Below are 72089 nucleotides of genomic sequence, written 5' to 3'. Positions count from 1 at the left end.
CACAGTCCAGAGACTGACTGAGAAATCCCTGTTCACAAGAGACAGTACTAGATTGAAACACTCTACTGTGGCATTGAGTCATGCAATAACCAAGGGTTCAACAGTGCAGGGGGCACAGATCGCTCCTTTGCCCTATGCTGATGACAGCAAACTGCACTCCCCTATACTCCCCCCTTAAGATTTCTGCCCCAATGGAACTTGTCCTGTTAGCAGTCATCTTAAAGGGATTGTCCAGTTGTAAACTCCTGATATCCTATATCAGGGATGCAGTACCCAGGTTCTCAAGGGACCCCAACATGTCATGTTTTCAGGATATCCTATAGAGCGCACACCTGTGGCAATGTCTGAGGCACTGACAATAATTACATCACCTGCACGATACTGAGGAAATCCAGAAAAAAAATCACCTGTTTAGGTGCCCTGAAGACTGAAGTTTGCACCCCTGGCCTATACTTAGGATAGGTGGGGTCCACCACCTGGTATCCAAACCAATCAGCTGTTTGCTATCTGGGGCACTAATGCACTAAGTTGATTTCAACAGGAAGCAGACAGCTCTGTTCTCACGGTGGTGGCCAGGCTTGGTATTGCAAGCAAAGTTTCCATTGAAATGAATGAAATATTGACTTGCAGTACAAAGCCTAAGCTGTCTACTTCCTGCAAAACTCAGTTCAGTGCATGAGTGTGTTGGCTGGCAAACAGTTGATCAGCAGGGGGTCCCAGGCAGTGGACCCCCACCAATCTACTATTGATGGCCCTTCCTGCAAATATTCAATTGTAAACTATTGATTGTCTAACTCCTTTAACCCTCCCAGAAAAAACTGGGGGGACAATTACATACCTAGCCCCTTTAAGGCCTCGTTCACTTAACAATGCTGCAATAAATGGGATGGTTGGGAATAGTATAACTGTGGCATCTTTTCTCTTGCACCCCTACAATACGCACAGTAGGGGTTAATCACCAGGCGTCCCCTCACAGCATAATACCTTTTACCTTTACTCTTATACAATAAACTGATAACTTGTATCAAGAAGTTTAATGGTTTGTGACTTCAATTCCCCGCCAGGGAATAAATCTCTCTCCCTGTTTATCCACTGTCAGATCCATCCTGCTCGCTCAGGCGGAAGCGGAGAGTGTGACCTGTCCTCTCCCTACCAACAGGGGCGACACAACCCAGACAAGAGCCTTCAGAACCTTAAAGTGAAGCTTCATTTAAGAGCGGCATTGCAGAAAATGGAGAAGCAACAGTTTATATAACAATTACATAATATCTAAATGGCTCTGGTGAGTTATCGGATTCAAGCCTCCCTCATCCTACAATAAATACAAGTCATTTCCAGCACCAAGTCCTATGCAGAGTCGAGTCAGTTTATTCTGACCACCAGCTAATATCCAGAGTAGACGCCGTGTGCCGCACGGCTGGGAGAGACTCAATAAGATGCTGGTAGGTGGTCTCAGGTATCTTGAGTCATGTGTCCCACAGGTGCGTGGGGAGGATCCATCGAGCAAATATGTCCATAGAGGTGGTCCCACAGATGCTCAGTTGGGTTCAAGTCTGTGAAATTAGGGGGCATGGGAAGTACTTGGAAGTCTTGGTTGAGCTCTTCCAACCACTGTTGGCATTTCTAGCCATGTGACATGTTAAATTGTCTTGCTGGAAAACCCCATCTGCCACAAGGAAGACAAAGAGAATGTATGGGTGTTTGTAATCTGCAAGGATGGATTCATAACCAAATTGGTTCACATGGATGAGCGGCCCAGTGGTTGTAGGGGGTTTGTTTTCTCCTGATGCTTGTCTGACACGCCAACATCCATCCGTTCGATGAAGCAGAAAACGTGACTCATCGGAGAAGGCGACCCTTTGCTAATCAGCGGTGGTCCAATTCCGATACAGCCGTGGAAACTGAAGCCTTTTGTTCTGATACATCTTTTTTACCGTAGCTGCAGTGACCGTCCATCTGCTTCGGAGCTCCATACGCAGTAGGGTTCGCTGAACTCTTGTTTTAGATACATATCTGGTAACCTCTGGCTCATTTTCATGTTGAGCTGCTCCACTATAGCGTTCAGTCGGCCTCCATGCACCTTCATAGCCAACGTTCATTTTCCCACATCAGTGGCACACAGTGCTCCGCAGTCTCCATGTTGGTTATTCCCAATGGTGCCATTTGTCCAGTCATGATACACTTTCACCCCAGCAGCACACGAACAGTTTGAGAAATACTGCCACCCTTGCCCTCAAAGCCAATAATCATCCCTTTTGCAACTCTGATAAATCGCCCCTTTTACCCATGACAACAAAGAGTGATATGTGAGCAGGCAGCCTATAACACATCTTATATACCCGCCAGGCCAGCCCACCACATGTCCTTTATGAGCTATGCACTTCCGACATTGAAAGTAGGAGGTGGTCATAATAACGTGACTCGACTGTGTAATTATACTAGGGTGATTCAAAAGTCAGTGCCACCCTGATTATCTTCTGAACAAAAAGAGATACATGTAGAAAGCTTTGTTGAACACTAGATGGATGGAGGAAACTTTTTGGCACTATGGTAGTGCATGGCAGCCATCTAGGTGGAAGCCATCTTGGATTCAACCCTAGAAACTTCAATGGAAAGGGGGTCATGGGATACATGATATAAGGGTAGAATTTCATGTGTGAAGATTACCGCCATGTACAGTGGCGCCCCTACCTTGAGCCAAACTGAGACTGCCACCTCAAGCAGCTGTCTGCAGGACATCAGAAGGGCAGCAGGTTGCTGTCTGGCCAGTATTTATATTCTACCAGCTATATTAATGGCCGATAAAATATAATTGCCACCTGTGGGCTGGACAGGCAGCAACCTGATAGGCATTTAACTCCTTTTTGATATTTTGTCTAGCAGCAATGGGGGCCGCACTGCTGTGATGAGTACGACACCTGACCCCTCTGCCTGGCCTCTATCACCAGAACAGAGACCCCAGGGAGAGGTCAGGGGTCACACCCTAATCACAGCAGGGGTGGCACAGCCGCAACTGGAACCACAGCACAAGTGAGTTAAATGCCTGTCAGACACTATTACTACTGGCACTACCAACAGTAGACACTATTATTACTGGGCTTACTATAGTGATCATTATCACTACTGGGACTATTATAAAGGACACTATTAATTCTGGGGCCATTATACAGGACACTATTACTAGTGGGGCTACCAACAGTGGACACTGTTACTACTGGGGCCACTGTAGGGGTCACTATTACTAGTGGGGCCACTATAGGGGTCACTATTACTTCTGGGCTGCTATAGGGAAAACTATTACTGCTGGGGCCACTATGGGGGACCCTAATACTACTGGGGCTACTAACCGGGGACAATATTACTACTGAAGAAACTATGGGAACACTATTGCAACTATGGTCAATATGGGGGACACTGGCTTTACTGGAGTTACTACAAGGGACACTATTACTATTGGAGCTACTAACAGAGGCACTATTACTACTGGGGCCACTACTGGGGATACTATTACTACTTGGGACACTCTTGGAGATACTATTACTACTTGGGACACTATGGAGGGTCATTATTACTACTGAGGACACTATGAGGGTCACTATTACTACTGGGGCCATTAAGGGGGACACTTACTATTAGGCCCACTATTGGGAGCACTGTTACTACTGGGGCCACTATAGTTGGACACTATTACTACTAGGGTAACTATTACTACTGGGACACCATGGGGGGAAATTATTACTACTGGGGCAGTTATGAGGGTTACTATTACTACTGATGCCATTAAGGGTTACACTTATTATTAGGGCTATTACTGGGGCCACTATTGGGCACACTGCTACTACTGAAGCCACTATGGAGGTCATTATTGCTACTGGGGCCACTTTCCAGTGAAGTGTCTTGTGCAAAATCCAAGATGGCCGACATGTACCATCATAGTGCAAAAAAGTCCCCCCGAACACATGTCTTTATCTATGTGTTTTACAAAGCTTGTAACTTGCATCTCTTTTCATTCAGAAGATACTCCTGGTGGGCCTGACATTTGAATAACCCTGTATATCAGATAATTGCTTTTTAAGCGATTCGCTGCTCGTGTCGTCCCGCTGCAAGGAATACAATGGCAAGATACAGAATCTAGACCCAAAGCTCCTCTGTCTCCTACCAACAATGGTACATAAGATTGTGGGGCCCTGGTACAAATTGGGCCCCAAAATCTCAAGGCATCCTGCATGAACAGAGAAGGAGGCATTTAGTCCCCAAAGTGATGCAAAATGCGTCATCACAGCTTGTAAGAAATCACTGTTCCCCGCTGAGACACGAGGCCATTATTTTAAATGTCTAAAACATGTTCCTCTCTCTACCTCTTGGGAACCTCATTGTCTCTACTTCACACATTGTTACTTATTCAGCAGGTGAATTTGGATACAACATAACAGTCGTAAGATGACATGATGGGGACTGACGCGTTTCTAGGATTTCAGGGACAGTGTCACACATGTGACTGACTGAGATGCCTCGGCTCAGCTGCAAAGCATCCCCGGAAACTATATTATAGTGCTGGCAAGTAAGAGTTTGACATATGTGATAACAATCATCACAAAAACTGCCACAAATCATACAAACAAGGATGGTGCCACCCCCCCCCCCCCCCACCACCACCACCACCACCACCACCACCACCACCCAGTCAGTAACATGAAGAACAATACAAATCCTCATGAGTTATAAAAGGTCCTTTTACACAGCCGCTAATCGTATAAGTAGTATAATGTGTGCGGAATTCACATCTGATCACATGAACTTATATCAGTGATGTCACCAACAGGGGGCGGAGCTCTGACTACCTCTTAGGCATGATATAGGGGCTGGTTGTCAGCAGTAATAGATGAATAACTCTTACTGTAGTATAAGGTGTGTGGATATCATGTTGTATCACATAATTATATCAGTGATGTCATCACCAGAGGGCGGCGCTGTGACTATCTCTCAGACATGAGATATGGGCCAGTTGTCAGTAACATGGGGCAGTGCAGCCTCTGACATGATATGCCAGCTGTGATATATGAAGTTACTGTAATATAACGTGTGCGGATTTCATGCCTGATTGCATGTAATTATATCAGTGATGTCATCACCAGGGGGTGGAGCTGTGACTACCTCTCAGATATGATATACAGGCTCGTTGTCAATAATAGGGGGCGTTTACATAATATAATTAAGGCTATAAAAATATTCCCCTCTCACATATGGGACAGACAATTATTGAAGTCGATGAACGATGAGAGCCTACTGCTTCCAGATTTCTTGGATGGAGTCCTTCATTTGGACTCTTAGGGAGCGACTTTTCCTTTAAGATGCAGCAGTGGAGTTAGATGTGTGCTCCTTTATAGATGTGGAAAAAACAATTTCCCGATTGGTTCCGCATTTTGCACAGAAGCCACTCAGTCCGACTGTCTGCGGCGACCTGAAATGAGCGATTTGTCACATTCGCACTTATGACAGGGAAATCATTTCCTGGTAACAGAACTCGTAATAAAATTGTAATTTCCATTTAAATCCGGGATCCACCCGCTTTCTCCAATGTCTGTCTCCGCCCGCTCTGCTGTGTGTAGGGGCGGAGTTATGTGATTGGCAGAACAATTAGAGGGATTTATAGATTGGACTTGGCCTGGATGACATCTTACAGGAGCACGAGGGACTAGTGACAATTTGTGGAGCAGAGAGAAGCTGCCTGACATGAATATGAATGTGCCACCTTAAGGGCTGCGCACTCCATATTGTGCTGAAGAGCGTTTTCCCCATAAAATCTCAGACTTTATGACCTGGGGCTGTCAGCTTCGGTGGAGAAAAGGCATCTGACACATAACATACTGCCCAACTTCTGAAAAGAGGGACAATTTTCATGGCGCACTTACCCTTTGCGTCCCCTTACAATAAAAGTGTCTGATAGTGATCCCCTCACAATAAAGTTGCTCCCTTAGTTCCCGCCCCAAGCTAGCAGTCCTTTCATGTGTCCATTGGACCCCCTTAATGCCCTCACAAAAAAGATGCCTCCTTAGTGTCCTCACAAACCCTTGAAACCCTTTTAATGCCCATACAAAAAAGGGTGCCCCTAAGTTTTTTCACAAGTCCATGGTATAGCCGTACTATCCCTACAAGCTATCAGTGCCCCCACAAGTCTATAGCAGTCTTTGAGTGACCGACAAACCCGTGGCACCTCAAGTCTATGGCACCTCCTTAATGCCCGCACAAATCCGTGCTGCTCCCTTAATTCCCCTACAACCCATCAGTGTCTCCTCAAGCCCATGGCACCTTCTTAGTGGCTCCAAAAGCCCATGGTGCCTCTTTAATACCCCCACAAAAGCATGGTGTCTCTTTACTGCCCTTTAAGTCCATAGCACTGATTTAGTGCTCCCACAAGTTAATGGTGCTGCCAACAATCCATGGGGAACATCTTAGTGGCCCCACCACCAATGACACTACTTTAGTGCCCCCACAAGCCTCTGGCACTACCTTAGTATCTTAAAGGCCATTATGCACCTCAAGTTTAGGGTACTCCCTTAATGCCCCCATAAAAATATGGTGCCCCATTATTGCCCTTACAAGTCCATGGTGCCCCCACAAGTCCATGGCACTTACGAGTTCATGGCACTCCCTTAGGCTGCCTGTCCATGGCCGTGACGGAATATCACTATTGCGGGGTAAAAGGGGGGAGCACTGACCAGTCTCCATGAAGATCCTATCTAATAGATAGGCCCACCGGAGATAATTGCAGCGAATCACAGCATGCCGCGATTTCAATCCCATAAGCAGAGAATTGCTATGATTCTCCACTCTTGGACATCAGGCTGCGCTTTCCATAGTTAGCCTATGGAAAGCTTTTCATAGCATGATCCGCGGGCGATTTATCGCAAGCGGATCATCACCCATAGTCAGGCAGCCTTAGTGTTCCCCCAAGGTAACAGTGCCCCAAATATTCAATGGTGATCCCTACATGGCCCCACAAGCCCATGGAATTCCTTTACTGCCACCACTAGCCCCTGGCACCCCTTTAGTGCATTAAAAGGTTATGATGTCCCCACAACTTCATGGTGCCATCTCAGTGTTCTCACAAGCCTGTAGTACCCCTTTAGTGAGTCTTGTGTGGCGCAGAGTGTTAAGGCAGCAAAATGCAGTCCTAAGCTCTTACTTATGACCTGAAGGTTGCAGGTACAATCCCTGCATGGTTCAAGTAGCTGGCTCAAGGTTGACTCATCCTTCTGAGGTCAGTGAGTACCCAGCTTGCTGGGGGGTAATAAACAAAAAAATTACCTGAAAGCACTGCAGAATAAGTTGGCGCTATACAAATAACAAGTTCTTTCCCTTAGTGTCCTCACAAGTCCTTAGCAACCCCTTCATGTCCTCACAAGTCCATGGTGCCCCCATAGTGCCCACACAAGCCTACGACATTCTTTTAGTGTACCCACAAAATAATGCTGCCCTAACAAGTCCATGGTAATCTCTTAGTGGTCCTGGAAGACTATAGTGCCCAATAGGTGCTTTCACAAGTTCCTCGCTGCACCTAGTGTTTTACTTTTTTTTATGTGCCTCATATCCAGCGATTCTCTTCCCTCCCCAAGTCAATTGCACCCCTTTAGTGCCCCCACAATTCCATGGCACACCCTTAGTGCCCCTCTTTGCACCTCCCCAACAACAGTGTTTTAATATCTGCCTCACATCTACCAATCCCCTTCATCCACGGCTCTGTCTCTTCCAATTCAGTGCCTCAGAACATCACAGAGGTAGAGACTAATCCAAGAAGGAGTGTGGGCAAACTAAGTACAGGGCCCACACGATCGTGACCAAAGAGACGGATGCACATGGGTTTCAAGTGGGTTTCAGACAACTTGCCCTGTGCTACCGGGAGGATGACATGGCCCTACCTAAGCAGGGAATTCACCCCAATAAAGGGCACCCCCAGCAGTCTTCGGATCTGGGCACTAGCGGCTCCAAGGAACCACGCACAAGAACATGACGCATTCACATGCCACATGACAGGGACAACTGGACAGAGAGAGCAGACACACAGAGCTGGAATCACAGCATACAGCAGCCAAAATGCAACCACTAATAATAGATGATAAGCTGAATATAAATACCAGGTATTAGTTGACATTTTGCACAAAACGTGGAAGCTAGCGGGCCAACTTCACGGCTCCTGGTTATACTGCTAGTCCCTACACTAACCAGGAGGACACAGTTCACACGGCATGCTGCAACAGGACAGGCTACAGATTGCTGGTCATACAGCAAGCTGACACAAATTGACAGAAAATAAAAGTACAAACTGACATGAACCAGCAAGACAGAGATCACACAGCAAGCTTGCAACAGGTCAGAACAGAGTACAGGTCACAGATCACACAGCAAGTTTGCAACAGGACAGAACAGAGCACAGGTCACAGCAGACTACAACATATAGTGGAAACCACACAAACACCACCCAGAGCTCACATGAACACAGATGAAACTCACAGCAAGTCTATGTCTCCTCATACAGGGGGATAGACAGTCGGCCAACCAGCTGACATAGGAAACTGTGTCAGGGATCCACCAACTGACACACAGAGACAGACATAAGACGTTTGGAGGCCGCACCTGTAAAGGGGGGAGGAAAGGGGAGCTGCATGTGCTGCAGATCAGGACTACAGGTGTCCATACCGTCTTGAGGGAAGCAGAGAGACATAACCAGACCTAAATGCAAACACAGATCTGAATGGGAACAAGCTAGATACATCCAAACAGTAGGAGACCAGCCTTAGACTGACAGGAGCTGGGTTTATATGTGCTACAGGTTAAAGGGGATTGGCTGCTGGAGAATACCACACCCAACCAGCTCAATTAATCATCAACTACCTGTGGAGCTGTGCTGCTAGTAAGCTAGAACTACAGTTCCCAGCAGCATACGTAACAAGTAGGATTTATTGGGACACGCTGTCATAAAGTGCCTGCAGCTGCGCGGAGGACATGGAGAATCGGCGGAGGTTGTCAGTTTTAGTAGTGTATGCTCCTGCAGGATGTGTCATGTCTCTTGTCCCCTGGGACAATTGGTCAGTGCCCGAAATGCAGGAATATTTTGCCAAATTAGAGATGGTTGGGAGGCACGACATTCAATATGGTGGTTATTACAGCTCCCACAGAGGTTGTCACCCAGCAATCAAGATTCCTGAAAATCTAGCCCCTCCCTTCGCACCTCAATTGAAATATATGCATAGCTCCCAATTGTCCTGGATTCTGCAGATTTGGGGCGCTGTCTTACAGTCCCGGGCGGCAGGAGGCATATCCCACCTTTCCCCTGACAAGAATTCAACCCACTTCTACTCCCGGTCCAGTGGCAGGAGCCGCTTCTATGGAAGGAACCAGCACAAGCCGTGACCTCTCACCTGGTGACTGCATGAGATGTCAAAGATCATAGGGATTGCAGCAGCTGAGCCGCTGCCACCGAATGAGGACTACAAGTGAGTTAAATACTTGTTGGGTGGCTGGAGGTCCATGATGGGGATCACTATTAAGACTGGGGCTACTAATGAGAGTCACTATTGCTACTTGGGCTACTAATGGGGGTCACTATTATTTCTAGAGCCACTTTGGTGGTCAGTATTACTACTGGGGCCACTACAGGGTCACTATTATTACTTGGGGTCACTATGGGGGTCACTATTATTACTGGAGCCACTAACGGGGGCACTAATACTACTGTGACCACTAATGGAGGAATTATTATTACTGGGGCAACTATGGGATCACTGTTACTATTGGGCCAACTAATGGGGGCATTATTACTACTGGAGTCACTAACTGGGTCTCTATTACTACTGGGGCCATTAAGTGGGTCACTATTTCTGTGAGGGGGTCACTGAAGGCCACTCTTATGGGATACAGAGGGTGTGGTATTGCATAAAGTTCTGCCTGGAGTTGTCCCTCTTTTCGTTGTTGAAAAGTTGGGAGGTATGGATTTATATAGACACCTCGCTGGGTGACAATCCCTAGAAGTGCTGTAACCCTCTTCTTGGCTGCTAAGGGTTAAACAACAGATCCCCTAGTTTGTCAGGTCTTGAAGAAGAAGCAACCAGTCTTGATGTTGATGCGTTTCAGTGCCAGAGGCTCCAGCCATGAGGGCCCCCTTGTAGATAAAAGGCTACGTCTATGGTATGTAAGACAATGCATCATGTTACATCAGAACATGTGCCAGCGGAGCTTACAATCTAATCTCCTCGACATCTTATAGAAAGTTATATTGCACTCTTGATAGGAAGTAATAGTAAAAGCGCCTTCAATCCTCTGCTATTAGATAAGATGAATTCTGTATTCTAACCACTAAAGCAGAAGGCGACAACTAATATGTAACATCCATTCACACAAATTACGAAACGCGTCGCTCTGCAGTCACAAGGGGCTTAGCCTGTTACTCACATCTTAATGGGCCCCATAATCTCTTATAAACCGGATGGTATTTATATGAGACAAGTAATTATCTGGCTTAATAAACAGACTGGGAGCAGCAATACACACTGGCGTAGATTCATCATTCCAGAGCTCGCAGTGTTCATTACCAACCACAATGTGGCACTGTGCTCCCAGCGAGACACAGGGATGCTGAATGTGCCTGAATTCCCTGACAGCTCAATGGCGGCTGGGAGCGTGAGAATCAATGCGCCACCTGTTCACCATCACAGAGGCAGAACACACAACCACTAATGAGCCCACGGCAACAGGGGGTGCACACTGCACTGCTTATCTAGCTTCATAGCGTTTTCCTGCAACCAACACTACAGGGAGCGCAATGCATAGAGGTTTTCATAATTCTTATTGAGTTCAATGTTAGCTATATAAATCCATGTGCAGTGAGCTCCCTCTAGTGGTGGTTGTATATATCTGTATGCAATGATCTCCCCCTTATGGAGGCTGTGTACATGTCTGTATGTTGTGAGCTCCCCCTAGTGGTTGCTATTTATTTCTGTAAACCGTGAACTCCCCCTAGTGGTGACTGTATAAATCTCTATACAGTGAACTCCCTCTAGTGGTGGCTGTATATATCTGTGTGGCTATTTAAATCTGTAAACAGTTAGCTTTCCCTAGTGGTGGCTGCAAGCCTGTGCTGTGATCTGGAGCTCAGTGGGAAAGATTATGAATGTATTTTAATATATTGAAAGATATGTTGAACACCCAATAATGAACACCTAGAGATGCTTAAGAATGTGTCAGTAAAAGTGATGAGAGACAAGCACAAGTCAGTAATGAAGAAATGTGTTCCCACCCTCCACCCCCCCCCCCCCCCCCCCCACACACACACACACACACACACACACAAAGAGTACAAGAGTCTGGATGTCTTTCTTGAGCAATACAATATTACCTTGCTTCCCCGAAAATAAGCCCTACCCTGATATTTCAGCCTTGAAATATAAGCCCTGCCCCCAAAATAAGCCCTAGTTGCATTACATAAAAAATAAAAAGGAATACATGACCTAGCAGGCTCAGTCCAGGTCCCTCCCGCTGCTCTCTGGAGCTCTGACATGGTTCCTGCAGTCTTCGGTGGCCCACAGAAGATCGCTTCCTGTATACGGGATTTATAAATCCCACTTCCAGGAAGCGATGGCTCTGATTGGTTCTTGAGCACTGCTTAGCCAATCAATGCAGCGTTCAATTAACCAATCACAGTCATCGCATTGGTTCATCGAGCGCTGCATTGATTGGTTGAGCAGTAGAGATGAGCGAACGTACTCGGATAAGCACTACTCGTCCGAGTAATGTGCTTTATCCAAGTATCTCGCCGCTCGTCCTGAAAGATTCGGGGCGCTCCGCTGCTGACAGGTGTGTCGCAGCGGGGAGCGGGGCAGAGCGGGCGGGAGAGAAGGAGAGAAAGATCTCCCCTCCGTTCCTCCCCGCTCTCCCCTGCAGCTCCCCGCTCCGCATCGCGTCCGGAATCTTTCAGGACGAGCGGGGAGGTATTCGGATAAAGCACATTACTCGGACGAGTAGTGCTTATCCGAGTACGTTCGCTCATCTCTATTGAGCAGCAATCCAAAACTAATCAGAGCCATCGCTCCCTGGAGGCGGGATTTATGAATCCCGTAACCAGGAAGTGATCTTTTGTGGATGGCCAAGGACTGCAAGAAGCACGACTTAGCTCCAAAGAGCAGCGGGAGGGACATGGAGCGAGAATGCTATATAAGTATAATAGGGCATCCCCCCCAAAATAAGACCTAGTGCCAAATATGGGGCAAAAGTTAATATAAGACAGGGTCTTATTTTCGGGGAAAACACGGTATATGTTATAGTCACTAATAACTTCAGAAGGGTCAGTGATCAAGGGATTATTCCAATGCCAGATTGGAATCGGGAAGGAACTTTTTTCCCTAAGGCTGCATTCCCACGAACGTATATCGGCTCGGTTTTCATGCCGAGCCGATATACGTCGTCCTAATCTGCAGGGGGGGGAGGATGAAAGAGCCAGGAGCAGGAACTGAGTTCCCGCCCCCTCTCTGCCTCCTCTCCGCCCCTCTGCACTATTTGCAATGAAAGGAGGCGGGACAGGGGCGGGGATAAGTTCCAAGAATTAGCCCTGCCCCTGTCCCGCCTCTCCCCATTGCAAATAGTGCAGAGGGGCGGAGAGGAGGCAGAGAGGGGGCGGGAGCTCAGTTCCTGCTCCTGGCTCTTCCATCCTCCCCCCCCCCCCTTCCTGCAGATGAGGACGACGTATATCGGCTCGGCGTGAAAACCGAGCCGATATACGTTCGTGGGAATGCACCCTTAGACTGCTTTCACAGTGGCAACAAAATCCCATGTATGTGAAGCCCATGCTTTCCAATGGGTTCATCCACATGAGTGATGCTTTGTAGGCTGCTACATTGCGAGAATACAAAATCGTGGCATGCTCTATTCATCTGCGATCTGAATTGTTTTGTATGGAGCCTTCCTGTCTGTTGCATTACACAAAAACACGATTTTTGTGTGGTCTTATGCAACTTTTACAGTAGGAAATCCTACTGCTTGTCCCTAAAATAAGCCCTAGCTGCATAAAAAAAATACATCACCTAACAACCGCTGTCAGCCATTCATGGCTGTGATTGGTTCATCGAGAGTTTGGCTCAGATTGGCTGAGTTGTGGCGCTCGAGAACCAATCAGAGGCAGCGCTTCCAGGAGGCTTGGTTTTTCAAACTCCTGACCAGGAAGTGTTGTCTGAAGACTGAAGAAAAGTGCCAGGGGGCCTTCAGAGATGATGTGCGGTGGGCTGGCAGCGGCTGTTATGCGATGTATTTGTTTTTTTATGCAACTAGGGCTTATTTTAGGGGTAGGTTTATATTTCAAGCTCCACAAAAATCCCGGCAAAAAAGCGCTACAAAGTCGCAATATCGCTGTGAGAAAAAGCAGCGATATCACACAGAACAGTGATGCGATATTGCTGCAATTTTCTTGCGGCGATATCGCAGTCGACCAGTTGAAAGAGGCCTCAAATAGGAAAAATTGGCTTCTACCTCATTAGGGTTTTTTTTGCCTTCCTCTGGATCAACATTGGGGTTAATATAAAACTGGAGAATTCCCCATTGGTTACAATGGGCAGGCTTTGCTTTCCCCGCAGCAGCTCCTTTCCATCAGTATGAACCTCATGATCTATGAAGGATTTGTCAGATCCAGACAGACTGAGCCGACTGTGGCATTTTCGGATGTTGAATACCTTCTGAGTCGCCCCCGTATAGAGCGCGGCTGCGCACTAAAGGGGTACAACACAATAATGGAGCTCAGGAAGGAAATGCATTTTTCCAGTAATGAGAGTGACAGATCCAGGAGACCTGCGGCTGTTCCTGCTAATTGCTGAACGATAAGGAGCTTTGTATATTCTTATTTCTGCGCTTCATTATTCAGATCCTCGCAGCCACCAACGCGTTCTGAGCTTGCTCCACCCCAAACCTCCCAACACCCATTCAGATCAGCACTGGGGACTCCCCGGACCTAAAGGGGACAATACTATAACCTGTGAGGGGTGGCAGAGCATTTGTGTCCCACTGTTTCAATTCCTCATAATTTCAAGGCCACTGCTTGCTGTCAATGAATAGGAACATTCTTCTAACAATCATATCCAGTCTGGACAATCGTCTGTGAAGTGAAGACATCAGCAGCACAAATTCTTCTCCTGTCCTGATAGTCTGTTACAATGTATCAGTCCGGGGTCCTGGTATCAGGTCAGGATGGATTCACTGTCTCTGGATGCAAACTAGAAAGTTTCCATTCACTAGCAGACAGTAGAGATCCTGCAATTGTAGAAAGTTGCAGAACTTTTCATTACCCAAATGCCCCAATAATTTAACCCCTTGTTGTTACACAGTTCTCAATTGGTTTTTAGATGAGCAGATCGTTTCTATCACTGCATAAATTTGTTAAATGCATCCAGTTTTAGGCAACCACTAGGGGGAGCAAACTGGGGACAGATGTATACTGCTCTGTACTATCTGTATACATCAGTCTTGCTGACATATGTACAAACAATTCCCATGCTGTATCTACTAAGATTTGGTGGGAGAATGTGCTGTCGGCAGGGTCGCCCCTACCATGAGGCCACCTGAGACTGGCGCCGTGTACAGAACAGCGCACACAGATGCTGCCTATCAGTGTTTTTTGCTGGGAAAGGCCACATTTTACACTTTGCCGCAGGCAGCGTGAAGTCTTGGGGCACCCCTGCTTGTAAGGGGCATGAATAATTTTGCAAAGCCCTATATAGATGTGTAGAAGCAGTGAGACATAAGGAGTGAGTGGCAGAGGATCATTATTGTGTCTGTCGTTATGTCGCTGGGGCATTATTTTATCGCCAGCAATGAGCTGATTGCTTGAATTACTCCATGATACATACACAGCACTCATGACTATTACCGCGTCTCCTGGTGATGTACGGCGCGGCGGCTCAGCTGTGATTAGCTCATCATCCGGCCGTATACACCGCTGGATATTAACACTGAAGCTATTTGATATTCATTTTCGGGGCCGTGTAAATTATACCTCCTGCATGTGACTGGAATATTACATGGGGTAATTATATCCACATGTCACTTATGGCGAAGATTGCAGACCTGATACCTGCAAATGTCTGCAGGCTATCAATGATGTGTGAGGCACAGAAGGCCTCTTACCTCCATAATATCCCTAGATGAAGTCATAGAATACGGGTTCCGATCAAGGGTGGCACCAGATCCTACTTGTTCTTGTTTTGCCATCTAGTATCACAAAAAAAGCAAGATATACTCATGGCTGGCCTTAGCTGTGTGTGACCTGCGCAGCTACAGAGGACGCCGGCCACCAGCTTCTAGGGTGGACACAAGACCGATGTAGGCTGGGAGAAAATGATCCCCTTAGGTCTGCCTGGGCAGATGATCTTCTTTCTCTATGCAGCAGTATCGTAAGGAACTACATGAATCATCCTCCACCTGGCTCTGCCTCCTCTGCTCTGATGCTCTGAGGCATCACTGTAACACAATTGCTTAGTTCTGCTGCTGTATCTATGTTATGAGCTTGGTTCTGGAGCTGTATCTATTTACAGAGCTTGGTTTTGGTTCTGAATTTATGAGCTTGGATCGGGTACTGTACATATGTTATGAGTTTGGTTCTACTACTGAATTTATGTACTGAGCTTGGTTCTGGTGCTGTGTTATGTTACGAGCTTGGTTTTGTTACAATATTTAGGCCCTGAGCTGTTCTGGTGCTTTTTCTATGTTCTGAGCTTGGGTGTGATGCTGTAGTCATGTGCTGAGCTTGCTTCTGGTATTGCATCCATGTACTGAGCTTGCTTCTGGTACTGTATCTATGTAGTGAGCTGTATTTGTTATGAGTTTGTTACTCATACTGTATTTATGTACTGAGCTTGGTTCTGGTGCTATCTTTATGTACTGGACTTGGTTTCTCTACATTATTTTTCACTGAGCTTTTCTGGTGCTGTATTTATGTACTGAGGTTTGTTTGTGATGTATGTACTGTAGGTTATGAGCTTGATTCTGGTGCTGTATCTATGTACTGAACTTGGTTCTGGTGCTGTATTTATGTCATGAACTTGGTTCTGGTGCTGTATTTATGCCATGAGCTCAGTTCTGGTGCTGTATCTATGTACAGAGTTTGCTTCTGGTGCTGTATTTATGTATGGAGCTTGGTTCTGGTACTGAATCTATTCACTGAGCTGTTCTGGAGTGGGTATGCTTCTATCTTTCTGCACAAGCAGTATACAGGCAGAATGCCTATCAGTGCAATATATAGTTTTTTCCTTATGACGGGACGGGTGGGGGGAAAAAGAAAGCACAAAAATAAAATTATGCAGGGGATGCCATCTATCTTGGCGCTGGCACTGGATATTTATGTACCCCCCAGGCAAGTGCAACCTAGGGAGCTGCCTCCCCTTGTTCGGGCACTGCCTGTTTACCCCTTTATAGACCCTCCTACTGCAATTCTAACAGAACTACATGTACCATAAATATATGAATACCCTCATGTGCAGTTGTAACTTCTGCCTGGCGATGGAGCTTTCACTCTGCAGTCCTCTGGCTCCCCCGTGTGGCAACATTGTAGATTACAGTATTTCTCCTAAAAAAAGATTATAACAAGGTAAAGTGGTGCAAGCACCGAGTCGTGACCGACTCTTAGGGTGGTGTCACGTTTTCTTGGCAGACTGTTTTTGTTGGGTGGTTTGCCTTCCCCAGTCATCTTTACCCCCCAGCAAACTGGGTACTCATTTTACCGACCTTGAAAGGCTGAGTCCACCTTGAGCTGGCTAAATATAAATCCTTGACTTTCTGGGGTTGTTACCCAGCGTTTCTCAAGTCTACTATTGCTACACAGTAGTGTGGATCAGGGATGTATCCCAGCATAACGAGACAAATGTTACCGATCAGCAGCCTGGGAAAGCTGGGTATTACGATCTGTAATAGTGTCCTTATCAGCCGTCATCCAGCCTTCCCAGAAATGGATAACATAACATTTCCTTTCAGACATTACATTGAGGCTCCCAAATGTTCCCCCGTTCATTTACCGCTGTCATACGAGAATTTAATAACTTCTGCAAGAGTGCGTTGCTAAATTATTCACGCCCCTCCAACAACCTCACCTAATAAATAATGGAATTTACGGGACTTCTTCAGCACTGCAAGGAATTATCCTGAGTGTCTGGAGGAACAGTAATAAATGGGAGAAGATCGGGAAGTGGCTTCCAACTGATGTAATGCAGTCATCTGTGGGACAGTACATACCTAGTGATATAAGGGACAGTATATACCAGGGGCTGCAGCCTGTGACCCTCCAGCTGTTGTAGGACTACAACTCCCAATATGTGCTCCTAGCCTGTCCAGTGTATGTATATACTGCACGGCCCCTTTATTAGAGCCCCAGCCTCTTTATTAGTGCCTCCAGCCCCTTTATTAGAGCCCCCAGCCCTTTATTAGAGCCCCTGACCCTCTCACTATTGGCGCTTCCCTGTATAGTAATTCTCCCCGTAACCCTGGAGTGCGGCATAAATTCATGTGACAAGTTTTCAGTGGATCAGTTTCAGTGTGAATCCACATTAGATGGGAAAATCCAGAGATCTGAGCGACTTCCAACGAGGTCCGGTCATCAGTGCTAGACTAGTCTGGACCAACAGTGTGGAGAGTATACAGAGAATGGCGTGATCAAAGAAAACATCCATCGAAAGGGGATTCTGTGGATGGAAACAACCCATCATTGAAAGGGGTCAGAGGAGGATGTCAGGAATCACTCTGCCCAACTGCACAGTCAGGTGCTCCATCTAACCTGTCTGAACGCACAACTTGCTGTTCCTTAGCAGGGATGGCCTATAACAGCAGACAACCAGTCCCAGTGCCGCTCTTTCTGAGAAACAGAACAGCGAAACTCCAGCGAACAAGATAGTGCAAAACTTGTATCACTGAGCAGTGGAAAAAAGCATATCCTGGTCAAATGGATCCAGATTTCTGTTGCACCGTGCTGATGGGAGGTCAGAATTTGGCTCAAGCAGCATGAATCGATGACCCCTTCCTGTCATCTGGTCAGAACATGTCAGCCCCTCCATCCAATCTACGGAAACTAGAAGACGCTTCCTGTCCGCAGGGGCCGATATTCCCACTGAAGGATTTCATCACCTAGTGGAATCTATACCATAGGGGAATTGCTGCAGATCAGAAGGCCAAAGTAGTCCGACGTGCTACTAGATGGGTGTCTAATAAAGTGGCTTTAGGTGCGGAGCCCCCTGGTGGTCGTCTCTGCATTATCACTGTATACTCCCCTCTCTGGGTTTGCAGACAAGACCATAACTCAGGTCTGTACATAAGCTCACTACTCGCTTTCCTCCATGTTTGGCCTCAATAAAATCCATAGAAGATTAATAATTCAGCAGTTACTCGCCGCCTTCTCGCAGCCGTAAACACAACATTGCCGCAGGCGAAAATCGATCAAATTATTCAATCTAGGACATCACTAAACTATACAAACACCCACGGGGTGAGATCGATGACCCCCCTTCTCAGAGGAGGGGGGAGTATTAGCGCTATCACATAGATACTTCAGCTGAATGGCTACTGACAACCAGATCTGTGATACAGAAGTCTGCTCAGAAGAGTTGTCACCTCCCTTCCCCCGCTGAATCACATTGCTGAGCAGTAGCAAACAGAACATGAAATCTGTGTTCCAGCTATGAGTAAAGTGAGTCAATGATACCTGTCAAAAGGGTAGGGCTACCTTGGTTCAAGCCTAGAAAGAGCTCTGCTTGCAGTCATCCAATGGGAAGGTACCAGTCCTGATATAGTCCATGATTAGAGTTTTTACAAGGGGTCAGTGCAGACCATCCTGACACAGCAGCTGCACCCATCTGGCTCCTGTCCTGACTTCATCCTTCTCACAGCTGAAGATTTGTTACATTTGTTTCCAGTCCAGACAATCCTGCCAGCAGCAGTCCCGATTGACACATTGTAACAAGCCCATCAGCTGTGCCTGTAGTAACATGGGTGAATTTACCTCTGCAGCGCCACCTACTGGATGGTAGCATTTCTTCAAATCAATGCCTGATCCTTTTTACAGGTCCATAGAACAATGATTGGGAATTTTTCTCACAGTGATGCTACAGTATAGAAAAATCACAGCATGTCCTATTTGTCTGCAGCTTGGCAGAAAACCCGCGCAGTATTCCATGTGGGCGAGTTAAAAATGCCATCATACGCGCTTTTATATGCAACTGCGATGTGATTTTATACATTTCCCATTGAATAAAAACATACCATTTTCACTCCCGTGAAAACCGCAGGTTAAGTGATGCAATACGATTATCTTGCAAATTTCAACGTACTTACATAGAAAATCACAATTTTACAAGTACAATACTGGCCGATAATACGCTTGTCCGTGTAAATACAGCCTGAGGGCTTATTCACAGGAGCGTATATCGGCCGGCGTTTTCACAGCCGGCCGATATACGCTTCCATCTAAGCAGTTCCCCCCTTCCCTCCCCCTCACTGACTCTCTGCTGCTCTCCTCCCCTCCAAGCCGTTTGCAATGGGAGGGGTAGGGACGGAGACGGAGCTAAGTTCCCGCTCCTTATCCATAGCCAGCAATGGGAGTGGGTGGGACAGAGTGAAGCTTAGCTCCGCCCCAGTTCCGCCCCCTCCCATTGCAAACACCAGAGTGGAGGAGAGAGGCAGAGAGCTGGTGAGGGGGAGGGAAGGGGGGACTGTTCAGATGGAAGCGTATATCAGCCGGCCATGGAAACGCTGGCCGATATACACTCGTGTGAATAAGCCCTCAGTCCATATATACGAGCGAGAAAATCACGAGTTTTGTGCGAAAATACAACCTATAAATTGCAGAAAATCACATTTTTATTGCGCACGATTGTGTCTAATCAGCGTGAAAGGGATTGTTAACACTTTCTTGTTTAAATGGTTTCCCCATGCAGAAACCTAAGGAAGGGCGATACTACACGAGCGCTATAGGCATCCGCAAGTGCTTGCGTTTTCCCAACACTTGCTGGGCGGCATCTGTAAGTGCATGTACCACTCAGTAATTAGCGCTAATAACAAACTGTAACATTACTAATTGCCTGGTGGTACTTGCGCTTACAGGTGCTGCCCAGCAATTGTTGGGAAAGCGCAAGCGTCTGCTGCTTCTACTGTAATAGCGCCCAAACAGCCAATACTCAACTACCCCCATGTGTTCCCCAGCGGCAGCTCCAGGATGCCCTGCTAACGTAATGGTTAGGGCTCACTCACACAGGCATACGTGTCCCATGTATTATTAGCTTCACATGAGCATATGCTCAAAAACGGTCGCTGCAGCGCAACCAATTCGCCCTGCAAACAAGCTTGATTTGCGTACGTTTCTGCCCATAGTACCGTACTTTTTGCGCATGCAGGGATAGTTCACACACAACATGCCCCTTCCGTGGATTAAAGGCTGCACCCGCACGGGCTACAAAACGTCGCTCATGTGAAAGAACCCATTGGGAACCACGGGCTTCACATTGTAGCGATGATTTTGAAGCCCTGCGGATGCAGCCAAAAGGCTATTTAGCCTAATGAAGTCCAGGTGTGTTCTACCCCACACGGTTTTGCGCAGTGTTTCACGCTTCCCTTGCATACATGTCCACCTCCCATAGATTTCTATGGGAGCCTTTGCTGCACAAAACACAGAAAGATAGAGCAGGTCCTACTTTTATCAGCGTGCACAAAACACGCTAACGAGAGCGAATCCACTGACATCAAAAGATCCTATTCCCTGCGCATTGGACGCAAGAAAAAGGCGCAAATACGGTTGTGTGAGGAAGCGCTGATACTCGTGTATTTTACATGTGCGTACATGTTTGCTGCATACGTTAAATCCCCATTGCCTATATTGGTGCGTATCATGGTTCTAAAATAGTGCATGCTGAATTTTTTTTCACACACGTAATAAAAAACACGCAGGTGTGAGATGGCCAATAGAAATCACTGGGCTTTTAGCATCGCATATTACGCGTGGAATACGTGGGTGACGTACTCCCATGTGAGTGCCCCCTACAGGTTGCAGCCAGCCTGTGCGGACCAACGACAGCGCTCAGCCATTCGCTGCAGCAGGAGGCTGACTGCAACCAGTAAACATGACGTGCGCAGGGAGTCCCGGGCACGCGGGGAGCGAGGAGGAGGGAGTATCAGCTCTTTAGGTTTCTGCAGTGGGGAAGCTGTTCTTCAAACTCGGACAGCCCTGTAAGTCCAGATAGCTTCAAACAAGAATGTTCACTGTCAGCAAGCAGTGGTTTTGAAAATGAAGATCTTATTAGAAAGTTGCAGGCTCTTCAGTTATCTATCGGCTGCAGGCATTGAACTGTGAAGAACCGTGTGAGCGGTGGCGGCGGCAGGTCGATGTCCATACTCCACTCCAGAAGGATAAAGGTTGAACGCTGCAAGTAATTCCTCCATCCGCCCCCTGGTGCCGGGGGAAGGGGGGGGGGGGGGGACAGAGATGGATGGGGGTCATTATTCCTCACACCCCACTAATTTATGGAATTCATTATTCTGCCTCTGTTGCAGTTATCTCACCAAAATTTAATACCTCTAAGTGCCGTGAATTACGACCGAAAACGCAAAAACAGAAAGGGGGAAACTGGTGATCCCAGATGCGGTAGGATGAGCAGATGATCCTGCACATTAGATATTAGATCTGTGACCTGCAGGTGGCGCTGTGCTGTTGCCCCCTTCCAATATTACTGTAGCTTTTCCCCTAAATTCCTCAGTCACCCACCTTTGTTAGAGGGGTTTTCTGGGACTCCAGTATTGCTAAATCTCCTCAGGATAGGTCATCGGTATCTGATCGGTGGGGGTCTGCTGCTCAGGACCTCCACCAGCCAGCTGCTTGAATAGGGTGTGGTGCTCAGGTGAGCTCTGCAGCGTCTACATTGCATACAATGCACAGCGCTGTACCCTTCATAGTGGCTATTCCTGGTATAGCAGCTCAATCCTATTCACTTGAAAGGAACTGAGCTGCATGCATGTCATATGGTGAATGAATGTGACCTCCCTTGCCTGTGAAGAACGTGGCACTGCTCTTCAAAGAGCTGATTGGGAGGGGTCCTAGGCTCTGACCCCCACTGACCTGATAGTGATGACCTTTTCTGAGGAGGTCATCAATACTGGAGGTCCAGAAACCCCTTTTAATATTCTATTTAGTCTTTATCTTCGTCCCCTAGCCAGGAAACAGATGCCAAATCATCACCACTAGTGCTGAATATCATACATAGCTGCATGTAAATATCCCTCATTCTGACATATACAATGACGTGCCAGAAGTCATGGGACAGGACCTAATATCGTGTAGGACGCCTCCAGCCCGATGCAGTTTAGCAGCTCAACATGGCATTGATTCCACAAGTGGACAGAAGACGTCTACAGGGATGTGGAGTTGTCTGGAGAGCCCCCACAGCTCTGGGGTATTTGTAGGTGCAGATCTCAGGGATGACGCAGTCCGAGGAGTCACGGGACCATGGTGCCAGTCCTCTGGGGTCCAATTAACCTCACAAGCCCAGGTGGGGTTCTGTGTCTGGTGTTGTGGTGGTAAGAGGTGCGCTAGTGGTTCTTCTGCCCCCATATCCCATGGAAGATAAAGAACGCTGTGCTGACCTGTGGGATATTAGCATGGGGCCTCCTGCACTGATGTGGGTGTGATTTGTGAAGCAGTCACTCATCTCTTCACACGGACAATTCTAGCCAGACACTGCCGGCCGCCATCATTAAACACCTGTGGGCAGCCACTCTGGGTGGTAATGCCCTCTATGACGTATTCCTGGTACATACGTCACACTGGATTGAGGAATGGTAAATCCCCACACAACTTCCCATCCATCTGGCGCCCACTATCATGCCTCATGCGATAATTCACGTTGCTGCAGAATGAGTGCGCTGGCCAGTGTTCAACTTCTCTCACAACTTCTCCAGCTGTGGGCATCCCTGAGCCGTCCTGAGGTAATGCCACTTCATCATCATGTACATACTGCTATCCCAGGACTTCTGGCATCTCAGTGTATATTCATGAACCAGGGGGCTCAGGCTGAACATTCTCTATCTGCCTCAGGTAGGCTGTAGATTATAGGGTCAAGTTTATATAAGCCCTAGTTTCTCACCTCCGTGGTGGACGGCTCACCCTCTGCCGCCTGTCCAGGACGTCTTGGCATCCTTCAGCTGTACTTTCCCAGAGCAGCCTTGTACTTTCTATGACATTGTGTAGTTCACGGCCACATCAGCGATAACGTAAAACGGCCACAATGGAGAATGTAAACGCTGCATTCTGGGCCTGATCAATAGACCTAGCGGTAAATGCAATTAAACCGCACAATAGCTGGTATTGGCAGGTACAGCCTGGCTGCTGGCACCTACTTTGTTTCGGTGGAAGGTAATACAATGACTATTGATTACATATTGGTTGTGACGTCACTGGCCTCAATCTAATGGCTCTTCTGCAGTAACTGCAGTGCCATCTAGTGGCAGGGATAGAGTGCTGCAGGTCACTTCCATAAATGAATATCTACATAGCCCACCTATAGAATACACAATGAACAAGGGTTAACTGGTGTAGTGAGAATATTGTGATTGGATATGCTGCATTCTCAGTGATGTCACCGCTGCTCTCTAGTGAATGGATGGGCAGCATTCTCAGGGATGTCACCGCTGCTCTCTAGTGAATGGATGGGCAGCATTCTCAGGGATGTCACCGCTGCTCTCTAGTGAATGGATGGGCAGCATTCTCAGGGATGTCACCGCTGCTCTCTAGTGAATGGATGGGCAGCATTCTCAGTGGTGTCACCGCTGCTCTCTAGTGAATGGATGGGCAGCATTCTCAGGGATGTCACCGCTGCTCTCTAGTGAATGGATGGGCAGCATTCTCAGTGGTGTCACCGCTGCTCTCTAGTGAATGGATGGGCAGCATTCTCAGTGGTGTCACCGCTGCTCTCTAGTGAATGGATGGGCAGCATTCTCAGGGATGTCACCGCTGCTCTCTAGTGAATGGATGGGCAGCATTCTCAGGGATGTCACCGCTGCTCTCTAGTGAATGGATGGGCAGCATTCTCAGTGGTGTCACCGCTGCTCTCTAGTGAATGGATGGGCAGCATTCTCAGGGATGTCACCGCTGCTCTCTAGTGAATGGATGGGCAGCATTCTCAGGGATGTCACCGCTGCTCTCTAGTGAATGGATTGGCAGCATTCTCAGGGATGTCACCGCTGCTCTCTAGTGACTGCAGACTCTATTCTCAGTGAGGTCACCATTCTGGTTGTAATGTTTTCAACTTAAAGCAAAACAAAATCTACCTTTCCAAAAAGCACGGACACCATGTTATCAAAATGCGTATAGTTTTAATATAAGACTCTGTTTATACATTAAAAAATTAAACATTAAAAAAAAAATACACTGGATTATCCCTGAATACTTCTTACGCGGGAATGTCCAGCCCCCACCGCCATTCACAACTGCTTTGTTTTCTGATAGAGTTCATGATTCCTTGCATAGACATAGTTAGAGTATGATAAATTCCCTGCAGCCACCACTAGAGGGAGCTCACTATATATTATTGAGTGCAGTGTACATATATATAGTACACAGAGCTCCCTCTAGTGGCAGTTGCAGGCAGCTAGGATTTTATGATGCAACTATGCCTACGCAGGGGATCTGGAGCTGTGTATCAGAAAAAACTGAGCCCTGACCGTGGCAGATTTAAGAAATTAAATCAGCGCAGAGGTTTGCTGGTAAAAGCCGGACAGTGGCATTTATAATTAAAAGGATTAGCGGCAGTGACCGCAGGACACTGCTCAGGCACTCGAGTGACCGCACACATTCACCCACACAATGGCTGAAGTCTGGAAGAGGCCGGGTCTCCAACTAGCAGGCGACTTCATCCTCAAGATTTTCCTTATTTTCAATTTTTTTTTCCAATTTCAAATTTCCTTAAAGGAAAAGTTCAATTTGATTTGTCGTAGATCATAAAAAAAAACTGGAGGCACAGACTGGAAATCCTCGTGTGAGAGAGCCCACCACAGGCTGAACAGGAGGATCCATAATGGCGGAAGGCTGCTGCATCACATAATACGCAGGACCGACTGCAGAGAGTCAGTTTGGCAACTTGTGAAAGAAAAAAAAAAACCCATCTGCGAAAGCGCAAAGCATAATCACCGTATCCTGAGAAGCTCTGAAGCTTCAGTTCCTCAGTCTTTTCAATCTCCCTGCTTGCTGTCAGTGAACAGGAAGCTTCTTGGGTATATCTGAGAAGCTGAGTGTTCATCCTGAACTGATAGATCTCACAGCTGGAGGTTTGTTACAGTTGTATCCAGTCTAGACAATCCTCTGAGATCAACATCTTGGACTGAAGACTGTTAGGGCAGCGGATATTTGCATGGATTCCATGCTAATACACTTCCATGTCCCATTAATTTGTAATGGGAAACAGTGTCGCTGTCATGACAATGGCCTCCCCCCACACCCCTTCCTGACGCAAATTTTAAACCCACGTCACGGGAAAAGATGACCTGACATGTAACTTCTCGCTGCGTTTCCATGTCAGTTTTTGCCATTGAAATCAATGAGACTTCAAAATATGCGTCACATGGTGTGCTTTAGATTTCTTTTCTGCCCTTTCAAATGGACGCATTTTTGGTCTGTGCTATGCGCGTATATTTTACGTGCAGAATGCGGAGGATAGCATAAACCTCACTAATTTGCATTGTGTAACTCAGATGTCCATTTTTACCGAATACATATATATAGAAAAAAAATTAAAATCGCAACGTCCTATTTTGGACCGTAAATCACCCATTAAAGTCTGTAGGATCGCGTAAAAATGTAGCAGCTATGCAGTTGCTTGCATATTCACTGAGTTTTTAACACATGTTGACAGGAAGCAGCAGGTTAAAAAATATTAACTGGGCTTTCTTACGGGATCTTTTTTGCGCACATGAAAAAAAATCTAAATGAATACATGAGCAAATACACGTAATAAGAGGGCTGCATATTTCATTGCCCTAAATGCCCTGCGCCCGTATGAATGAGCCCTTCGTTACATTTTGTACCTGCTCTGATACATGTATAGAACATGGAAAGTACTGCCTAGACGGGATGCAATTGCAACAATCATCAGTTGTGAGAACCATGCAGTCTGCATGGGGTTTCAAGCCTATGAAGGCAAATCACGAACGGAGCAGGAAAGCAGAATCGCCAACACAGGTGTGAAACTGCCCTTACCTGCACTGATACATTGTAAACACACTATCAGGCCAGGATGTATGGAACTAAGTTTTGTCTGGACAAAAAAAAGAGAACAGTAAAAAAAATTAACGGTTGTGAGAAGTATTTGAAGGCAAAGAATGCTGATTCACCGACAGCAAGCAGAGATCTTGAAAACTGAGCAATCCAAGGAGAAAATATATTAGAAAGCAGGAGGACGACTTCTCATTGTGCACCGATTAAGGTTCACTTCCAGAAAGCCGGAGAAACCCCACCTGAAATGCATCTTGTGTCGGAAGAGATATGGCTCCTCCTCCAAATCCCAGCATGCTTTGCAAAAAGCCTAGACGCCTTTGGTGCTACTTCATGGATTTGAACACTTGGACATATAGGGGTCAGCGAGACCCTCTGGTGGAGTCTGCAGCCTCCCTACAAAGTCATTCAATGGAAAGCGTACACTTTCAGCAGCTTCAGAAGATGCAAACTTCTCTCGGTCCCTGAGGATTATGGGGTCCCGGACACGGCGCTGGCACAGAGGAGCCCCAGGATTTGTCACAACTCTTGGAAGCCCTAGATTCATCTCAAGTAACAGGATTGTCATGTGGAGGAGCAGACGCTAGAGGAGGCCGACCATCTGATCGATCTGCCGCATGTAGACGCTCTTCAGGGGTAACGAGTATCTGCGCTCCTCGGGAACTCGATAACACTGAAGACCAGAGAAAAGAAGGTCAATACAAAAACATCAGAAACCTACAGCCGAGGTGCAAAACATATTTGTGCCACCATCCAATAGATGTCTCTCAACCATGCTTTACACTGCAGCTCTGCTCTTTAACCCCTAAATGACGCAGCCTTTTTTTTCTTTTTGGTTTTTCCTCTCCAGTTTAATTTTTAAAAATTTTTTTTTTTTTAACTCTTATTAATCCATCGAGGTCCTGCAAAAAAACAAGACCTCAAACAGCTACGAGTTTAACTGAAAAACTGTCTGCATGGAGTGAAAGGAGGAGGGGGGGACCCTAAAAATGCAATTTCACCAGCTTTGCAGGGGTCTAGTATTTACAGCGTGCACACAGCAGCAAAAATTACAACTTTAGTCTGTGAGTCAGTACGATTATGACAAATCCAAAAATGTATTTTTATTTGCTGTACTGCTAACTCCCATTCTACATAGAAAAGCGGGAGTATGACATACTCTGTGTCTTAGATACATTTGTGATAGTCTGGCGAGCCACTTACAGACAATTTAGGGATCATCTGTAAGACCTCGACCCACTGTGAATCCTCTATGGGCCCAATATGTTCCTCCCATTTACTCTTGACCATGTCCAAGCTTTGTAAGTTTAAATAGCTTTGCAAATGGGGATGTATTAGTGATATTTTCTCTGCTGTCAACAGACATGTACCTATGAGCTCAGCTATTGGGAAATTAGTAACTTTCATTTCCCTGGAGACCAATTCTGCCTGATCGGCACGCCGCAGCTACAAGTACTAGTAGGATGGTGCGTGAGGCAGAGCATAATTCATCTGAGGCTGATCGAATTGTAGCACTACACCTGACCGTATTTGGGAGACACATTTAATACCCGCTAGCCATGTTTATTTCTAATCCTGCACAACCCCTTTAATGAGGGAGGGGGAGGGGCATAGCTCTCCTCCATCACTTACATTGGTGCTCGAGTTGGCAGCTCGCAGCTTGGTCTGGGACAGTTTCTCAGGAGTGGTTTGTTCTTTTCCCTCAGGATGCAACATATCCTTCCAGGCTTTGTTCCTGAAACGAGGGTCCAGTGGAATCAGATGCCCCTCGGTGGTGAAGAGATACTTGTTGCCCGTCATATGTAATGGATTGTCTTCATCAAATAGCTGCGGAGAGAAAATAATGTGGTGACTGTGGAGCGGCGAGCGTGCAGAGCTCAGCATCGTACAGCGGCAATCGCAATTATTCAGCCCCCATAACAAATAACAGTAGGTTTACCAAATGTATCAGTTTTCAGCTTTTTTTTTTTTTTAAATTGTTATTTAAATAACAATTTAAAAATAGCATAAACACAACTGATATAAGAAGCGGTTTCTCCAAATTCACCACAAAATGCAATTTTTAAGACTTCCGCCGTCTCTGAATTATTCACCCCATGGATGCAATCCATCACCTTAGCACATTTGCAAGTCAGGTCTCGTCTCAAGCACATCTGGTGTAATAGATCAAGAGCTTCACTAGTTGCATCAGGTGTGCTTGAGATGGTGAGGGCTTTGTTGACTGTGACAGTTGATTGCATGTTCCAAGTCAAGAAAGTGATCCAAAAAGTTACAAGAGGAGATCATTGCCTTGTACAAACAAGGTAAGAGATACATAAAGATACAAAAGGCACTGATTGTTCCTAGAGATTAGCTGGAAGTAGTTCACCAGTTCAAAGTTAAACAGGTATTCCCATCTCATCACTTCCCGGCTAAGGGCTCCTGCACATGGGCTCTTTTGCGAGCATTTTCGCACGCACACAATCGCTTGCGAAAACCGCTGACAATAGAGCCCATTGATTTCAATGGGTTGTTTCACGGTCAGCGCTTTCGTGTGCGCATTTCCGACACGAGAAAGAAATACGTAACATGCTCTAGTTTTGTGAGCAAAGGAGTCTGAGGATGGGCAAAGCACAAAATCACATACACAACTGCAAGATTTTGCAATGTTAATTCATAACACTGGAATCAATTGAGCTTCTCAGCCGGTTCAATAACGGCAGGGGTGTATCCCGCGCCAACGTCAACAGGCCTGGCAGCGCAAAAAAGTACAGTAAACAGCCGAGGCAGCAGCCTTAGGCCTCCTTCCCACGAGCGTGACGGGCTCCGCGGCGTAATATTACGCAGTGAAGCCCGTCACGGCGCCCCCCAGAGCCCCTATACTTACCTGCGGGAGATAGCGTGAAAACGCTTCCCCGCCCACCGCCGTCGCGTCGTGTGACACGCCCACCGCGTCACGTGACGCGGCCGGTCAAATGACGCGCCGGCAGCGTCAAATGACGCTGCGGCGGTAGGTGGGGAAGCGTTTTTTCACGCTATCTCCCGCTGGTTACAGCGGGAGATAGCGTGAACGGACGGCTTCCATTGACTGCAATGGAAGCCGTCAGCGCGTACAGCCCGTCCTCACCCACAGCAAATAGAGCATGCTGCGGGTGAGGACGGGAGAAATCGCGGTGCGTAATTCCGCGGTGGAATTACGCATCGTGAGCATTGTGCTATTAGGTTCAATAGAACCTAATAGCAGGGGGCCACGCAGCGGATTTTTGCCGCGACTTTACGCGGCGTAAATATGTTCGTGGGAAGGAGGCCTTATGCTATTTCTGTAACTCCCACTGCAATGCATGGAAACATCGCAGCACAGCGCACTACACCGCTTCTGTAAAGCCCATCGTCCGGAAACAGTGTAGTTTTTGCAAACAGCTGAAGGTTTAGGAATTTGGCAAATAAACGTAATTTGTAATATAAGGGGATGAATAATTTTGGTTTTAACCATAGCAGAGTCACCCTCGCCCCCCTAACTGGGTCTGTCCTACTGCAAAAGAGCTTATAGCTTTAGGAAAGAGCTAGATATGAAATCCCTGCAAAGCTTCTATGGATGAAGGCGCTCGGCACTTACCAAGAATAAATATTTGCATGTTTCGCTCAAGAAGAAACTTTCCATGCGATCCTCCTGAGACTTGTCCACCACATGATGCAGCGTTGCATAACCGCACCTGCAAACCATTGACATAGGATTACTACCGCAATCGGGGAGGGGGGCTTTAAAGGAGGGGGTTCAGGGTCCCCCAAACACTTACTCTGCCTTGGCGTGCTTCTCCAGGCTCAGCAAGATATCCATCCCAACATGCAGGTAAAAAGGATTCTTGGTGGCCTATGGGAAGAGCAAAAGGTGATACAAGGGAAGGAAGCGAGGTCTGGTGGAGAGTCAGAATAAGTGGGCAATCCTAGCAGCCCCCAACATCTATCAGGGGAACAGATCACAGATTGGAGCGCTGCTTAACAATGATCCGTAAAAACCAGAGTACATGCACAGATATCAGCTGTGGGTGCGGTTATTGTGTGCACTCGGATGGGTGACTGACATGCAAGAAAATCGGATCAGAATACGACATGCTATTGGTGTAAAAAAAGATGCATGACTACACAGCCTCTCTGACTTAATGGTCACGCGTGTGCTGTCCGTGTGCAGCGACGTGCAAATACGGACAGCAGAGATATGAAAGAAAATCACCTGCACCCTTGGGATGGGTCATCAGTATCAGATTGTGGGGTCACACTCTAGCTTTTCCACCAATCAGCTGGTTGAAGGGGCCCTGGAGATCATGTAAGTGCTGTGGCTTCTCCTTGTATACCAGGCACAGCGTTCGCCGTACGTTGTGAAGAGAGCTGCACCTCATATTACAGCTCAATCCCATTCAATTGATTAGGAATGAGCTGCAGAAAAACTGACCACTGGAGGCGCCGTCACAGACTGTAAAGCCTGCAGTGCTTTCCTGAGCAGCATAGCCCCTTCAAAGAGCCGGGAGTCAGACTGCCCCCAATCTGATATTGTAGTCCATCCTCAGAACAGGTCAATAATATCAGTGATCGGGGAAGAACTTCTAAACCACCTAAAAAGTAACTGCACTGTAACGGAAAAGTTGAGATGATTGCAGGTCCGGGTGCTAAAGACCCCCGCTGATCGCTGAAAGGGAAGGGCTGCAGCGCTCATTTTGGTGCCGTGTCCCTTCGGCTGCCATCGTTACACGCCGATGTCTCTCTGCAGCTGAAGACGGACGCATTGACTTCTACAAACATCTACGATGACAGATGGACGAAGGGGCACTGTGCTCAGATGCTGCAGCCTCCTCATTTCAGCCATGGACCCCTGGATCCCTTGGATAAAAACGCTTAGGAGGAGTCAGAAATGTAGTTTTTTTTCTAAGGTGCAATCCACGGACTCCAGTAAGAAAGAAAATCAATGCTGGCTCTGCAAATCTCCCCTCAGTTCAGCAGGGGTCTGAAGTCCAACAGCTGGCGCTCAGCCAAGTGCTTTAAGTTCAGACAGTTTCAATATCACATCAAGTAGTAAAAAAAGCGCCGCCACTCACCGGTTTTCTTAAATGTGGTTTTCTTAATTCCACACAAATGCAAAAAGCAGCAGGGGGCGGGGGGGGGGGGGGGGGGGGGGCGACACCTGCAACAGGACAGCCGTCTGGTGTGACACCACTGCTCAAGCTGCCCGTGTTCTCCCCTTCCGCTGGTTTTTGCATTCATAAAATAAGAATGACCGGTGAATGCCGCTATTTTTTTTTTTAACTACTTGATATGATTTTCCTTAAAGTGCAGTTACATTATAACTGGCGCCTCATTCCTACATGAACGGACACGGGCGCAATTGTGAACAGAGTTTTATAACCGACCTAACTTTTCTTTTTTTTTTTTTTTCTTACTTCTTACTCCAGCTACTTTTCACAGGATAAATACTGCTGCTTAATAAATTTAACCCTTTCCAATCCACTGTCTGACCTCTGAAGGCATTATGATTTAAGGCTGTACAGCTCCGTTGTTGGTAGACATCCGTCGGGGTTCTCTTACTGTATATTGCCAGCCTCTCTGCTGTTGGAGCCTATCCAATGTGTTACCTCATGCAGTACTGGCTTTAGCCAGTATAAAGCGCTGTTGTATAACAAGAGAAAAAGAGTAAGCCCCCTAGGAAAACCAGGATACAAATTGGATTGGAAAGGGTTAATAGAAATGTTTTTTCTTTAAGTTTTCTGACAATTAGGACCCTGTTCCCATCTGCATCCATTATAGGGACAGGAAAAAAAAAGTGTTTCAAGGAAAACCCAACTGATTTTATTTCATTCATTCACGCAGCTCTCCTCCCAGTATATAGAACTCGGTCAGCGCCAGCAGTTTATTTCTGTCTGAAGCTGCCGCCTTCTTTTTCGACAGATGGTCATGTGATCTCAGTTCTGACCAGCACTAATCTACATGGGGTGATGGATTTATTTACTTGTCCAATTCTCAGCCTGTGTGATGCTGTTACATGACACTTACCACATAAACTGATGAGGATCTCACAGCTCCTGTCACACAGGTATAATGGAGGAGCCTCCTATCTGTATACTTATGGGCTATAGCTTATTTAGGTGATTACAGAAGTTAAACTGTTCCTTGTTAAACTGTGATTGACTGAAAGTTAAAAAAAAATCTCACCATCAAGCTGGTGCCTGATAAGGGGGCTGCAGTGCATGGAAGTGACTGGAATATACAGAGAGGAGACCTCCGGAGTGTGACAGGCAATCAGGTGGGGGAGACAGGTATGAAAAATGTGTTTTCAGCAGAGGCGCCCTTTTAGTTTAATTCTCCATTGACTTCAGTGGGGTTTTATGGCTCTCAGTTTGTGTCCATTAAAATCAGGTTCCCATGGACAATGAGGAGGAGTCCATCCAACGGACTGAGCGCCGGCTTCACGGGCAGACAGCGAATGGAGCGGTAAGTCGGGCAAGCATGAAAGTCACACCCTGCGTTCAAAGTTCCTTCCTTGTGAGCTCATAGTCTTGGATTATGGGGGTTTACAGGATGTGACAGGTTCCCCTTAAAGCAACAACCTCAAAGGTGGTGGGTGGTTAAAGGGATTACCCAGGCAGCTCCCATTGATTTCAATGACAGCAGTGCCTGCAATTACGAGCGCTAGCCGCTACACAGGGGGCAGAGCAGCAGCTTCCCCTCAGACCTCGGGGTATCCTGGCGGGCGCTGCCTGGATAACCCCCTTAAGGTGTTAAAACCATAGAGGACACCTCACCTGGTACAGGAGGTAGGTAGATTCCACCAGTTCTGGTCTGAGTGGGTAGAAGGAGATGTCGGGTGCCTGCAGCTGCCAGTTGTACCTCTCGGGCAGAGCTCCGTAGCGTTTCCAAATTGCATAGTAAAAGGCATGAAGGCAAATGGCGTCCTCTATGTCTCCTTTCAAGACCTGCAGGAAGAAAAACAGACCCAACTACAGAGCTGTTCTGAAGAGCTTACACTCACTGCATTGAGAGCGCTACTACCTGCAGGCCAGGGAAGAAAGCCTGGAGAGAGTCGATCCACGTGTTCATGATCTGTCCGTTAAACATGTTCACGTTGACGTAGAGCAGAGGGTCCCCCTCACCTTCGTTGCACGACTCTCGCCTGGGGAGATGGAATATATGAAGTGACATCTCCCACAATACAAGGTAGTGCAGTAAGCCATAGCACTACGCATGTCTAACCCTTCTCACGTCTCCGTACATACCCCCTCCGTAGGTGGCTCTGGATGCTTCTATAGGCTTCATTAAACATGTGCAAGTCTTCCTCCTCCCCAAACAGGATGTAAGACTTCAGCAGATACTCGAAGAAGGAGTCCAGGCCGGCGCCGACACCGCTCTGCCTCCCGACCCACTGGCCTGTCTGTATATCCACCACATTGCCTGCCAGCCAACAACAAGGTGAGCGCAAAGTGCGGAAAGTGAGAGAGCAAAGAAGCAGCAGCCCACAAAATGCCCCTTACCCAGAAGGCCTGTGTTATTGCTCCGGAGGCCCCACAGAGCCTGTACAGCGCGGCGGGCCACCCACTCGAAGGTGGAATCTCCGAGGAGTCGGCTGAGGATCCCAAACTCGACCAGGAGAGATCCGGCCCCCGCAGTGCAGGTCTCATTCAGGCTGTTGGGAGGGACCCCTTTCTGTAGGTTCACCTGAACACAAGAGACGTACAAACAGATGAAACCGGAGAATCTCTGGGTGGTTCTCATGTCCAAGACTAAAAGAAGGTCTATATATGTACACCGCCTATCTGTTAACTCCTGCCCAGATATCACGTAATGTATGTACACGGATGTGCCAAAAGTCACGGGACAGGAACATATCATGTAGTCCCCTCTCTAGGGTGGCAAAGTGGAGCAACTCCGTGGCATTGACTCCATCAATGGACAGTAGACGTCTGGAGGGATGTTGGGCCGTCTGGGGTACTTGTAGGTGCAGGATCTCGGGGGTGAATGGTGAAATGCTGGTTGGGGCTCATGTCAGAACGGGCCGAATGTGCCATTCATAGGAACTCTCCAGGATGCTCCTCCAACTAATTCTGGGCAACTTGGGCCGATGTCACGGTGCATTATCCTGCTGGAATATCCCATCATTGTGGGGGGCATGAAGGGCTGCAAATGGGTGGCAGCAGCATTGTAACGTAGTGGGCACCAGTCAATGATGTGTTTAGGTGGACCAGTGGACCCAACCCATGCCATGAGACCACCCCACGCCAGTATGGAGCCACCACCAGCCTGCACAGTACCTGGTCCATGGCTTCATGGGGTCTGCACCAAACACGAAGCAGACCATCAGCCTGAAGCAATTGGTACTGTGACTCCTCGGACCACACTATGTTACCGATCCTCAGGGGTCCATTTACAACATACTGTGCTGTGGTGCATTGTGGGAGATTGTTATCACCGCAGGGATGATGGGAGTGATATCTATGGTGTACAGAGCGGTGGGATAATCCCAATACAACTTCCGCTGCAGGAGGCATATAATGTCAGAGTATCCCAGACACAAAACCCGCAGCGTTCACAATATTGGCGCCAAGTAATTCCCGTTTCATTCCTGCATCAGCGTGTGGCTCATCGCCTCGCTGCCATTCACATACTGAACATCTCATCCATTGCAAATATTTGTCGCTATGACCGCTGTGGATGGTGCCAGGGATCGAGCAGTCCAGCCGCTGCGTACGGATGGCACACCTACCCGTGGATAGGGCATTCCCGTTCTGGTGTTTTCAAAGGCTGGAAGGAGTCGGACGGCGAGGTCGTGCGCCATGTGCAAAAGCTCGTCATCATAACCATTTATCGTCATGTTGCCGAAGGGCTGCTTGGCGTCCGTCAGGATGATATGTGCGGACAGGAGGCTCCCCAAAATCCTGCAGACAAGATGTGGGGACAACTTAGACACAACTGAAGACATTCCCAGCCTCAGCACCCTTTATAAGTGATGGGAATAGCTTATACTCTAGTCACAGCCAGAGCTGCATTCAGAATGCTCCTGGTATCTCACTGCAGAATGGCTGCTTTCCATGCGCCCGCCCTGATGGATCAGAGTCTGTAAATAGCATGTTGCAGTGCATTGTGGGAGATGAAATGGAATGTTACAGCAGACAGTATAAGGGGTTAAAAAAACTGAAGTGCAAAGACATAATGAAAACGGGAGAAAATTACAACAGTAGCAGAATTGTGAGTGCAGCTCTGGGTGTGATTGGAGCACAGAAGCTGTTGTAATTCATGGCCTTTACAGGATAACAAAGCCAAGGATTTACAAAGTGACTTATTAACCTTCATCCACGTGGCGGGTTATGGCGTGGATCCGCATCCAGAATTCCCTCTGAGGTATTGCAGTGAATGGGACTCGAGCTGCAATACCACACACAACCCTATGGACAATGGTGGCGCTGTGTTTTGAAGAAAGCAGCCATGTTTTTCTAATGCTGGACAAGCCCTTTAAACGCATAGATTTCTGCCGCGGTTTCCCACTGAAAAACATGTCGGACTTTTTCAGAGCAGATTACGCCGTGTGAACACAGCCCTATAGTAGCCAACAGGACTCCGAGTGCAGCTCTGGCAGCAAAAAACATGATGCAATCTGGAGCAATACAAGATCATTAGAGTGAATTAAAGGGTTAATCCCGTGAGAGTCCACAGGATGTGCCGTGAATGTCTGACAGATGCGGGCCCCACCTCTGGGACCACCACCCTCTAGTTCTGGACCTTACAGCACCGACCAGGAAGGAATCAGTTAATTAGGCTATGCTGTTGTTGCAGCTCCCCATGGAGTCCATGGGAGTCCCAGGAGTGGCCGGCAGGGAGGTCTGTTGTTTCCGGGACACGGAAAAATAGCATAAATCACTGCAAGCCGGCCGCCTCAACCAACTCAGCTGCCTCCCAACCACTGCAGTCATCTGGGCTGGGGGCCACAGCTATAGACAGATGCAGACTCTAGCTCTAGGACCCACATCCGTGGATATAGGGCTACACCTTTAAGGTTCGATGTAGTCGGCAGTGAAAGTACAGAGTAAATTAAAGGGGTTGTCCAGTTATAAACTACTAATTGCTTATCCTCAGGACAGGTCATCACTAGTGGATTAGATGGGGTCCACCAACTAGGACCCCCACCAATCAGCTTGTCAATGAGTTGACACGCTTGTGCACTGAGCTGATTTTTGCAGGAAGCAGACAGCGCCGTACTTACTGCAGTGGCCAGACTTGGTATTACAGACCAAGTTCCTATTCATTCCAATTTGAACTTGGCTTGCAGTATCAAGTCTGTCCATGAAGCCGTGTGTACAGCAGAAATCGGTTCAGTGCCCAAGTATGCCGCCCGGCAAATAGCGGACACTGCATGGTGGACCCCCACCGATTGAATATTGATGACTTGTCCTACGCATAGGCCACCAATAATTTACAATTGGACAACCCCTTTAAGGCTATGTTCACACAAGGCAGATTTACCATGAGGACACACTGCACAGAAAATCTGCACCATTCACAGTAGTAGCCAAGTGGATGAGAGTTTTAAAAAAAAAAACTCATCCAAAAAAAAGTGCAAAAATTAACATGCAGTGTGGATTTTAAATATGGGATTTGATGCGCATTTTCAGCTGCGGATCTGCAGCAAATCTGCCCGGTGTGAACACCGCCTAAGGGTGCTCTCACAGATAGTGAAGAGTGGTGCAAAACCGTGTGGAAAACCAGCAGCAAGAGCACCAATTCTCTGCTCCGGAAAATCCGCACCTTTTTCTGCTGCGTGTGAATGGACCCGAAATCTTCGGGCCTAAACAGTCATTTCTATTGATGACCTAACCCTACAAATAGATCTTCAATACGTGATTGGCTGGGGTGTATCGCTCGGAGCCCCAGCCACTCAGCTGCCCGCGGTCAGCGCCACAACGCAGTGCAAGGAGCAGAAGCAGATGGTGCAGACCTCTGCAGCGGGCGGTGCAGCTCATTAGAATGAACCAACCCAGCTTCTCCAGTCCGGACACCCCTTTCAATAACGTACCTGATGTTGGCCTCAAACACCTGCACCGTGGAGTCCTTGTCGAACGTCACCGTGTCGATGACCAGGCGCACGGCTCTCCGGAACTCGCTGACGTTGCCCATGACCTGCAGGAAGAAGACGCTTAATGTATATTGGGCTTATCACACCTACTACCGGGTTATATACCGGAACGACAGCAGGCTCCAGAGCTCCCCCTGCAGGAGGCGTCAGCAGAGTGCAGGAGGCTGTCATCACCCGTCTGCAGGCAGGGCGGCTCGGGGTCTTCACGATCCGCCTCATTAGAACAGAGTATTTACATGAGACATGTAGACACCTGCGACTGCGGGAAGGAAGATGGGTCAGCGACTCACCGCCAGGGTGTCCAGGGCATCGATCAGGGTGAGAGAATAGTTCCCCAGGACGTCGTTGATGTTAAGGTTTGAACTGAAACAACATAGTCAAAGGGGTTAACTGCGCCCGGAGGGAGGGGGACAGCTCTGGGGGCTGATAAGGGCTCTGCTTTGTTATCCTTAACCCCTTCTTGTTTGTTTGCCTTCAATGATGGGGTTTTTTTTTATTTTCCGGGTGACGTCACTACATGAGGGTGGGGTATTTTTTATTGTACCACCTAATCTACCGTATCATGTAGGGAATGAATTCTTAAAAAGGTTTGATTGGTACAACTTAATTGTTTTCCCCTTGTTTTTTAAGTTTACTAATGAAGAAAAAAAAAAAACACATCTAGTAATCCTAATTTTGTTTTCTTTGGCCTTGTACTGGCGATCACCTGATTACAATACACCGCATACATCTGTATTGCAGTATATCGCACATTTGCAGACATCCCATTGAGCCACATGAGGCCTGACAGCAGCCCTAGCGGCCTTCACAAGTTCCTGGACCGCCACACTAACCGACCAGTTCTCCATCTCATCATGGCTGGGCTGCTCAGGAGACAGAGGGAGCCCCCCTCCCTGTCGAGCTATTGGCAGGGATCTGAGTTTTCTCTAATCTGGGCCTGTTGATCAGCTGACACCCGCTACAAATGGAACGGGCTCAGCTTCATAGCTCATGCCATACACGGACCCCCGAGTTGCGCTGTACATGCACAGCGCTCGTCAGTAAGCGTTACAATGACCCTGCAGCAGAGCAAATAACTCAAAGACCCGCAGAGCGCCGGCACGCCAATACCGCGCCGATCGCTGCTCCCTCTGCAGCTGTGGGGTTCACACGGTAATCCGCATCACTTTTATTTTTACATGAATTTGCGAACACGCGGAGAACGTGCGAACTGTTTGACAGAGTCTCTGCTGCCGCACATTTTAGCCTCAATCAACAAGGTTCCAGACCGCGGGCGCCATTCAGGTGATCAGGGCGGTCTGACACGGATTGTGCGCCAAACCCGATGCACGGACAAGCGGTGGGACTACTGAGGTCCATATTGGATATTTCACTGTTCCCACAGCAGAATGAAGACTTCCACTACAACGCACCCAACACTTTCAGAAGGCGGATTTGATGTGGGATTGGCGCGGTGCCCACGGAAAATCCATGGCGTAATCTGCATGAGAGCATGGCCTTAGGAGGAGACACTGAGGAGGATCGTCCGTCCGGGAGGGCAGCGCTGTGCTGGTCTATAAGGACTGGACATTACACACAGGACAGTATATATATAGGGGCTACCAGAGTGTGTAGGGGGCAGAATCCTCACTGCTGACAGGTAGGTATATGATAGACGTGACTGGCAGGATATGGGCAGTATGTGGCATCTACAGGGAGCCAAGACAGATGTGTATATGTACCCGCCGGGTGCTCAGCGCTCTCAGGTAGGTATAGGATATACATGACTGACAGTATACGGCATCTATATAAGCACAGGACCGATATGTATAGCGGTCAGGCAGGACTGTCCGCAGAGGTATGAGGACAGTATGGATCTGTGTATGTGCCCGCCCTGGATGGATATGTATATGGGCCATATCACACGCGCTGTATATGCTGTACCAATACTAAATAGGCGGCCATGTTCCCACTCATACAAACTGCATATATTACACGTGCGTAAGAAACATCACAGTATGGCGCATGTTACCAAGGCGGTACATGGTGACGGGCGGCAGGGTCACTGCGTACCGCACGTATAGCTCATAGCCCGGGCGCTGCGAGAAACACTAATATATAGATCACACACATATATACGCAGTATGTGATACGTATATAAGGGCTGTATACGTGCAGTATATGAGGACACACGGGGTATATATGTATACAGAACCCCCACCAGCTGGCACTCACCGGTTCCCGGATGCTTATAAGTATATATGGACAGTATGTGATATGTATATAAGGGCTGTATACATGCGGTATATGAGGACACACAGGAGATATATATATATCCTTCCACCAGCTGGCACTTACCGGTTCCTGGTGTCCGGCCCGCGGCCCCAGATGGAGATAGATATATATATATAAAAAAAATCTAGGACAGTATGTGATACGTATATAAGGGCTGTATACACGCAGTATATGAGGCCACACGGGGTATGTGTATACAGGACCCCCCACCAGATGGCACTCACGGGTTCCCGGTGTCCGGCCCGCGGCCCCGGCACAGGATGGGGTTGAGCTCGTCCTCCGGGAAGGCGTATCTCATGTAGTTGTCGTAACCGAAGTGGAACATGCCCCGCGCCATCTCCCGCATCTCCTGGCGCAGGCTGATCGGGAAGGAGCTGTACCGGCGCCCATACTCGTCCCCCAGATGGAAGCGGCCGTAGGAGGAGCGGCACACCGCCGCCTTCACTGAGCGCACCGTCCCCGCGGAGATGAAGCCCCTCAGAGCGTGCAGTCCAAGCCGGAGCAGGAGCAGCCCGAGCACTGCCGACCACCAGCGCATCCCTGGCCGCACACTTCCGGGACACGCCCCACCCCGCCGCCTGATAGGCCGCAGAGCTACTGGGGCACGCCCATCTCTGTAGAGCCAGCTGATTGAGCGATCCTGATCACGGGAGTCTGCCGTGTGTCCAATCACGAAACAGCACGTCAGTGTGGGGCAGACAGGGTGGCGTCACGTGTCCATAGAGACAGATACATACACCCCGCCCCTCAGTCTTGTTTACATCCGGATATCCCACGTGATAGGCCCAAATGTCACGCCCTCAACCCTGTGGCACCCATGACTCCTCCTCCAAGCTACATTCATTACACTGTTGAAGTAGGTCAGGAAGGGTAGGATTACTGTGTAGAGACCGCCCAGAGCAGTGATGGCGAACCATTAAGAGACCGAGTGCCCAAACTGCAACCCAAAACCCACTTATTTATCGCAAAGTGCCAACACATCATTGGGCGGGGCTTACACGACACACAATTTTACCCCCATCGTTCTAAAAGGGACCGGGCCGCTTCAAAATAGACAACATGCAGATTCTGACTGCTTTTTGGATGCCGAAACACTGCAGAACGTCCTCAGCGGAAAATACTGTGGGAAATTCTGCAGCATTTCTGCATCCAAAAAGCAGTCAAAATCTGCATGTTATCTATTTTGAAACAGCCCTGCCATCCCACAGCGGCCCCCAGCAGTCATAGTTACACCCCACAGCGGCCCCCAGCAGTCATAGTGACACCCCACAGCTGCCCCCAGCAGTCATAGTGACACCCCACAGCGGCCCCCAGCAGTCATAGTGACACCCCCCACAGGGGCCCCCAGCAGTCATAGTGACACCCCCCACAGGGGCCCCCAGCAGTCATAGTGACACTCCACAGGGGCCCCCAGTCATAGTAACACCCCACAGGGGCTAGCAGTCATAGTGACATCCCATGGCTGTCCCCCCTCCACTCACTCACTCACTCACAGTTGTGGTGTGCTCTGCACTGTCCTCCTGCGCTTCAGGCTCTGCCGCCACAGCTCCCAGGGTTGGCGCTGTCCTCTATCCCGGCGCTCCCAGCCTCGCTGCCGTCCTCTATGCTGGGGCAGCTGGGCAGGCTCAGCGCTACCTGTGCTGCCGCTCTTAGCCTCGCCGGCTGGCGCTCCCGTCTTCGGGCCCGCTGCTCTCAGCCTCGTCGTAGTCCTCGGCCCCAAGCCAATCAGAAGCTAGGGGCGTGAATCAGTTGGGTGACAGGTGTATTATGTCGCCACTCCTTACTTCCGGTGACGACATAATACACCAGTAACGAGACGTCGGGGGAGGAGGGTCCTGACTGCACAACGACATCACAGTGTGCGCCGGGATCCGTGCTGCTAGCAGCGAAGTTGAGTGAGTTCGCCACCACTGGCCTAGACAGTGTGAGGAGACTGATAAGTAGAGTGGAACTCCGCCTCTGCAGCGCCACTTAGTGGAACGCAGCATTCCTGCAAGTTAATGCCAGACTTTTTAGATAAGTCTTTATAACAATGACTGGGCATTGAAAACCTAAAACCAGAAGCCATAGACAGACAGCAGATTCAGGGTTTTGCCCCTCATCAGTGTGGAGGAGGTTTCTGGCTTGGTTTTCAATTTCAGTCATTGTTACAAGACTTGTCTAAAAAGTCTGGTATTGGCTTGCATGAATGTTGCCCTCTAAAAGGTGGCGCTGCAGAGCTATTGCTCCAGCTTCCCAATTTGCACTGTTGGATTACTCAGAGTGCTCCAGCAGCCCGAGCATAGTAATGATGAACAGGCAGAGCAAGCTTTCTGGACCCTGATAATGCCCTGAGTGTAATGATGAATATGCCTTAAGTACACAGTGTGTGTGTGTCCCCCACCTAAAGTATACAGCCACAGGGCCTAGGGGCCTTAATACATTGACACCACAATAAATCACTACCCTCAAAGACTATAACATGGGGCTTCCCATTACATCATTACCCCCTCCCATCCCCAAAAGATATAACTTGGGGTCCTCCAATTCAACATCATCATTGTCAGCATATATGACCACCTTTACAGGGAAGGAGGTGCACTTTGTACACCATGGCATTTTTTCCAAGCTCCGCCCCCAGCCTCAACCAGTACCCATCCCTGACCATACCAAATCTTAGGGACCTTTCACACAAGACAGAATTAGTCTGCACTGACATTTCTGCGTCACATTGTTAACCTTATGGATCTTAACCCTTTCCAATCCACTGTCTGACGTCTTCCTACATTCTGATTAAAGCTTGTACAGCTTCAATGTCAAAAGAAGTCCAACAGGGTATTCTTACCGTCTATTGCCAGCCACTCTGCTGTCAGAGCCTCTCTGGCGCACACACACTAGCTTTAGCCAGCAGATGGCACTGTTGTACAACAGCAAAAAGAGAAAGCCTTTTAGGAAACCTTGAATCTAAAATGGGATTGGAAAGGGTTAAATTCTGCACGTCTTTACTTCAAAACCACAAGCTTAAATTCTGCAGTGCAAAAGCTGTTGCGGAATTAAAGGACGTCTCGTGGAATTGTCAGTGCGAATTTTTAACATACGAGAGAGATAAATCCACAATTAAAGTCTACATAAAAAAAAACGCAGGAAATTCCAAAAGGCATTCCAATTAAAAACGCAACAAAATCTGCACCGACTGACAAAATCCGCACCTGTGCTGCGTCCTACCAATAATTCCGTCCCATATGTAAGGTCCCTTAAAGGGGTGCCCAGGGTAAGAAAAACATGGCTGCTTTCTTCTAAACACAGCGCCACCCTTGTCCATAGGATTGTGTGTGCTATTGCAGCTCAGCTTCATTGACTTGAGTAAGAGATGAGCTGTAAAACCAGACACAACCAACAAACAAAGGTGGCGCTGTGTTCGCAAGAAAGCAGCCATGTTGTTCTAGCCCCGAACAACCCCTTTAAGTCATTAGCAGACTACATGGACCTACATCTCTGCCACAAGGTGAGACTGTACCCTTTACCACATCCCGCACGCTGCACCAGAACATGCCATCCTCAGCAGCAGGCAGAGCACAAACCTAAGATGTGGGAACATACTTCTCCAAGGGCGGAGCGGCTCCAGAAGGAAGGAAGCACAGACGGGGTCATCTACCAGTTTTATTTGTATCTACGACTCACCAGTGTGCAGACTCCCAGCTGAGAAATGGATTTAACATCGTTATCAGCGCCATAAATAAAACACGTAAAGCTTTTCGATTTAAAAAAAAAAGTGCTGTACAGTTAAAATGGGCTAGAAGACCCCTCAGTGTTAGCGGGGAGGGTGGGGAAGAGGGCGGCATTCGCTAAAAATCAATTCCAGTCTATTTACAAGGATGGCGGAAGATATTACATGCAGCGGCCGATGTCCACAGAACCGAGGAGGAGACGTGACTGTACAAGACGCCGCACTACGGAAATTACCTCCCATCAGAAAGCGTTAAGTGTCTGATGGTTGGGACCCCCGGCAATCCCGAGATCTGGGCACCCCAAATGCCCCGCTGCATGGAGCACATACGTGTCCACCGCTCCATCCACTTCTATGAGCAATGCTGAATGCATCGGTATCCCTTCATCCTATAGAAGTGAATGGAGCGACACTTCGCTTCATGCTCTTGGGACATTTGGGGTTCACTGGGGGTCCCAAAGGCCAAACCCCCACCGATCAGACCTTTATTCCCTATCCTGTGGGCAGAGGAAGAGCGACGTATTTACTGAGAAAACCCCTTAAATCTTAGTACAATAAGAAAACATTTTTGCAACTTTTAAATATACTTTGTATCAATCTTTGTCTATTGTTAAGACCTCTGCTTGCAGTCAGTGAATAGGAAGTCTATTCTTGCTTATATCCAGAGTTTAAAAATCAGTGCACATCTAACACGTCTCGCAGCTGACAGGAAGGGGTCATCGACTCATGCTGCTTGTGCCAAATTCTGACCTCCGATCAACATGATGCAACAGAAATCTGGATCCATGTGACCAGATGTTTTTCCGCTGCTCAGTGAGTTTTGTGCTCTTTTGCTCACAGGAGTCTTATCTTTCTGTTTCTTAGACACACTGGTCGTCTGCTGTTATAACCGACCCGTGCTAAGGAACGGCAAGTTGTGCATTCAGACATTAGGTGGAGCTTCAGTGCTGTATTCAGCTGACTGAGCAGCCCTGTTGGTCAGAACCATTCCTGACATCCTCCTCTGACCCCTTTCGGTCAGGAGTGGTTTCCATCCACAGGATTCCCTGGATGTCTTTCCTCAATCACTTCATTCGCGATTAATTCTATACACCGTTACACTAGATAAACCCCACGCAGTCAGCAGTGACTTCATGGCCTGGCTAGTCTAGCACTGATGACCGGGCCTCGTTGGAAGTCCCTCAGATCACTGGATTTTCCCATCTAATGTGGATTCACACTGAAACTGATCCACGCAAAACTTGTCACATGATTTTATGCCGCAACGGTTATTACAACGGTTGTGGAACTTTGCAACCTCTTTGCTTTCATGCTATTGTCCTAATCTTGCGTCACATCCTTCCGTCTACTATAACTAAACTTCGGTCCAACCGTCTCCCTGTCCACGCTCTGTAGAGATGATGGAGGCTGACAGGTCACAAGTCCTAAGGGACCTCTCACACAGGACGGACTATTTTGCAACAGCGTTGATGAAGATGCGCTCCTGCTAAATATTTAGCGCCAATTCCACACTGCAGAATATTCCGTCCGACGTGAAAGGTCCCCCCAGGGTGAATGGAAAATCAGTTTTCTTAATGCAGCTCTGGGGGGCACTGGAGTAAAAATTAATACAAAGCATTTGCAAACTTACTGAAAGTGACATTCGGATGAGAACCGTTACTCACAATTTAGCTACACCTTCCAGTTAGAGACCCTGTTTAACCCCTTTGTGACCAGCCTATTTTGTGCCTTAAGGACCCAATCATTTTCAGTGTCACATTGCAATAGCCACGACTCCTTGACAGCCATATGAGGTCTTGGGTTTTTGTGGGACGAGTTGTATATTTTAATGGCCGCCTCTGGGGTACTTATAATGTGTTGTAGAATGTTTATTACATGTTTTAGTGAGAAGATGGAAAATAGCCCAGAAATTCTGTCATTGTTTTTGATTTTCTTTCACCATTCGGCAAAAATAATTTGATGACTTTCTTATCCAGATCAGCACGATTAGGGCTTATTCAGACAGGCGTATATCGGTCGGGTTTTCACTAGAGTTGAGCGAACGTACTCTGCCGAGCTTGATGCTCGTTCGAGTATTAGCATACTCGAGGGGGGGGGGGGGGGGGGGAGAGGGGAGAGACCCGGCGTCCCACATACAAAAATGCTTGAATCTCCCATTGTAGCCAATGGGGTTCGTTACTGGAGTAGAGCTCTCGAATTTTACAAAAAGCTCGACTCAAATAACGCGGACCCGAGCATTTGGGTGCTCGCTCATCTCTAGTTTTCACACGTGGCCGATATAGGCTGCCCCTCTGTGCAGGGGGAGGAGGCGGGCCGGGTCGGCAGCGAGCTCCCACCCCCTCTCCACCCCTCGCCACTGTTTGCAATGGGAGGGGCAGGGCTAAGTTCCGCACCACCTTCTCCCATTGCAAACAGTGACGAGGGGCAGAGAGGGGGCGGGCTCAGTGCACTACTCCCGGCAGTCTAGCCTCCTCCACCTGCAGAGAGGGACAGCGTATATCGGCCGGGTGTGAAAACCCAACTGATAAACGCACGCCTGAATAAGGCCCTACTGCGATACCAAGCTTACAGAGATTTTTTTTTTACTGCTTTGGACATTTTTAAAGAAAAAACAACTGACCCTGTAACACCACATTTCAAGACCCAGAACACTGCTATTTTTCCAGCAGCTGAGATCTGTGAGGGCTGTTTTTTGTGGGAAGAGTTATAATTTTATTGGTACCATTTTGAGGTACTTGGGATTTTTGGATAGTGTTTTACTACATTTTTTTGGGAGGCAAACAAAAGAGAAACAGCAATTCTGACATTACTTTTTAAAATTATTTTTATGGCGTTCACCATACGAGATAAATAATTAAATATTTTCATTGTCTGGTTCGTTAAGAATCCAGTAATACCGATTATGTGATGCGCTGTTTGTTTTTTAGCTTTTGGTATTCTACTCATTTAAAACTGTTTTGGTTTTTTTTTTGGGGGGGGGGGGATGGGGTTGTTTTTTAAATTTTTTTTCTTTATGCTGTATTAAACTTTTCTTTAAACATTTTCATTCTCTGAAGGGTATTTGATGATGCCACTGTCCAATCACTAGTATACTACACTGCATTATGTATGCAGTGCATTCTACTAAGCCTATAACAGCAGCCACTGCCTTAAGATGTACGTGCAGGTTTAAAGCCCATTAGTGAGGTCAGTAAAAAAAAATGTATTGAGGTCACCAAGGGGTTAAGCATTGCAAGGAATCCCTCCACTTTAACTCATCTTATCATACAACACCCAGGTTCTGTGGACATCATCTACTACTGTCAGGCACAAGGCAAAAAAGGCCAAAAGAAAACGAGAATAGCAGCAGCTAAAGCGAAGGTTCCAAGTATCGTGGCAGCAGCTACAGTGTCGTAATGGGAAGAGAAACGTACCGGGGGGCTCGCACAGTAAGGATGGGGGGGGGGTGAGGAAATAGCAGACTTTTGGGTTGGGAATGGAAGACAGAGCTGTTGAGGGCTCTTGCTGAGGAGATGCAGCCCCTCTTATAGAAGGACATGAAGAATTTTCTGCAGTTCTAAGCCTCTATCTCCCGATGTAGATTGTCCTGCCGACTGAGGGGTACAAAATGCTCTGGGCGGAACGCACTGCTCTGCAACCATACTCTGAAGATGGACGGCTGGAACGGAGGCGACGGACCGCAGTGCTGGAGAAGAGAAGATCGGCAACCGTTCACATTATTGATACTGATCCTCACACTCCACAGTCTTTCATATTGTGGATGACTGGACTGCGGCAAGGGCTTGGGACTCCCCATTCCGGGGGTCCAACCCCATCCCCCAGGTCCTCCTGCTCCCCATTCTGCTTTGGCATTTTTATACAATTAGACGTCTTTAAACCTTAGATGAAGAGAAACCCAAAAGAATGAAGTCAATGAGAAGTCTAGCCATCCACACGCTCTTGGATGATCTCAGGAAGTAGTAGACCAACAATGGAGGTTAATGGAGACGGAAAGCAGCGGCACAACATCGCTGTAGAAAGGGCATGGTGCAAAGAGCAGACATGAAGGCACATTTGTGTGTGGAGGGCAAGGCAACCCTTGGTGGTGACAGGACCAGATGGATGGAGACAATCAGAGAAGTCATGAGCCACTGCGAAGCCTAAAGACCCAACAAGGACCCTCTGGAGAAGCAGAGGGTCACCAGGGTCAAGGAGACAGGTAGAATATGGGGTAGGCCAAATGAGATCCCTGCAGGATGCATCAACTGCATGGAAAGAGGACAGCAGGAATATATCCAGCAGGACGGGCAAAACGAGGTTGTATGCCGAAGTGGAGCAGGAAACGAGGACATGGCCCTGGCAGGAGAGCAGCAGTACATCCTCAATTAGATGGGCACCACAGCATGCCCTCCACAGCGTGAAGAACATATGTTCCCAGGCAGGGAGATAGAGAACATTTCCTTGGGGCAGGGCTAGAAGGGCTTGTTCCAGAATACAGAGCAGCAGTTAATAGGACTCTTAGCTACGGCGTGACTTGGAGTGCTGGATCAGCCATTGTAGGGTGATATCTGAGGAGAGAGACGTCAAGAAGTATGAGTCTGGAGTGCCGACGTTCACTGCTGCAGAGCGTGCAACGCCGTCCACCCTGCGACTTACCTATGTTATCCTTCTCTTTGCAGGAAATGGAATAGCAGCAGATTTCCCTGTCCTGAATCATCGCCAGGTGCCTGCGAGGAGAAAGCAGCGGTCAGCGCCAGCATCATAAAGCTCTACACAAATCTGCACAACACTTATCCGAGCAAAGAAACAAAATAACTTTAAAGGGGTATTTAGCAACAGGGTACACCGAGTGGCCGGGAGTTACGGAAACAGCCAAGCGGGCTGTCTAACTTAGTTTTCCTAATAGGTCAATGGGAGTTACAGAAACAATGTTGCACAGTCAATTCCCATTGACTTCAATGAGAGTTACGGAAACAGATGAACTAGTAGTCTTCTGTAACTCCTGACCATCGCCTGTTGTCAGACTGGGGGCCTTGGAGGGTAGAACTCAAACAGGTGTGAATCCCAGAGGTGGGATGCACATCTGAGCCTTTTATGGCATATCCTGTCGAAATTCTCAATACCCCTTTAAATCCTTAAGGACACAGACTTTTTATCCCATTTTCAGCCCCCACCCCACCCCCCCCTCCTTAAAAAATCATAACTCTTATTTATCCATCTACATAGATGTATGAGGGCTTGTTTTTTAGCGGGACGAGTTGTTTTTTTTCAATGGTACTATTTAATATACAATATAACGTACTGAAAGAAGCTTTAAAAAAATTCTACTGGTAGCATTTTGGAGTACATCCGACTTTGTGATCGCTTTTTATTACATTTTCTCTGGGAAATGGGGTGACTAAAAAAAGCTCAATTCTGGCGTTCTTCATATATTTTTTTCTGACGACACTCACCATGCGTGGTAAATCATGCATTACTTTGATAGATGGGACTTTTACGGACGTAGCAATACCAATTATGCTTTTTTTAGATTCTTTTATTACAAATATGGCAAAAGGGGTGATTTTTAAACTTTTATTACCTTTAGTCTTTTTTAATAATTAGTAAAACTTTTTTAAAAACTTAGTTTAACTTTTTTTTTTTAGTCCCCATAGGGGACAAGAACTTGTGATGCTGTGATCGCTCCTGCAGTATGATGTAATGTCATAACATTACGTCATACCGCGATCTGACAGGCAGTCTATCAAGCCACGCCACAGGCATGGCTTGATGGACAATCTTAGCATCGGTCGGGGCATTTAAATGCTGCTGTCAGAAGTGACTGCGGCATGTAAAGGGTTAACATTTCTGATGAGCAGCACAGATTTTAGAGCTGTTGCAGGTGGGTGTCCGCTGTAAGAAACAGGCAGCACCCACATTGTATGGAGCGGGATCAACTCATTATCCTACTCCATACATACCCCGAAGCTGCAGGAAGTAACCTATACATCCTGTGTCATTAAGGGGTTAAACAGAACCTGCTCAGTCCCTATCACTGCCCGGGCTACAGGCACTACAGTATAACGGCGGGCATACTGATTTCAGCAGTCTGTCATCCATACTGATTGCTTCAGGAGTCTTGGAAAACTTACCTTTAAAGTTTGAAGCACAACAGATGAGTCCGATGTGGCTCATTAAATGGCAGCTCCAGCGATGTCACACTCTGGAGGTCTGATTTGTAAATTGCAGCCACTTCCCTACAGTGCAGCCTCCTGTCTGATGTTTATCAGCCATCATCTTGATGAGATTTTTCACATTCACATCTATCCCATGATCAATCAACACAACATTAGCTAGAGGCGATACCATTTCTGCCTGCTGGGCGGACAGTTTAATTATCATTACCTTCTATATTTACCTGCAGACCATAAGTATATAGCCATAAGGCTGAGCTGTGATGTCCTCTATTATAACTGTGTGATCACTATCAGTAATAGGAGTGTCAGTGTTCCCCTCTAGGCAGTTTCTGTGGTAGGATCCATATAACAACATCACACAGACTGAGAAACTAATGAGAAACTTCACATATAAACTGAAGTAGATCTGAGCTGATCAGAACTGAGATCACATGACCATCTGAGGAAAACATTTCAGACGGACAAAAATAAGTAACCGAGGTAACACTAGCCCACTTGGAGAATAACTCCATGATGAATCGAATAAAAAAAAAGTCATATTCATTGGTCCCTGCCTCCTACTTGTCTTTACACACAGTAATACAGACGGACTGACAGTCAGCGGCAAAAGGCGGAGTAAGCAGTGAATATATGAATATTAATCAGCTGCCCCTGACTCATCTCAGTTACACTGCAAACTTTAAAACACAAGTTTTCCAAAACTCCTGAAGTGATTGGTATAAGTGACAGACTGCTGAAATCAGTGTGCCCGTCACTATACCGTGGTGCCCGCAGCCTGGGCAGTGTTAGGGATCTGACAGGTTCCCTTAAAATAATGTCTGTCTGAGGGATGTGATAATAGCCTGCAGGGGTGGGCTTTACGTTCCTTGGTCTGCTTTGCAGGATGCAGCTCCTGTTATCTGAGCACAGCAAGGTACAATCAGATGCCATTGGAACAGGTCAGAATTGATTATATGTATGCGTGCATACAGGTTCCCACTCGTATCTATAAAGATTAATAATTACATTTTTTCAATCAGCTGCCGCTCATCCAACGCACTTGGGAGGTCTCTCTTATTCCCAAGAACCAGAACCTGCAAAAAGACAGAACATCGGGTCAGCGGTCACAGTACAGATAACCTGGTACGGCCCTCGCCTATGTCTATCAGTACCATAGACTATGAATGGCGTGGCAGAGCACACGCCCCACCTCAGCACCAGTCAGACTCCTCCTGGCCAGGGTTTTGTGATTGGGCAGAAGTAGGGTCCAGGGTCCCCCCGTTCTGGTGATCAGTGGAGAACCCAATAGTTGGACCATCAACTGATGAAGCATTTATCGCCTCTCCAGTGGAGAGGTGATAAATCTTTTTGGTTAAATCCCCCTTTGGTCATGTTCACAGAGGTGAAAACCGCATTCATTTCAATAAAAACAGCAGCAGAAATCCAGCGCATAGTCACGCAGATTTATCCCAGTGCAATAGGACATCCTGTGTGGAAATTGCATCCAGAAGAGACAGATCAAGTCTTTTTCTTGCTACACAGATTTAAAATTTGCGCCATCTAAAATTACAGCGCCGATTTCCATTAGCGTTAGACAATTTCTAATGTGAAATTGGTAGGAAATTCACAGTGTGAGCATAGTCTTTAGCTTGCAACTTATATATTGTGTTTCAATGCCTCACTATTTGCAGACCTCTGCCTCCTGACAGTGAAAGGATATCTTTGTGTACAGACCTATATTTTCACTGCTGAAGGATTGCTACAATTGTATTCAATTCAGAGCAAAACATCCTGGACTCCACACTGATACATGTTACCTGCACTGATACATTGTAACATCCCAGACTCCACACAGATACATGTTACCTGCACTGATACATTGTAACATCCCAGACTCCACACAGATACATGTTACCTGCACTGATACATTGTAACATCCCAGACTCCACACTGATACATGTTACCTGCACTGATACATTGTAACATCCTGGACTCCACACTGATACATGTTACCTGCACTGATACATTGTAACATCCCGGACTCCACACTGATACATGTTACCTGTACTGATACATTGTAACATCCCAGACTCCACACTGATACATGTTACCTGCACTGATACATTGTAACATCCCGGACTCCACACTGATACATGTTACCTGCACTGATACATTGTAACATCCCGGACTCCACACTGATACATGTTACCTGCACTGATACATTGTAACATCCCGGACTCCACACTGATACATGTTACCTGCACTGATACATGTTACCTGCACTGATACATTGTAACATCCCGGACTGCAGACTGATACATGTTACCTGCACTGATACATTGTAACATCCTGGACTCCACACTGATACATGTTACCTGCACTGATACATTGTAACATCCTGGACTCCACACTGATACATGTTACCTGCACTGATACATTGTAACATCCCGGACTCCAGACTCATACATGTTACCTGCACTGATACATTGTAACATCCCGGACTCCACACTGATACATGTTACCTGCACTGATACATTGTAACATCCCGGACTCCACACTGATACATGTTACCTGCACTGATACATTGTAACATCCCGGACTCCACACTGATACATGTTACCTGCACTGATACATTGTAACATCCTGGACTCCACACTGATACATGTTACCTGCACTGATACATTGTAACATCCCGGACTCCACACTGATACATGTTACCTGCACTGATACATTGTAACAACCCGGACTCCACACTGATACATGTTACCTGCACTGATACATTGTAACATCCCAGACTCCACACTGATACATGTTACCTGCACTGATACATTGTAACATCCTGGACTCCACACTGATACATGTTACCTGCACTGATACATTGTAACATCCCGGACTCTACACTGATACCTGTTACCTGCACTGATACATTGTAACATCCCGGACTCCACACTGATACATGTTACCTGCACTGATACATTGTAACATCCCGGACTCCACACTGATACATGTTACCTGCACTGATACATTGTAACATCCCGGACTCCACACTGATACATGTTACCTGCACTGATACATTGTAACACCCTGGACTCCATACTGATACATGTTACCTGCACTGATACATTGTAACATCCCGGACTCCACACTGATACATGTTACCTGCACTGATACATTGTAACAAACTACCAGAACAAGAGATTTGTGCTGCTGATGTGTTCACATTGCAGATTGTCTAGACTGGATGCAACTGTAGCAAACTCTCAGCTGTGAGAAGTACTAGGTCTCAACAGGATTGCAACTTATGAATGTAAATAAGTGTATTCCTATTCACTGATTGTTAGCAGAGACCTTGACAATGGTGAGAAATTTAAAAACAATATATTTAGATAGGCGTTTTGGACGCTGCTTTAAAGGGGTTGTACCAAGATTGCAAGTTATCCTCTATCCACGGATATCCACACGATAGGGGATAAATTTTCTGATTGGCGGAGGTCTCACTGCTGAGACCCCTGCCAATCTTAAGAACGGTGGTCTCACGTCCCGGTCTTCCTCTCTGTGGTGTTACTGAACCCCCCCACCACAGTGAGGAGGAGACTGAATGGAGGTCTGGTCACAGATGCACACATGTGCTCCATTGACTATCAATGGGGCTGCAAAGATACCCAAGCAGCACCCACTCAGCCATTTCTGTCAGCTCCATTGAAATGAATGGAGCGCTGACCGCACAAGCTTGGCCGGTGCTTCCTTCATGGTGACTTCACTGCAGAGGAAGAAGCGACCCCAGCAGTGACCGTTAGAATGGGAGTCCTGTTCTGGAGTTAAGTGGGGTTCATAACCGTGAGACCCCACCGATCAGTTTAACAAGATATACATGCACACACCTCTCTATAATCCCGTAAACCAACCAGGGCTTCTACACTAGAAGCGTACACGACAGGTTAACAGGACATCTCTGGGTCAGCAGGTGGCATAGTAGGCAACATGGTGAGTACATTGCTAATATATAGTTTTTGGTATTGTGGCCAAAAACTATATTAAAAAGTTAAGTTGGACAACCCCTTTAATACATTTGGCGCACCTTTTGGGCTGTCTATGCATCAAAGTCAAAATCTACAGCAGCTATGAGCTGGCGTAGATTTCAGCTATACTTTACACCAGCTTGTGGTGTAAATGATACTAAGTCTGGTGGGCAGTGCCGGAGGAGGCTGGCATAAAAATGCCAAAAGTCACAACTTACGGTATGAGCGACCATAATTTGCAACATTCGTACACTAGAATGTGGCATACAAGACTTATTACATATGCCCAAAAGCCAATCAGAAAGTTGCAGAACTCTTCGTAATACAACGCGCGGCAATCAGGTATGGAGCTCGCTGCCGGACACACACCGGTATACCCTGTAGCTGCGGTTTATCCAGCAGGTTGTGCAGCTCATTCCGAGAGGCTTCTATCTTCTCGTTGTCGGCCGCGTCCACCATGTAACTGTAGAGGAAGAAGGACACAGAAGTGAAATGACGTCATTGCAAAACGGGGCAAGGAAGGATTCTTTGCTGCAAATGTATCGGCGCGGACAGTTCATTCATCTCACTGACTCTGCTGGAGCTAGCGGAGGTCACATAGTTGTCCATCTCCAGCAGTCCCAGTAAAATGAAAGGAAATGCAGCGCCATGTGCGACTACCGCTCCATTCATTCCTGGATGCTCCACATCCCCGTTTTTGAAATCGGTAGGATCCCAGCGGTCAGACCACTGCTGATTAGCAAGTTAGGGAATAGGTGATAAGGTCTATCAGTTGGACAGCCCGTTTAACCCCTTAGTGACTGCCAATATGCCCTTTTACAGCAGTCACTAGAGGACTTTAAACCTGCACATACATCTTTTTCAGGCGCTGGCTTGGCTGACTACAGACAGCCCGGCTCCTGTTCTAACTACTAGGAGAGAAGAAACCTTAGATCCTGGAAGCTGGGTTTACACAGGGCGGAAATTTCGTCTGGAATTTCGCCACAGCAAATCCGCCTGTGGCCGCTAATCCCGGTATTAGCCAGCCATGTGGACAAATTCTCAGAACTCTCATCCACACGGGACGACGAATTGCGGCAAAGCTGGCAGAAGCCGGCTGCAGCATGTCATTTTTTTAAAAATGCCGCAGGCTTTGCGGCAGCGCCTTTCCCGGCAGAAATCTTGCGGCTTCTCGCTGCGGCCAAACCGCAAGATTTCCTGCCGGGAATCCGGCATGTGAGAACCCAGCCTTACATTCCACAATCAATAGCAACTGTAGCATGTAAGATGGCAGGGATAGGGGGCTCCGTGTGCCACCCATCAGCACGCCATAATGAGATTGCAAGGTACCAACAGAATTCCATGGCAGCTGGAAGACTGACAAAGGCCTCATGTCTGCCATGTTACTCAGCCTATGAGACGTCGCCTTTGGCAGAGTCCAACAGGCTGCAGTCATAGGCTTAGTATGAACTACGTAAGTAATGCACACAGGCAGAAATTCTGCGACGGGATTTCCCGTAGAATTTCCGCCCGTGCCCGCTGCCACAGGATTGCATGCATGCATACACGCAATCCTATGCACACAGCCATGATTTGTCCACGTGAAATCACATGCGGAAAACAAATCGCGACATGTTCTACTTCTGTGCGGGTCTCGCAGAGGCCCGCACAGAAATGTCAGTAGACCCGCCGGCTCCTCTCTGCGCACGCCCCGGCTGGGCAGCAGCTGGCACATCACAGAGAAGAGAGTAAGAAAGTTATCATGATATTTTTCCCGCATGCTGAACACTGGAAAGACAAAACGCAAAAACAATGGCAGAATCTACAGGCGATATAACTTACACGATGGCGTTGACGCCACGGCAGTACCGCTCCCACATGCTGCGAAACCGAGGCTGACCCCCAATATCCCAGATCTGAAATAATAAGTGCCAGAAATCACTGAGGTACAAAAATGCACAGACATTCTCAAAGTGCTCTTAAAAAATGGTTGGGGAATATTTCAAGATCTCTGTTTGCTGTCAGTGAATGGGAACCCTTTTGCTTACATCCAACGGCTGAGAACAAGTCCTGGTGTAATACTTCTCACAGCTGAGGGTTTGTTACAATGTGTCATCAGCAGTACAAGTCTCTCTCCTGTCCTGACAGTGTGTTACAATGCATCAGTCTGGGGTATTGGATGTTATGCTCTAGACTGAACACAAGGGGGGTTTACAGTCTGTTAGGGTAGGGTTACACGGCCTCTATAAATGCTGGGTGACCAGAACCGCTGTGCTGTGCGACGGCATTGTACTGCAACTGGACTCAATGGAGTTGCAGTGTGAAACGCAGGTTACTGCGACCACAGCATGCTCAGAAAAAAGTTCAATCTGGTTGGAACTTTCGTAACTGCACTGCGACTTCATTGAGCTCAATGGCAGGGCGCTGCCGCTGCACGGCAGTATTGGTCATGCAACAGCCATCACGGCCAATATCACCACGTAGCCTTAGTCTACGTCCATACGGCGGAATCCATCTTGGATTTTTCAGCATGCATTAGGCCTCAGAATCCACGGCTAAGCCACGGATGTGGGTTTCCCAACATGGGATCCGTGTCAAGAGGTGACTTTTTTCTGCACGGTATAGACTATGGTGCAGACCGTCATCAGTCAATGGAAGGCTTGCTGCAGATTTACTGCAGGATCGGCCTGGATTCCACTTCAGATCCATAGCAAATCCACAAGGCCTTGATGGAAAAACAAGGTTTCTATTCACTGAGAGCAAGCAGATATCTTGGAAGCAATAAGGAGTGAAGCATTATATAAAGCAGGTCGTCATCTTTGATCCCTTCGCCATCTCTCACCTTTATGGTGACGTTTCCTTTCGTTACTTTCCTCATGTTGAATCCGACGGTCGGTATCATGTCTTCGCTAAACTGACCTGACTGGGAGAAAGACACGAGACGGAGCATTGATATGGCGGCATTTACTTTGCTTCTGCCACCTCAACAGTGGCGGTGTCGGCGCGCGGTCACTCTCCATACTGCGCACCAGACTATTACTGTTATCGAACTGTCATGCACCCACTGCATGCTGGGACTTGTAGTTCCCCCACACACTACTCGCAGATCCCACCCTGCAATTTGCAGCACGACTTGTGACCCACGGATCGCCACACTGGGACTTTTAGTCCACGCTGCGGCTCACAATACGTCGTGACGTTTAGTCACGCTGCGCTGCGGGAAATGTTCATATGGCGGAACTCATCTTGGAAGAATTCCAACTGAATTCCACTACTAAAATCCACAGCAAAATCTGTGTCTTTTTTATGTGTTTTTTCGCAAGGATCCGCATGAGGAATTTGCCCTGTTAACCCCTTCAGTGGCAGGTTTATCACCATGGCATGCCTCACAGGGCAGGTAATGTAAATGAGTCAACAATGCAATTAAAACCCTAGAAGATTTCAGATGACAGCTCAGTGCTCTGCACGTTTCAGCACTAGAGCTGTCCACGGAAATCTTCCAGGGATTAACTGCATGATCAGTGCAGCAAGCCCCAGAGATTTTCTGGGTGTGCCACTAAAGGGCGAAAGTCGCATGTGGATATCAGATGCAGAAAATCACCACGTTACTTCTTTATGCGGAAGATTTTCTGTGGCAAGATTACTTGATTTCTCTTAATGAGAACAATCACAAATTCGGCATTGACAGGGCAAATTCGGCGTGTTAACCACGCAAAAAAAAAAAAGCATCAAAAAGACTTTAGAGGCGGAATTTATGTGGAATTTTTCCACGGTGAATTCTGCCGCATAAACATACACTAAAGCTTGTAATTTGCATAGCGCCAACTTATTCTGCAGCGCTTTCAGGTAATTCCGCGGCCCAGGCAGCAGCGTCATCCGCTCGTACCTGCTTTCTTTTTGCTTCGTCTGTACTGTGGGTGGTCTGCACAGCACTTTTTTTTTTTTTAAACTCCTGCTTTTCCCGTGTGATGATGCAGAATCCGCGATACTTCCACAATGTCAATTGCAGAAGGGCCGCAGATCAGACGGCTTCCATTGAACCGCCCGCACGGAATCCGTGCAACAATGAAGCATGCTGCGATTTTTCATCCACGAGCGGAAACTGCAATTGGTTTCCACTCCTGTGCAGGAAGAATCCCTTTTGCATAGCATGCTATGGGTGGCATTTGCTGCAGAACGCGGGGGCGGACGCCCACTCCGGATTCCACAATGCATATCTGCTGGTGTGCAGCCGGCCTACCTCCGCACTGTTTGGAAGCGCCCTTAGGCCACACAGTGACTCACGGCGACTTATAACCCACGCTGTGCCTCACGGTACACTGCGACTATTACGACACGCTGAGATGCACAAGTTACGCCATAACGCAACTTTCAGGTAACGCTGCAAATTCTGGGTCATGACACAGAGAAATGCTTAGTCTACGCTGCAGCTAGCGGTACGCCGCGATCTTTATGTCACGCTGCCGTTCATGGCTCATGCTTTTAGGTCACACTGCGATTTGCACGGGAACTTTTAGGTGGTGCCGAGAAGCAGAACTCACGCCATGCTGCGACTTTTAGGTCATGTCTGCGACCAGTGCCATGCTGTGCCTCACGGTGTACGTGGCGGCTTTTAGTCCACAATCACGCTAGAACTGACAGCTCACACAACGCTGCGACCGCTGGGTCACTCTGCAGCTCGCGACACACTGCAACTTTTAGGTCACTCTCCAGTCTACAACTTTTAGCCCACGTCAGGCTACGACTTTTAGGTCAAGCAGCGGCTCACGTGCCAACCTCTGGCCCGCGCCACGCACGGCTCACGCGCCACTGCGACTTTGCCCCCACTGTAACTCCCAGTACACTGCGACTTTTCCCCACGCTGCGGCTGACGCCATACTCATACTTTTGCGTCACACCACGATTCGCAGCTGACGCCACACTGCACCTCATGGTTCAGGCTATGCTGGCACTAGTAGTTCCACAGAAGGGACACCCATGCCTGCTTCCCCCTCTCACCGCTATGACATTGACAAAGGTGGTCTTCCCCGAGTGCTGCAGCCCCACCAGCGTCAGCTCCATCTCCTCCTTCCAGAAGAGGGAGCGGAACCAGTCCAGCAACCGAGACAGGAGGGACATCATGGCGGCTCCGGGGACTACAGGGGCCGGAAAACACCGGGACTCACGGCTGCAGCCTCCTCACCGGAAGCGGAAGTGTCCCCGGTGCAGAGTCCGGCCCCGCCGCTCCCTCTACTGGTAGGACGCGGCCCTGGCTGCACCGGCCAATAGCAACATTATCTGCGTCACTACAACTCCCATGATGCCACTGCATAGCGCTAGCTAGCCGGGAATCATGGGAAATGGAGTCCTAGTTGTTACTGTGGCCTTTCATTGGGGGAGACGGGCAGCCATAGCAACCAAGCTCTGAGAGGGTAGATGAGATGTGGTTGCTATGGGCAGCTGCCCCTCTCTGCAGTGTTATCTCTATATGTCTGAGAAGTCAGGACTGCACCCACAGACCCCTCTGCACACTTTATTATTTACTGGGGGGGGGGGTTATTTATTGGATTGGTATCACGTAAATCTACCCACTATATAATGCCATTGCCAGCGTCCTCGCACCTGGGGTTCTTAATACATAATGCCGGGTTCACACGGATATAAGTGTATTTACGTGTGCACATGCGTTGCGTTTTTGCACGCGTGTATGTGTATTTTACTGTATTTCGTGCACACATGCCCTGCGCATTTGCAAAAAAGGTGTAAGCGTGCCCCCATTGATTTTAATGGGCAATTAAGTTTAACATGTGCTATTTTCCTGCGCAATATGCACGAAAATAAACACGCTACATATGTTTTGGCGCTCAGGTGAATGAACCCACTGAAATGGGTTTTGTGTAAGTGAGCCGTTATATGTACCTTGTTTTAACAGGTGATTACGGATGGCAGTAAGGGAGCGGTTAGGGTTGCTGCCCGGCTGGTAATTTACGCGGAAGGCTGGTGCCATATTAATTACCTGGTGTGAACATCTCCGGCCGAGCGCTGTAACTGACTCTGCAGGTCGGCACGCTGCGGCAGCACTCAGAGGCCGTCCTTACTACTCCCCAGTGTCTGCGTTCATGCTTGTACTGTACGCAGTGCAGACACGGAGGGGAGGAATGAGACTCTTCTCTGAGCGCCGCAGTGGCGTCCCGACCAGGTATAATCACATGAACGATTTTCACACTCAAGTTCTGTCCGATCGTGATATGAAAAGAACCCGTTATTTACAGCGGGTTCATTCAGGTAAGCGATTTAGTCCAAGATAAGAAAAGCTCAGCGTTTCTTATTTTTGGGCGATATCGCTCATTATTTTGTATGGCAGTAAAAAAATCGTATCGCACTTGCATGTAGATGGGATTAAATGGTGACCAGATTTTGCCAAAAGCGGGACAGAGAGGTGCGGTCAGGGGCGTGGCTTATCACGACCCATGATCGTACCTCCATCGTTATAAAAAGGATAGGGTGGTTCCGAAAAGACAGGGAGGAACGCCCTTTTTCTCCTAGCTCGGGGGTGGATGGGGTGTTGACATGCGCTTCATGGCCGCCTCTCCTATCCTGGTTATGAGTAGATGTCTCACAGAACACTGGCGGATATTTAAATGGCAAATATATATCGTAAGAAAGATCAGTCCTGCCTTCCGGAAAAAAGTGGATGTTTTTCCTTTGACGCGTCGGCAGACGATGGATCCGCAGTAGCGGTTGGGCCGCCTGCACACAGCTGGCTTTGCATTGTGGAATCCAGAGCGAGCGTCCGGATTCTGCAGCAAATACCTGCCATAGCATGCATGCTGTGGCAAAGCGTTTTTTCCTGCCCACAAGCGGAAATCAATTGCGATTTTTTTTTTTTTTTCTCGCGGGAGGGAAAAAAATTGCAGCATGCTCTAATCCTTGGCAGATTTCGTGCAGACGGCTTCATCATTGCGGAAAGGTTGCGGAATCCGCGTCATCGCCTAGCAATGACGCAGCATTATTTGTACTACGCATGTGTGCCGACCGACACATCCACAATACAGATAAGAAGAATCCGGATGGGTACACAGAGTCACCGGCTGGGTTAAGGGTCCGATTCCTCTGCGGGATCCTGCATGTGGAATCCAACCCGGTCGTGTGCAAGTGGCTGCTGTTGCCAAGGCCTCATACTTCATCGAAGAATGGATGTTACTTAGAAGAGTAGAGTGCTGCAGAACTTCTTGGTAAAACTTATCAGAGGACTTGTCAGCAGAATTACATTTTCCCATAACACGGCTTTCAATGTTTCTATTTTCAGTTGCGTCTTCCCAGAAGACGCAACTGAAAATGAATGACATCATTGAATGAATGACATCATTGAATGGCTGTGATTGGCTCATCAAGCGCCGGCTGTGATTGGCTGAGCCACGGCGGTCCTGAGCCAATCACAGCATTCTCTTCCTGTAGGCCGGGTATTCAACCCACGTTGAGGTCAGTATTGGCATTGTCAGCACAAAATGCTTCTGTTTTATCATTCAAGTTATCAGCAATGAAGTCACAAATAGTTTCTGCTGTTTCACCAGGAATAGATCGAGCTTCTAAGATTTTGATTGTAATGGCCAAAAGTGAAGCAAAATATCTGACCAATAGTGGAAATAGTTTGCCATCATTGTGGTTAGATACATCGCTACCCACTGTACCCACTATAATCAGCATTGTCTAACTTTTCTTTCAGATGATCCATCAAAACCGGGCACAATGCCATGAGTCACAATCACCTCAAATGTTGTCCTTGCATATGTGAATTGGGAATCAAAGAGCTTTTGTATCAGTCTGAACATGCAGTCCATGGACCGAAAGCTGTGATTGTGACAAACTGTGTGGTACGCTAATGTGCCTTCTGCTGCTGCCCGTTTTGCTTCCACCTCTCCGAATTGAGACCTTGAGAAAAACATGCCCATTCTTTTTGAAGATGCTTTCGCACCCACTGCATCCTTATGACAAGCTGTAGAAGGATGTTTGGCAATGTCTCTGTTGCCACTATGTGCGACCGAAAATCGTGATCCGCATGTTACACAATGAAGATGACTGTCACTGTTTGTCCTGGCCTTTTTAATGAACAGAAATTCTGCTTGCAACTGTGCGCTAAATTTGGATTCCTGTGGCATGTTCACACGTGGCACAGTATAGTCTCTTGAATAAAGTATGCACTTAATCTGCAATGGCAAACTAAGGGTATGTTTACATGCGGCGGAAATGCTGGAGAACGTCCGCAGTGAAAAATTACGTGGCATTTTTGCATCCACAAAGCAGTCAAATCCGTATCATTGGTGCTGATTTTGATTGGAAATCAGCTGCGGGTACACAGCTGATTTCACACTATGGGCCACTTATCTCCTCAGAAGGCTTCCCGCTGTTGGCGCTCCCCGGCTTTTGGTTTCCAGCAGCATGTAGTGGCCTCACATGACCAGCCTCACCTGACTAGCGGCGCTGCACCTGATCAGGCCGCTGTGAACCAGAAGCCGGGTAGCGCTGATTGCGGGAAGCCTTCAGAGGAGGTGAGGAGGAGCGCCGCATAGTATAAAAATAGCTGCAGATACTCAGCTTTTTTCCAGTCAAAATCCGCACCATTGGTGCGGATTTTGACAGTTTTTTTGGATGTGGAAATTCTGCTGGATTTGCAGTGGAAATTTCCACTGAGGACATTCTGCAGCATTTCTGCCACGTGTAAAAATACCCTAAATCAGCTTGAGGTACGCTGCCATGTGCAGAGTGGCCTCAGTAGTAATCGTGTCCACTATATCGTCCCTCGTAGTAATAATGACTCCTACAGTGACCAGTAGTAATAGTGACCCCTATACTAGTCCCAGTAGTAATAGTGACCTCCATAGTGGCTTCAGTAATAATAGTGCCCCCTATATGAGCCCCAGCAGTAATAATGACCCCCCCCAGTAGTAATAGCACCCCTGGAGACCAATATACTTACCTCCTCCTTGTCTTTAAAGCCCTGTTCGGCACTGCTGCAGGTGGAAGTGTGTGCGCCCGGACACCTCCTCCCTTCTCCTTTCCTCCTGCACAACTAAGGAGGAGAGGTCAGGGGAGGAGTAACCTGGGTGTACACACTACCGTCAGTGTGTGCACCTTTAGCAGCGCCACTTAGTGATTACCAGCTGGGAAGCCACGGCACCCCGGCTGGTAATAACCTTTATGGTGACAAGACAGGACAAAGGCTGGACAGATTTCCCAAAAGCAGGACAAAAGTCTGTTCCACTTAGGGACCACGGGGATAGCAGGACACGGGGTCCCAAAGCGGGGCTGTCCCACCAAAATTGGGACATCTGGTCACATTCAATTAACCAACTGCAATTTTTTTATTTTTCCTACTGAAATAACATGCGATTTTCACACACATGAAAACTGCATCTACTGCAATGTAAGTGCAATACGCTCTGCTCACAAAACACATTGCAATCACATGAAGAATCGCTGGTTTGCAAGTGCGATATTGCACTTGCCCGTGTGAATCCAGCTTTATAGTGCTTGATAATATATTGCTGCCCAGAAAAGAGGGGGTACTATTACTGCTGGGGCCACTAAAGGGTGTCTTATTACTACTGGGCCACTAAAGGGGCATTATTATTGCTGGAGCCACTAAAGGAGCTACTATTACTACTGAGGCCGCTTAAAGGGGCCCTATTACTACTGGGTATAGAAATTATAATGAATAAACCCCGGCACTCCAGGGATTGCTGCCATTAAAGGGGTTGTCCTGCGAAAGCAAGTGGGGTTATACACTTCTGTATGGCCATATTAATGCACTTTGTAATGTACATTGTGCATTAATTATGAGCCATACAGAAGTTATTCACTTACCTGTTCCGTTGCTAGCGTCCTCGTCTCCATGGTGCCGTCTAATTTCAGCGTCTAATCGCCCGATTAGACGCGCTTGCGCAGTCCGGTCTTCTCCCTGGTGAATGGGGCCGCTCGTGCCAGAGAGCTGGTCCTCGTAGCTCCGCCCCGTCACGTGTGCCGATTCCAGCCAATCAGGAGGCTGGAATCGGCAATGGACCGCACAGAGCCCACGGTGCACCATGGGAGAAGACCCGCGGTGCATCGTGGGTGAAGATCCCGGCGGCCATCTTAGTAAGGTAAGGAAGAAGTCGCCGCAGCGCGGGGATTCGGGTAAGTACTAACCGTTTTTTTTTTTAAGACATGCATTGGGTTTGTCTCGCGCCGAACGGGGGGCCTATTGAATAAAAAAAAAAACCGTTTCGGCGCGGGACAACCCCTTTAAGATAAAATAGAAGCCAATGAGCTTACTTCACAGCGGGGTCTCCGTTGAGGACACCCCCTTTATCCTGGTCTGCAAAATACCTCAACAATGTTCTCCAGAAGTCCAGATCAACAGTCCACAAGGCAGATCTATAGAGGATTTAAATTTATTAATAAGGTTATATTAACACTTAAGCCTAATGTCCACAGGCAATTTGGAATTATCAAATCCGCGCGGGTGTCCCACACATGTGATCCGCACCCATAGGGATGCATTGGACACCTGCAGGTAATTAAATGCCTGCGGATCGAACGTACGGAAAAACGCTGCTCCATTTTGTGCGGGTCTCCCGCGGCTTCCATTGAAGCCTATGGGAGCCATCCGGTCCCGTGGCACACCCACAGCTGTATTTCTGCTGTGCTGGGGAAGAGCAGGAGTTAAAAAAAAAGAAAAAGAAGTGCACGGCGCATACGCGGGGCACACGCATGGTGTCCGGACAGGTGAGTATATCTTATTTTCAGGTCTCAGGTCTGCGGAAAGGAGGGACCCGCTGCAGAATGCGGGCCCGAATTTTCCCGTGGACACGAGGCCTTACCCATGTATAAAAACAAAAAAGGGGGTTACAGTTGTCAGAGTGCAACGCGTTTTAGGGGAAACTCGGCCTCCTTTTTCAAGCACAAAATGAGATAATCAGCAAAGAAGTGTATATCTCCTGCGTTCATTTTGGCAAGATGCTCAGCCGTTAAACTGTGCATTACCCTACGCCAGAAGGCTGGGCATGGATAATGTTGCTGGAACATACGCCTTGTGTTCCAAATCACCGGATATCAATGGTTATGGTGCGGGATTAAAGCTCTTACAGTCAAACAAAAGCAGGTCCGGTTCTTAGCTGTCAGACAAGGACCCAGTGGAGTCCACTCCTGCCTTCTCCCTTTCATGCTACACAGTGCTCAATTAGTGCTATGTAGTAAATAGCGAAAGTATTACTTCTGCTATTTGACGCAGTGATCATGTGACTGCTGGGTGCTCCCTGCCACAGCAGAGCTGCAGGGTTCTAGCAGACCCAAATCAGCTCTGCTAGTCGCCATATGCGCCCTATAATCAAAGACTATACAAATTATAAAGCTGCTATACAAATTATTCACTGCCCCTTTCTTACTCCACCAGCAGAATAGTGAGTGCAGCTCTGGAGTATAATACAGGATGAAACTCAGGATCAGTACAGGATAAGTAATGTATGTACACAGTTTCTCCACCAGCAGAATAGTGAGTGCAGCTCTGGAGTATAATACAAGATGTAACTCAGGGTCAGTACAGGATAAGTAATGTATGTACACAGTGACTCCACCAGCAGAATAGTGAGTACAGCTCTGGAGTATAATACCGGATGTAACTCAGGATCAGTACAGGATAAGTAATGTTGATGTACGATGCGACATCTGTCAAGACACCTGGGACGTAGGAAGTGAACACAGATTTATTTGTGTTAACACAATTTAGTCATAGGGAACCCTGTGTTCGCAAATCTGTGACTGCCTTATTACATCACATACGACAGTTTATATATCAAGTAGGCAGGCTTATTAAAAGCTAACACTTATTGGTTCATCTTTACACAAAGACTCAGAAATATGTTTTTACTTTCACTTTAGCCAGTTTTAGGAAAGGGAGGGGTAGAGGTTGTGAGCAAACGGAGTGGGGTTATTGGGTGAATTCCAGTACTAGGATCCTGGTATCTGATTGCACAGTATCTTAGCTTTAGCCAGTATCACACAGGAGAAGATTAGATACACAGAAAAGCAGACTGCATGTACAGACAGCTCCTTTTCAGGGGGAAGAGAAGATAATAAGGCTCAAATTAGTATACAGTAGCATAAACAGAATAATATATAATATGCTTCAGCCTTCGGGCTGACAACAGAGAAACAATAGCTTATAAATCCTTGTACCACATTTTCCTCCCTGTGATAGCTATCACTTGCTTATGGCCTATCATCCTAATTTAGGGGTTTATACCCCCATAGGCTTTAGTATAGCCTGTGTATCCCGTGCTCTATTAGTGTCTATCCATGTTTTAGAGGGGGGATTATACTGGATTGTAGCATATGATCTGTGAACCTTGTTCACACATGTAGTAAGTGGTTTTATTGTATGCGCAACCCCCTACTTGTCTCCCCGTACCTGTGTAGTAAGTATGGTACTCTAATGTTCTTGTGATATGTGTACCCGTTCTTGCTTCTTGTATACATTTATCACAATTATTGGCATAAATCCAAATTTCCTGTATAACGTAATCCCCCCAACACAGTCTTTAGTAGGTTCATCATTCTTCTTGCTGTCTTGCAGCTGTAGCTCTCCCCTCTCTTAGGTGTCTGGGGGAAAAACAATGTCTCTGTACAATAACCACTGTCTGTGAGAAGAAAACATTGTCTCTGTACAGTGTCTGAGGAGCGGGCCCTAGCCTTAGGAGACTTCAGGGATGAGCTGCAGGCCTTGTCACGGTGGCACTATTGTCTCCCACCCAGAGGGTAGCCAGGGACACATCCAAGGCACCTGAGGGGAAGGATTGAGAAAGGGGAAAATTGGAGGATTACCCACGGAATAGATTACCTTTTAATCCTTGTGTCACGGGTGATGCCACCGTTCCCTCCTCTGCGGTGAAGCTGGATGGTGAAATGATAGTCCACATGCACAGAGTATAGTTGAAAACAATGCCGGGAATGGTTGGCAATGTTGCTTTACTTGTAACCTCCAGTGAAGTGAACACTGTCAGCTGGTGTGTTCCCATTTTCCAGGCTTCCAGTAGGGGGTAGGGTCTTTAATTCAAGGCACTTTTGGAGGTTTTTATGGTGAAATTCAAGGGATCTGTCGGGTGTGGTAAGCAGACATGGCCAGTGAGTATTAGTGTAGTATGTCTCTACCAGAAAAATGGGTGGAGACATGGGTTGGTCGCCCTGAGTAAAAGGGAATGCCCACAGCTGCTGATTGGCTGCCAGAGACATGCCCTCCTGAGCAGGCGCTCCTGTTGTTTTCTTTAGCATTCCCCCCGCCGGCAATGAAACAAGCTCCTGGAAGCAGATCTGGCACTCCAGTAGCGGCCACTCCTGCTTCTCACTGGCCAGCCTCCTGGAACTGGCGCTGCTGCAGTTCCTGACAGGGGAGCTGCTGAAAATGTCTCTGACAGTCCCGCTGCGACCGTTTCTGACTTCGGGCAGCCAGCTCCTGGAAGCAACTCTGGCAGGGCCAATGCGGCCGCTCCTGTTCCTGGGCGGCCAGCTCCTGGAAGCTGCTTTGGCAGTCCCACTGCAAACGCTCCTGCTAAGGCGGCTTCGGCAGTCACACTCTGTCGGCTCCTGGACGGGAGTGCAGGCAAACATAGCTGTCAGCGGGGGATGGCATCAGTGTAAACAAGGTCGGCATGGAGGTGGACAGCGCCTCCGGCATCACCGGGGGACAGGAGCGCAGGCAGACATAACTGTCATCAGGAGCGACACAGACAGCTGTCAGCGAGGGACAGGAGCAAAGATTGGACAGCGGCGGAGACAGCTGTCTACTTGATGCCGTGGGCATCACCTGGCCGTCCCCTGCTACTCAGGGTATTCAACCCATGTCTCCACCTATACTTATGGTGGAGACATATTACACTAATACCCGGTCAGTGTAGGCCACTTTGACTCTGGTCTGGCAGATTCAAGGTCCCATTTCAGCAACTTTAACAGCAGTCGGGGGAAAATAGGATCACGGTGTATGGACCTTGCCACCTTGGCTTGAGAGGTCTCTACTGCCAATCTTTTATCAAGACTTTTTCCTCTGGAAGAAAAAAAGAAGTACACAGCAGTATCCAGACATATAAGTAACTTTCGCAAAGGAGTATTCAAACAACTAGGTAACCTTTCTCCTGCTCTTTTGGCAATGGTTGCCATGGTCTTAACTAGAGATGAGCGAGCGTACTTGCTAAGGCAAACTACTCGAGCTAGTAGTGTCTTATGCGAGTACCTGCCCGCTCGTCTCAAAAGATTCGGGTGCAGGCGGGGGAGAGCGGGGAGGAACGGGGGGGGGGGGGGATCTCTCTCTCACTCCCCCCCCCCCCGTACCCCCCTGCTCACTACCACAACTCACCGCTTTCCCCCGCCGGCACCCGAATCTTTTGAGACGAACAAGCAGGTACTCGCATAAGGCACTACTCGCTCGAGTAGTTTGCCTTAGCGAGTACGCTCGCTCATCTCTAGTCTTAACCAGGGCAAGCATCTGCAAATGATTTATCATCTCTCCCACTATTTTGTTGTCTGCTCTAATCCCCAAGACTACTGGGCTAGGCCTACCCTACATCATCTCAAACGGAAAATAACCACTTCTTTTGATGGGGGCATATCTGATTCTGAGCAGAGCAATGGGTAGGACTTGTGGGCATTTTATGTGAGTTTCCTGACAGAGCTTCCCTAAGGCTAGTTTTAAAGTCCGATTCATGCGTTCAACCTTTGCTGAGCTCTGACGTCTGTAGGCAGAATACAATTTCCTTCTGATCTTGAGGCAGCCGGCTAGCTCTTGTTTGATCTCTGCAGAAAAGGCTGGTCCATTGTCTAACCCAATCCACACCGGTAGGCCGTGTCTTGGAATTTAGGTCTTTCAGTAGTGCTCTGGCCACTTTGGTTGATTTCTCAGTCCTAGTGGGGTAGGCCCCCACCCACTCCATGTAAGTGCAGACAAAGACCAGTAGATACTTCTATCTGTCAGCTGCAGGTATTTGAGTAAAGTCCACTAGTACATCTTGGAGGAGAGCTGCTCCATAAGATTGTATCCCTGGAGTCTTTAGAGGACTTTGTCTGGGATATTTTTTTTAGCGCAAATCACACATTTTCTGATGCTCGCCTGGTAGCTCTTGGGATGTACAGCACCTCTTGGATTAGATCTTCCATAGTTGTGGACCCATAGTGTGTCCTCATGCACTTCCTTGATGACCTCCGTTGCTAGTGCTGTTGGGACCACGATTCTTCCATCCGAGAGGATGAACCAGCCCTCATGTGTGTAATTTCCATCTTCCGTCTTTAGTCATTCCTGTTCATCTCAATTATAGCAGGGTTTTCAGTTGCTGAGGGGAACCAGGAAAAAGGGCTTGTAGCTTGACAGGGCTTTTGGCGTTTAGGAGAGTGGCAGCTCGCTTGGCATCAGCATCTACTTCTCTGTTTCCTTGTGCAATAAGTGAGTGTCCCTTCTGTTTTCCTTTGTAGTGAATGACTCACTCCTCTTCTGACAGTTCCAGAACGACAAGAGCATGCTTTACTTCTTGACCTGCTGAAGTGATCAAACCCTTTTCTTGGTTCAGGGCCCTATGAACATGGCGAATGAGGAAGGCATACTTTGAGACAGTAAAAATACTGACTTTCACTGAAGCTGCCAACTATAGGGCTCTGATAAGTGCAATAAGTTCTGCCTTTTGAGCTGAAGTTCCTTTGGGCAGTGGTTCTGCTTCTATAGTAGTCTATAGGGTGACCACTGCATATCCAGCATAGCGTAAGCCTTCATCCATCACCTTACAGCAGTTATGGTCGGGGGTTCCAGGTCTAGTGGGCAACAGGGTCGCTGGATTCAGAGTGGTGCACACTTCCAACTTCAGTCTTGGGTTTTCATATCGGAGGCCTTGGTACCTGGTCATGCAAGCATTTGTCAGCCGGTGGTGACTTTTAACGTCCATCAAAGTTAGGACAACATGTGGCACTCGTACTGTAAGATCTTGACCCAGGGTTAGCTTGTCAGCCTCCGTAACCAAGGCCACTGTTGCTGCCAGTGCTCTCAGGCAGAGAGGCCACCCCATGGCCCCATTGTCGAGTTGTTTGGAGAGATATGCAACAGGTGGATGCCATGATCCCATCATCTGGGTGAAAACGCCGATCATCAGTCTCTTCTTCTCCTGAACATACAAAATAAATGTTTTTCCAGATTAGGCAAGGCCAGTGGGGGTGCTTTTAAGACAGCTTGCTTGTGACTTCACAAAGGGGTTTGGCCATTTCAGTAAAGCCAGGTATCCATATTCTGCAGAATTCGGCAGCCCCAAAGAACTCTCTGACTTTTTTTCTGGTGGTTGGTACAGGGATATTGCAGACGGCCTGTTTTTTTTTTCAAATCCTAGTTGTCTCATTCCTTGTTAGATGTGAAATCCCAAGTATTTGACAGTTGCTTGGCAGATCTGTGACTTCTTTCTTGAGACTTTGTATCTAGCTCCAAAGAGATGACGAGGAAATGTCTCAGTGTTCTGCAGACATCATTCATAGGTAGATAATGTTATGAAAAGGTCCTCCACATACTGTAGCAATATAGGACTTGGCTGGGAAGAGAGAGAGAGTCTTCTTAGGTCAGTAGCAAGAGTGTCTCTGAAAAGTGTGGGTGAGTTCTTGAACCCTTTGGGCAAACGGGTCCAGGTAAGCTGGTACTTTTCTCCAGCTCTTGGGTCTTCCGGTTGGAAGGCAAAGATGATGCGAGATGAAAGATCAGTGATGGCTTAACGAAAACTGCACAATGTCAGTGCAGTTCGACACAACGATTATCGCTCAAAAGACGGCTTTAAGAGTTTTTTTAGGCAAAAATTGTTGTTTAAAAGGGCCTTTAGCTATTGCCAGTATCACACAGGAGAAGATTAGATACACAGAAAAGCAGACTGCATGTACAAACACCTATGTTTCAAGGGGAAGAGACGCTAATAAGGCTCAAATTAGTATACAGTAGAATAAACAGAACAATATATAATATGCTTCAGTCTTCGGGCTGACACCAGAGAACCAATAGCTTATAAGTCCTCTGGAGTATAATACGGGATTGAACTCAGGATCGGTACAGGATAAGTAATGAATGTACACAGTGACTCCACCAGCATAATAGTGAGTGCTGCTCTGGAGTATAATACAGGATGGAACTCAGGATCGGTACAGGATAAGTAATGTATGTATACAGTGACGCCACCAGCAGAATAGTGAGTACAGCTCTGGAGTATAATACAGAATCAGTATGGGATACGTAATGCATGTACACAGTGACCCCACCAGCAGAATAGTGAGTGCAGCTCTGGAGTATAATACGGGATGTAACTCAGGATCAGTACAGGATAAGTAATGCATATACACAGTGACTTTACCGGCAGAATAGTGAGTGCAGCTCTGGAGAAGGTTGGGTGTGTGAGAGCTCTGCAGGATCCAGGGTGTGGTCACCAGTAAGAGGAAAGCTTACCCAGCCAAGTCTACAGGTGCTGGGCTTGCTCCAGCCATGGAGTCCCAGACCTCCTCCCTCTGGCCTCGGTCGGGGGGAGGGAGGACTGCACCCCAGGAGGGGAGAACACCTGGTCGGAGTGGCAGCAATGTCACCCTGACTCCCCTGGAGGAGCCCAAGAGGACCCGCAGCCAGAGGAAGAGAGTGGAGGACCATGCGGCAAAACAACGTTTGCAGGCAAGTTGGGCTGATCGCAGGGAGGGCGAGTCTGTAACGGATGTAGCATCACGCATTGCCAAGTATATGAAGGACTTTGGGCATGTCGGGAGGCAGCTGAATAAATATAAGCAGGAGCTGCACGTTGCCCGCTATGATGCGGAGCGGGCCAGATCCCGCACCAGGAAGTTAGCCATATCGCGGCAGATTGAAGCCTGTGAGGAGGCCATGGAGTTTTATGCAGAGGAGAGGGAAAGGATTCTGCAAAGAAGCGGGCCTTTCAAAGAAAAACTGTTAAACGACGAAAGGTTTAGCAAAATGGCGTCTGTGAGCAGTTGCGGCATTAAAGAGCGCCCTGCCAGGTGCTCAAGCAGCAGCACAGGCGAATCAGACAGTGCTGAGGATGGGCGAGCTGGGTGCTCTGGTGAGCAGCAATCGTCGCTGCCAGGTGGGACTACTGGGCCCAGCATCCCAGCTGAACAGGTCAGCCTGCCCCCCACGTCAGGCGAATCTGACCAGGAGGACACCGACGACAGCTGCAGCAGCAGTGGAGAGGGGGCGCTGATAATGCGGCAGATACAGCTGCAGGAGTCCCCAGAGAGGCTACAATCCTGCTACTTTGGAAAGGATTTGCCCCCAGAAACCTCAAGCAAAAAGAGGAGGAAAAAGGAAAAAACGTATATTCAAGAAAAGTTCGTTTATGTCACCAAGCACTCTGGTTTGGCTGAAAAGTCAGACCAGGGTGGTAACCCTGAGCTCCTAGTCCCGGGCTCTATGGTGGGTCCGGTGCAGGGGACTGGGGAAGAGAGGGTTAATGCGGCCCAAAACTCCAAGCCCACTTGTGCTAGTAGTGGGAATGGAGGAGTAAAGGAGGTGGAGAAGAGCGTTCGGAAAGCGAAGAGTCGCGGCCAGTCCAGAGGTGCTGGCGCTGTTGGTCACGTCCCAGTGGGAGGGGGGCGCGAT

At 47.8% G+C, this 72089-nt stretch overlaps 2 protein-coding genes across 2 annotated transcripts; both read right to left on the bottom strand.

The window, feature by feature from the left end:
• Positions 1-24355: 24355 nt before the first annotated feature.
• On the bottom strand, positions 24356-40218 carry EDEM1 (ER degradation enhancing alpha-mannosidase like protein 1). Its single transcript, XM_066596969.1, has 12 exons — positions 39857-40218; positions 37649-37721; positions 37299-37402; positions 34995-35166; positions 33766-33949; positions 33511-33685; positions 33287-33407; positions 33040-33210; positions 30046-30119; positions 29865-29961; positions 27902-28096; positions 24356-26942 (listed from the first exon to the last, which is right to left on the bottom strand). The coding sequence occupies exons 1-12, from the start codon at positions 40168-40170 to the stop codon at positions 26853-26855; spliced, it is 1770 nt and encodes a 589-aa protein (XP_066453066.1). The 5' UTR covers positions 40171-40218; the 3' UTR covers positions 24356-26852.
• A 3040-nt stretch (positions 40219-43258) lies between these two features.
• ARL8B (ADP ribosylation factor like GTPase 8B) lies at positions 43259-58697 on the bottom strand. The gene is made up of 7 exons (XM_066596968.1): positions 58469-58697; positions 56313-56393; positions 55313-55386; positions 53861-53954; positions 50499-50566; positions 47974-48044; positions 43259-47885 (listed from the first exon to the last, which is right to left on the bottom strand). The coding sequence occupies exons 1-7, from the start codon at positions 58589-58591 to the stop codon at positions 47836-47838; spliced, it is 561 nt and encodes a 186-aa protein (XP_066453065.1). The 5' UTR covers positions 58592-58697; the 3' UTR covers positions 43259-47835.
• Between the last annotated feature and the right edge of the window lie 13392 nt (positions 58698-72089).

The sequence above is a fragment of the Eleutherodactylus coqui genome, chromosome 3, assembly GCF_035609145.1.
Source record: "Eleutherodactylus coqui strain aEleCoq1 chromosome 3, aEleCoq1.hap1, whole genome shotgun sequence".
Classification (NCBI taxonomy): Eukaryota; Metazoa; Chordata; class Amphibia; order Anura; family Eleutherodactylidae; genus Eleutherodactylus; species Eleutherodactylus coqui.
The sequence above is the reverse complement of the archived record's forward strand: the minus strand, read 5'-3'. Positions and strand labels throughout refer to the sequence as shown.

Bases quoted from the DNA above. Each gene is read 5' to 3' on its own strand.
- ARL8B (XM_066596968.1), bottom strand. From the start codon at position 58,591: ATGATGTCCCTCCTGTCTCGGTTGCTGGACTGGTTCCGCTCCCTCTTC. The intron at 50,567-53,860 runs GTGTGTGTCCGG...GTCTTTTTGCAG, and splicing joins CGCAGCTACAGGGTATACCG to GTTCTGGTTCTTGGGAATAA. The intron at 48,045-50,498 runs GTAATTATTAAT...TTCTCCTCGCAG, and splicing joins CGGCAGCTGATTGAAAAAAT to GCACCTGGCGATGATTCAGG.
- EDEM1 (XM_066596969.1), bottom strand. From the start codon at position 40,170: ATGCGCTGGTGGTCGGCAGTGCTCGGGCTGCTCCTGCTCCGGCTTGGA. The intron at 29,962-30,045 runs GTAAGTGTTTGG...AATGGTTTGCAG, and splicing joins GAGAAGCACGCCAAGGCAGA to GTGCGGTTATGCAACGCTGC. The intron at 28,097-29,864 runs GTAAGTGCCGAG...TTCTCTCCGCAG, and splicing joins CATGCAAATATTTATTCTTG to CTATTTGATGAAGACAATCC.